The sequence below is a fragment of the Haemaphysalis longicornis genome, unplaced genomic scaffold, assembly GCF_048455015.1.
Source record: "Haemaphysalis longicornis isolate Haplotype H1 unplaced genomic scaffold, Haemaphysalis longicornis Haplotype H1 scaffold_5, whole genome shotgun sequence".
Classification (NCBI taxonomy): domain Eukaryota; kingdom Metazoa; phylum Arthropoda; class Arachnida; order Ixodida; family Ixodidae; genus Haemaphysalis; species Haemaphysalis longicornis.
The window spans coordinates 132524833-132585780 of NW_027526385.1; the positions used below are offsets into that span (position 1 = coordinate 132524833).

The following is a 60948-nucleotide window of genomic DNA, read 5'->3' on the forward strand; positions in this document are numbered from 1 at the left end:
ATTATTGTTGGGATACTACAGTTTTGGGAATTTATTACAATTTCTTTTTGTTAATTTATTATGGCGGATATTAGCATGTCAAACTCCCTGCTCTCAAGGCAAATTTTGAGAGAACATTCGTATATGTTGCTGATACCCAGTATTGCTCGAGTTCCAATGAATACACTTAAAATAGTCAAAAGAATAAAGCATTTTTACTAAAACTCGTGGTCATAGGGAGGCCTGGTCGGAAATTGATCATTGTTAAGTACAGAACGCTCTACCGACAGGCATAAAACTTAGGGAAAACATTCCTAATTTGTGAAGAAGAGTTTAGAAAGCATTATTTTTATGAATATAGCCTTAACAGGGTGAACGAAAATGGCTTTGCATACTGTCGTTGCTTCGAAAACAGCGTAAAAAGATTAGGATTCAACTTTTCCTTATACACAACCAACACCCTTTCTCCCCTTCTCACCTGTCATATTCTCTTCGTCCTTTTAAAACGAAGCTTGCATAGTCTCACTGATGATGTGCGTACGGGGAAACACACACACATGGAAGCCAAATTTGCACTACCGCGGAAAACACCGCCCCAAACAGTTCTTGTATTAGCTTTGCCCGATGTGCGGGTCTTAAATAGGAAGGTATTACAGCAGCAATTATTTTTGTATTTATCGTTGCTGAAGGAAATATTTCCGACCTTGACTGCAAGCTGCTCATCTTCGTTTTGCACTTTGCCGCTGCACGCGAGGAGGGAATGGTGACGAGAACCGATTACAATGGGGAGACGCATGCTTCCAGGGCAGTTGTAAAATTGTGAGAGTTCTTGATTTCGGTTATTTGCTGGGATATGCGTTGATGAACCTTAATTATTTCTTCCTTCACTTTTGGCACGTAAGACAAGGCAACGTGATGGGCAGTTGTGGTCACTGTTTTCTCTCCAGTGGAAGAGCTTCGGAAAAGAGTATCATGGGCCCTACCATAATCTCTTGTTTTCCTTTAGAGGCCCTTAATTAACTTCCACAGCGCCACGTATTGAAACGCTCCAGACGCCGTAAATTTGGCCATAGCCGGGAGACCTAGAAATATGAGCCCAAATTAAGCTGTGTGGGAAGCAAAAGGCAGCAGAAAACCATTGTCCCAATGCAGGCATTTTCAGATAAGCTTATCTGCAAAAGATGTACCCCATTTTTTTCTATAACTAACACCCTTACACAATATTGGAAAACAACGAAAAACAGCATTTGAAAGGGCATAATTAACAATAAAACACCCTTTAGTTAGATACTCTCCTGCTCTTTAAAATCTGTAAACCTGTGAATTACACTCTTTCAAAGGGTTAATTAACGAATTAACTCCCTGTAGAAGGGTTTTTTCCTAATTTTTAAAGCGTGTAAGCGTGTTATAGATGACAGAACACCGTAAAAGGGCGTTCAATTTTGTTAGTTTTGCTATGGTGTTTTGCGATTTTGTTGGTTTTTACGGCCTTATTAGGGTAATATCACTTCACCGTATGCCTGCAGTAAAAGCAGAAAGCGGCGCATCATCACGCTATCCTTGTCGGTTTCTGGTCCATTGGTGAAGGTCGCTGTTAAGGATGGTTTGATAGGCACTGGTCGAGCAGTAAGCAGCATAGGGTTAGGTATGACTGGATTGGCCAGGATCACGTAAACAAAGGTAGCGGCACACAGAACGTCAGCTGAACGGGCTATTAACATGCCCGGACTATCTGTAGTATTATAGATAGTGCCGTCTATGCCCATGCAAGCCCAGTTTTCCACGGTCATATTCCTTGTCGAAAAAGAATTCAGTATCACACTGGCATTGGAACAAAGATTGCAGCTAGGGAAGGGCACTGGAACGCAAGGCAGACAAAAAACTGCGGAAAAAGCGAAAAGCTGTCTGGCTTCATGCTAGCGCTGCTATATTCTTTCTCAATGTGAATAACAGCTCAAGAATGTAGCATCGAATAGTGTTATTGTGGCGGGAGATTTTGCGGGCTGAACGGGATTATTTCTCACGACAGCCCAACCAAACACGTATTTTATTTGGCTAGGGGTTGATTATTATAATAAAAACAGTAAAGCGTGTGTCTCCTCATAAAAGGTCTTCCTTTTGCTGCAGACAAAGATCAGAAAACGCGAATGGTGTTTTGCCCAAACAACTCGAGATAAAAAGTTTCTTCTGCGGTTAAATTTTTTGTACTTGAAAATCATTTTAGCGAAGAATTTACTTATTGCTTCTGGGTTTGACACCACAGAAATATACTGGCCTCGACAAATAGTTCTGACTTCGTGAAATTAGACGTTTTAGGCAATAGTCCTAACCACGCTTTTGTTTCATTTTTAGTACAGTCAGGGTGGCGTAATTTGGGTCTTCAAGCGAAATTTTGACCCTACAAAGGAACATTTGGGACGGAGATGCGAAAGACACGAAAGAACATGGGGAAATCATGAGTACTACAACTACCGCCTGCGTCTACGGATTGATCAAAAAACGTAAGTACCAATACAAACGCATGCGTTGATTACAACGTGTTGCTCTCTTATTTTCAGCGCATTTCAACTGCCAATTACCCTTCACGCTCATTGTCGTTCGCTGTTTTGTTAGCTGCGTGTGCACTAGCTTTCTACAATATAATATTTTAACTCGGCTTCACTTAATCTTTATTGCACCAAAACACCATTCTGTGCCTTGGAAACGTTTCGCCTTTTTTTATGGACGCTAGGTTTACCCTTCTTTTGTTAAACATTTCTGGTAGAAACACCTTGTCAACATGTTGCTTGGAAGAACTCTTGCTGTTCTACCAAAGGAACAACATTGAGCAACAATGTACAGGCATACACCTTAAAGTGGACATGGAGACAAAACACAAGTTTTGTTCATTCGAAATATTACCTGGTTTCAATGCTACTGACACCACTTTTAACGTCTACTTTGTTCAAATAAGCTGTATAATTAAATAAAGGCGATGGTCATGTTGCTCACTAGCTAATATGTCGCAGTAGAACCTATTACGCAACATTCCCAGCTGTGCGATTGGTTGAGGCCGGGAAAAGCGTATGCAAGCTAATTAGGGCTTATAAGGTTGTACAATCAGCTATTTTGGCTTACATATATTGCATATTCATTTATAGCAGTAAGAATGCTGGGGAAAACAACGGAAGTTATGAAGGCACACGTATGCATGGAAGTACCAGCGCGTACTGTTGTTGTTGTTGCCTCGGGCACTATGCTGGTTAGAGCTGAAGAGCAGTCTGGAGGTTTGGGGTTGCCTTACACGACACAGGCCGATTGGTGTGAGCGGCAGTGTCTTAGTGAGCATGTTTGCCGAGCATCGTCCATGATTCAGGAAGGAATTACTACCTACCCTAGCAAAAACAAAACATTGGCAAATGCGATCACAAAAATGCAAAAGATGAAAGCGGTGCTGCGCTGTATGGTGGTGCCATCTAGTGAGAATAAATGTAAGGAAGGCGTTCGACAGTTCGCTGCCGAGTAAACAGCTCACTGAGGTTCGCTCATTAGGAAGCACATTATTTGTCGTGAGAATAGACATTTTGCTTAAATTTATATATTTTTCACTCAGGTGTCTCCATAAAACATTATCTCTTTCGAATAAAACATAATCACCAAGACCAACAGCCTGCTCAGGTCAGCTGCAGGAGAAAGGCTTCTCCAATTGACTTCCAACCCCTCCTGATCAGCGCTACTCGAGGTCACAGTGTACCCCTGAAGTTCCACATTTCATTCCTGCATCATATTATCGGCCAACCCCTTCTTTTAGCCCCATCTCGTGGTACCCATTCTGTTACCCTAAATCTCCACGAGCTGTCGGTTCATCTCCCTACATGGCCAGCCCAAGTCCATTTCTTTTTCTTATTTTCAGGTATAAAATCATCAGCTCTTGTTTGTTCTCTGATCTATGTAACCCGTTACTTGCCCTGACTGTTAATCCTATAATTATTCGTTTAATGGGCAGTGGAACCGACCTCAGTTTGCTGTCTAATTGTTTAGTGAGTCACCAAGTTTAGACTCCGTATATCATCAGCGGCACTAGGCCCTGGAAGTAGATTTTTTTTAGTGAAAGAGGTAGCATACTTTTAAATTTTTGGAAGCGCGAAAAGTGTGCTCCCCTGCCCATACATATTCTGGACCTGATTACTGTCTCCTGGTCAGGGGTCAGCACTAACCATCTCTCTGAGGTAGTTATCTTCCATTACATCGTCCACGATGTTATTCACAGCACGTTTACAAGAAGTATTCAGAAAGTTGGATTGGGAACAGGTGGGAGTAAGGGTTAAGGGAGAAAACCTCAGTAACCTCAAATTGGCTGATCACGTTGCCTTGCTAAGTAACTCGGGGGGACGAACTGCAAAACATGCTTTCCGCGCTTGACGAAAAGAATAGAACTGTGGGCCTGAAAATAATACCAAGGAAACCAATGTAATAATCCATAACCTCGGGACAGCACAGCAATTTGCGATAGGGGGCAAAGTAGTCGAAGTGGTCAGCGAATGTATCTCTTAGGCCAAGTTGTGACTTCGGATCCCAACCATGAGGCAGAGATAATTAGAAGAATCAGAACGGGGTGGAGTGTGTACGGAAGACATTATCAGATAACGAATAGCATCCTACCATTGTGCCTGAAGAAGGAAGTGTATGACAGCGGCATCTTAGCGGTACTCACATACGGGGCAGAAACTTGGAGGCTCACAAAGATGATTCAACTTAAATTGAGAACGACTCAGCGGGCAATGGAGCAGAAAACGATAGGTGCAACATTAAGAGACACGAAGAGAGCGGTGTGGGTCATGGAACCAACACGTGTTAGGACATATTAGTAGAAATTAAGAAGAAGAAATGGACGTGAGCAGGGCATGTTGTGCGAAGGCAAGATAACCGTTGGTCATTAGGGGAACAGAGTGGATCCCTAGAGAAAGCAATCGTTGCAAGGGGGCGGCAGAAATTTAGATGAGCAGATGAGATCAAGAAGTTTGCGTTCATAAATTGGTCACAGTTGGCACAGGACCGGGGTAATTGGAGAATAATAGAAGAGGCCTTTGCCCTGAAGTGGGCGTAGATAGGCTGGTGATGATGATGATGGTGATGATGATGACGTCATCCACAGTTTTTTTCTAAGCAGAAGAAGGCGTTTTCGGCATGCTCATTCCTCATTTCTCTACATTCATTCTTCTTTATTTTTAGTCCTAGCGCATTGCTGTTGAATTGTATGCCCTCAAGCAGTGTTTGCGTGTGTTGTGCAGTCTCAGTCAGCAAGACTATGTCGTCCGCAAACCTAAAATGGTTGAAGTATTCGCCATTTACACTAATTCCTATGTTTTTAAAGTCAAGCTCCCTAATGCATTCTCTAGACATGCTGGGAATAGTTTTAGAGATGTGGTGTCTCCCTTTCATACTACCTGTCAGATCAGAAATTTGTTGCGTTTTTTTTGTAAAGGGTTATTTTACGTGTGCATTCCTCTTATGTTTTTTAAAACTCTTGTGCAGGTGTCCTTCATTCCTTCGTCTTTTAGTACTTCGAGCACTGATGCAAGGAGTGCAGAATCAAACGCTTTCTTATAATGCATAAATAATATGCAGGACGGTTTTTAGTACTCTGCAGACTTTCGTGTCACTTGGTTGACGACATGGATGGCATCTATGTTTGTGTACATTTTCCTAAACCCAGCCCCCTCTCTTGGTTCATGAGAGTGCAGCTGTTACTTCTTCGGCTTACTAAGCCTTTGGTAAACAGATTGTAAACAAATAAGCGTAGGCTGATGGGGATGTAATTTTTCAGATACTGGTTAACTCCCATTGGTCGAGTAAGAATATTGGCTTTTTGCAACGATATAGGCAATTTTTGAGTATTTGAGCTTTCTGCCAGTTGTGCAGCAAGCTTTTCTAGTACAATACATCCTCCCTCCTTCATAATATGTACTGTTTTCCCGTTGTCACCCCCAACGTGTTCAATTTTTATGCCTTCGACAGCCTTTCGAACTTTCTCTTCTGTTGCTCGTGAGCTATCGCAAGTGGAGCTTGCATTCTCACTAGTTCCCGCTGGTCTCATGCTGCTGGCATACAGCCTGACGTAGAATTTTTTCGCTACCTAAATTATCCCCTCGGTGTTGTGCGTAGTCTTCTCTGCTAAGCTCTGAGTGCATACATCCTATGTTTGCTGATGGTTAGCTGTCGCTCAGTTGCTTTCAAGCTTCCCCGTATTTGAAGCATTTCTTCGGTGACTGCCAGGTTGCATGCAAACATGTCATTTTAATTCGCTTAATCATATTTCACGGCTCTGCTAATTCAATCCGTCCCGCCGTACTAGACACTTTTAGGGTCTTACATTTGGCAATTAGTTCCTCCGTTTTCGTTCTTTGTTTTCCAGCTTGTTCTCTACATGTTGCTTCTCCCAGAGCTCCTGCTGATTCACTAAGTGCCGATGTTAGGTTTTCATGTAGCCTGTCTACTCTGAACTAGTTCTGCTCTTTCAGTAGAGAGCATGTCTTTCTAAGAATATTTGAAAATCCTGCGATCTCACTCTGGCTGATTCAATTCAATGTTTCTTATTTTTCATGAGTTTTGTTTTTTCTCTTCTGAGATTGACCCTCAGCTCGCATATAACCATCCTAAGATCACTTCTCCAAGTCTTACTTAGTACGGCTACGTCTTGCACGATACCAGGGGTTGTCACTTAGAACGAAGTCAATTTCGTTTTTTGGTTGTACCTTGGGGACGTTCCCGTGTCGATTTTCTATTCCGTCGTTTGTAGAAAAATAAGTTCATTGACCCCCGGAGAGTTTCTTTCTGTAAATCCAACCAGTGTATCTCCTCGAGGGTTACGACTGTCTAGTACGAAGTTTTCACTGACCTTTCTCTCATTTTCTTCTTACCGATCTTTGAGTTGACTTCTCCCATCACAATCGTTAACTGTGTTCATGCCTTCTTCCTTAGCGATTTGACGTCCTCGTATAAGCTGTCTACGGCTTCATCGTCAGGGATGCTTGTTTGTACATGGACGTTACTGTGTCTAACCTGTATCGCTTGTATAGCTTGATCACAAGCGTGACTTTCTTGTTGCTGCTGAAAATGTCCTCCACGTTTTCTGACGATTACCTCTCGAATAAATATTTACCTCGTGTTTCTTCTTCTCTCGTGGTCTACTTTACCTTCGAATATGCCCACTAGTGATTTCCCTGAACCGTTCTCCGGTCCTTCTAAGATCGCTTAACCCTATATTATCCTACCAAATGTAAGAGCACCTCTCTAGTAGTGCAGCTAAGCTTTCTTCGCTAGACAGAGTGCGTGCGTTAAACGTTGCCAAGATCAAGTTCCAAAGGCAGCCTGTCCGGACCCACGCATAGTTAGCAGCCTCTCCTGTATCACTGTTCTCACCACCACTGTGGATGGGTGCTCGACAGCTGCTCGGCATTAAGAGCCAAGAATTCAGTTTGTTAGTCATGGCAGGTGGTGCCATGAATAAAACTCGAATAAAACAAGCGTATTTTTCTGCATGGCTTCCTTAGAGGGACACTGAAATGAAGTAAAACTTCTACTCTTGTTTTCTTCACGTATACTAGCTCAACGAAGCGCAATTTTTGCAGTTTATTCTGCCAATAAAGCATTAGTTTTAAATAGTACCACAAAAGAAACATGTAAGCACTCTGGATAAACACGTTCAAGGGACCAAAAAACTAGTTGCAATAAACAGGCGTCCCATTTAGTGAAAGAAATCTGCAAAAAGGCCAACTCATGTGCGTACACACTCTTCACACTATTGCATGGAACTTTGAGCACCAGAAAGTGAATGTAGCTGATAGTTTTTTGGAAATCAAGAAAACTACAAAAGGTGTAGGGCAGCATTGATAAAGTTTGTATGGCAACAATTATTATCCCCGCTGTATAAAATTTTTTGTCTGACTTTAAAATTGCAAGTTCAGGATCATTTTTTTATGGCCCTTAAGTTTTCGACAAGCGTTTGAGATTCTCATTTGTTTTAAAAAAAACATTTTTTAAATACTGCACGGCTGACTTTGCTCCTTGAAGTTTGACATAATCTACGGTAGCTATCTCTCCAGTTTCATAGGCTGGCTCATCTTGGAGTAGTGGGCCAACTGAGGAGGGTCGTCCTGTTTATTGCACACCTCTGCAACCATGCTCTCCACAATGGTCTCAGGGCAAGTCGGAACATCACTGTTGATATGCACATACTCATCAAAGTTCACTTGGATTTCCTTCAACGCCCACTTCTGTATCACCCCTTGTCTGTCTTTTGGCTCTTCACAGACACGTTTAAGAGAATTCTTGAAGTCGGGTGTCTGGTCACGCTCGAAAACATGCTGTATGCCTGAAGCTATCCTCTATAGTGTTAAGGTTTGGCTACGTCCAGACATTGGCACTAACGTGATTTGCCGCAATGAATGACCGCCTGGTGCTCCTTACTCTGCAATCAGCAACCTTTGAAGGAGATCCTGGGGCAAGCGGGTGTGGCATCCCTAGGCAATGAAAACAACGAGCCCCAGAAGAACATACATACTAGTTATCGAAGGTAGCAGCAGGAGGGTGAACCGCGGTTAGCATTCACACTCCGTCTTACTGTGCAGAAAGCGGCTCTTCAATGAAGGCTGGTTTAAGGCGATCAACAAAAGTATTGTACTGTCTGCAATCCATACTCATGGTGAAATGTTTATTATCACGATAAATAACGTGGTAGGGTCCGTAGTAAGAGCGCTGCAGTGGTTCCCGCACTGTGTCAAAGCGAACGAAAACATAGTGAGACGTCGGCAGCTCGACGGGCACATATAAATCAGCCCTCTGCGGGCCGCATGGTCGAGGCGACCAAAGTGAGCGCAGTAAATCTCGCAGTTGGGTCATGTAGTCGGTGGAATCAGGGCACGGTGATGATTCCGAAGGAGTGAAAAACTGTCCTGAAAGGCGTAGCGGCGCCCCAAAAACAATCTCCGTAGGCGTGCTGCACTGATCCTTTTCCAAAGTAGCCCGAAGACGCAACAGAACCAACGGAAGGGATGCGGATCAATTTTCAATTTGGAGCATCCGCTGTGGCCTAAGCGCGGTCTTAAGGAAGTTTTGAAAACGCTCAACGAGCCCATTGGCAATGATGTGGTGAGCTGTGGTGCGGCTGCGGGAAGTGCCAAGAAGGGCCAACACGTTACTGGAGAGTGGTGCTGGCTCAAACTGGCGACCACCGTCGGTGGGGATAGGTGACTGTATACCGTAGCGGAAACCCCAGCCCGTAACGAATGCGTTGGCGATGGTTTCACGACGGATGTCAGAAAGAGGAAACGCCTCGGTCCAATGCATGATGTGGTCGACACAAGTCAATACGTATGTCTTACGGTTTGAAGGAGGCGAGGGACCCAAAACGTCTACGTGCACATTGTTGAAACACTCAGTTAGTTGCATAAAGAGCCGAAAGGGGCCATGGTGTGCCGATGAACATTTTAATGCTCGCATACGAGACAACAGCGTATCCACTGCCGTACGTCCGTGTTGATGCCCGGCCCAACGAAGCGCTACGTCACCAGCTGTTGCGTGGCTCGTATTCTATGGTGCCATAGTCTATGGAAGCCATCGAAAGCAATGCGTGGGAAATTCGCTGGGACGAGTGGGCGTGGGGTGCGCATAGAAACATCATAAAGAACCAGGACAAGACAGAATAAAATGGGTACTTATGAAGTTGCAGTGCACCGGGCGTTTCGCAAAGCGCTAGTAATTCATTGTATCAATTTCAAGCGAAAGCTTCACACAGGGGACCAACGCGACAGAGACAAGCGCTACCCTATCCGCTTCTCTATTTCGCGTTCACTCCTGTATGAATTTTTGCTCTTGAAATACGTACAGTGGATTAACAAATAGCTCGAACCCACACGCTATTAGTTCGGCGGCGTCGTGGTGAGCTCCGGCGAGTATTGAAGTCGATGCCAGCCGAGTTGTAGGATCAGGGGAATACAGCGGTGACAAGGGAAAGCGCATCCACGGCAGCGTTGTGCTGTACTTGTACGTGCCGTATGTCCGTTGTGAATTCCGCGACGAAATACAGATCGCGGGTTTAACAAGGTGAAAGTGGCTGAACTAGACCGGATGGCCAGGGTCAGAGGTTTGCGGTCCGTCGGTATATGAAAGCCTCGACCCTCGAAGAAGTGCTGGAAGTGGCGTACGGGGACACATTGCAAGGCGTACTCTCCCGAAAGTGCTGTAGCGCGACTGCGTGGGTTTCAACTCGAGAGAAAAGAAAGCAAGGGGTGCCAGGCATTGTCCACAAACTGTTGCAGGACAGCTCTGATTGAGGCTGTGAGATGCATTCGTTGTTAGGCAAAGCGGAACTCCTGGTATCAGATCGACAAGAAGGGTTGCCTGGGAAAGGTTGGTCTTCACATTTTGAAAATGGATTAGTGCTTTTGTAGACCAAGTCAGAAGATATGCTTTTGGTTTTCCTTTGAACATATCTGTCAGCGGCTGGAGGAGGGCGGCGCAGTTCGAGATGAAACAGCGGTAAAACGTTAGTAGGCCTAGCAACTCACGGAGCCTCCGGATGAAAGATGGCTGCGAAAAGTCTTGTATGACCTCTCCTTTTAAAGGAAAGGGGATAATGCCATTCCGGTTTACACTGTGACCGATAAATTCTAACTCGTGAGCACCAAACCCGTGCTTGGCTCTATCGACGACAGGGCAGTATTCACTAATGGAACTGAAGAGTTGTCGAAGATGCTGAATGTGTTGTTCGGCGTCGCTACTGAACACCAGCAGGTTGTCAATGTAAGCGAAGCAGAAAGGTAATTTTTTGGTCAGGGTGTCAGTGAATTGTTGGAAAGTTCGTGCAGCGTTGCGAAGGTCGAAAAGCATGCAAACGTACTCGAAAAATACGAACGGCGTGATGATTGCAGTCTTCGGAATGTATGCCTGCTTTACAGGACTGTGGTGGTAGGCCTTAACAAGGTCGATCCTAGAAAACCTATCGTGTCATGCAGTAATACTGAGAAGTCTGCGATGTGCGGTAGGGGGTAGGGTCGGGAACAGTGGCGTTTATAAGCAACCGGTAGTCTCCGCATGGACCCGAGTATACAGCTGATGGTTTTGGCACCATATGCAGAGGTCATAAGTAAAGCTCCGACGATGATCGAAAAACTCCAATCTCAAGCATGTGTTCGAACTCGCCACCGACTCCTAGCTCAAGCTTGTGTTCGAACCCGCCCCGGGCCATCGTGTAAGGATCAGGTGGTAAGCGACAAGGTCGAGCGTGATGGGCCAGTATTGACAGCGTGGTGAGTGACGTTACTTATGACGGGTAGTAGAAAATTGGCAGTTAGCAGAAGGGACGGGATTCCTCAAGAACCGTTTCACAGACCGACTACGACGAGCTGCTTGCGGCCGGCAACAGTGGTTCCCTAGATGGTATACCAAACAGACAGGTGAACTGTAGCAGCAATGAGGTGCTTGCGGCGCATGCCAACTGACCAGTTGTAATGACGCAGAAAGTCTGCGTCAAAAATGGGCAGATAATGTCAGCTATAAGAAAAATGCACGGACATTTTCTCCGTAGGCCAATGTTCAGGGACAGCGATAGCTCTCCGTAGGTCGCGATTGGAGCCTTGGCGCCCTGTAACAAGCTTGCGTCTTGCCTGCATCTGCAAAACACCACTGCGGCTGGTATGACGCTGACCTCCGCGACAGTGTGGACGACAAAACACAGTCGCATGGTTTTGTCCGTGACGAAAAACAAGTGGCTTACTTTGTAACTGACACCACTCACCACCGTAATCGTGCACAGGAGTTTCCGTGAAAAGTGCAGGGTGCCGTACACTTTCGCGCTGCTTTTCCAAAGTTGCGGTGGTAACCGCATACGCCTTGGCTTGTAGGATACGGCAGAGTGGCGCGAGAAGGAGCGGCCGCGCAAGGGAGAGAACTGGCGATAGAATTGCAGACCGACGACGTGATCTGATAGATTGGTGGTCTCACCATGGAATTCCTCGTGCGGGCTCTGCAGCGCAAGTGAAGACTGCGTTCTGGGTGCTGCTTTAGTAGGCCAGGAACGCTCCGGGAATGAAAAGTTGAACACGGAACGTTCGAAAGGAGTTGATGCGTCCATGACGGCTTCGGCAGGTAGGGCTAGCTGAGAAATGGATAAACGGCGGGTGTTTGCCAGAACAATGTGGCTGGAGGTGGGCAAGCATTGAAGAAAATGTTCTCGAACCAAAGCTTCATCGAACGCGGCTTCCCTTTCACCCAGCAGCTGTTGAAGGCGACACACCAGCTGTGCTGGCTTCTGATCACCGTGTTCTTCGGATTGTAGAAGCTGTAACCATCGCAGTTCACACGTGGTCGCCCGCTTCATAAGTTAGCCCGTCAGGGTGTCAAATGAGGCGGTCTATGGTGGTGAAACAATCAGGTGGCAAAGCTCAGTTGCGATATCAGGACGCAGCACTACACGAGGTGATTTAATATTTGTCTCTGTGATATGATGCGCGCTGGGGCTAAACGGCTGTTTACCTGGGAACGCCAGCGTTGTGGGTCATGGGGCCAGTACTGGGGAAGCTGTTTCGAAAGTTCAGCCAGGTCACACTGCACCTTGGAGGATGGGCGATGGCTGTCATCTGCAGCGGTGGCTGCAATGTTGGGCATCCAAAGCGTCGTGTTGTCGTGAGCCATATCGGATGTTCATGTGCCCCAATTCTGTGGGAGCACTAAGCAATAAAAACGTCCAGCCCCACAAGCGCACACATATTTATGACAGTAGGTGACAGCTGCCACGCCAGCGGCAGCGATGCCTGGCGGAACGCCTGGAGATTCTAGGAGCCACTGATGGCTCGCGCCGCAAGGCTAAAAGCGCTGCTTAGTCATCTTCGACGATGTGGCTACACGGGCTTTGGTTGCTTGAATAACTCCCTGATCTATGTGCTGCAACAGTGCCTTGGTGTTACCCGGAAGAAACTTCGACTGAATCGACCTTGTCCGATTACAGTCCCCTGTCATTAGCAGTTATCAGCAACAAAACTACTTTGCTTTTCTGGCGCGGAAATTCCGCATACTCGGTGTGCAGCCATTGGTGGAAGAGGGCTTCCGTCATCCAAACGTTTGAGGTTGATTCGTAAGTGACGGGCATATAAGTTATGCCCTTAAAATAGCGAAGATGTTTGTCTTTTCTCATACCTAAAGCTTCAACTTGTCGCGACCCGCCGTGTTCGCTCCTAGAAGAACCGTTGATTTTGCTAAATGTGCCAAAACATGTGAAAGTGAAAGATTTCGATTGCAGGAGATTAAAAAAGTGAAATTTTTTCTAGGTTGCACATATCATCGTCGTTGAACTGACGCATGATCTCCGGAAGACGCCATACCCTCTAATCGCGGTACGCATTCGCATCAGCTGCTGCAGTTTCTCCTACAATAATGCGCGAAAACGAGTGCATTTGTCTCTCTAAACCATGTCAGCGAACCCTCACTGCAAAACAACGCCCGTTATCCTGTTTTGAAGAACAAACGCTTCTGATTTGGCATGGATTAGTGGTTTATTTACGGTAATGCTCTGCCTCCGGTTTCTTCTAAGACATAGCACGAGACATTTCTCCAGTCCTTTGTGGTGGTCGTGTCGCAAAGTATTCCTCTGGTGCCGGAATCGTGAAATTTCGAAGTCATCCCTTAGCTTCTTCGTGTCGTTAAGTATCCTAGTTAAGGTGCATTTCAAGGCGCTGTGATTCGTGAGAGCGCTGTGTTCGTGTAAGAGCCAATTTTGAAGCCAGGTCTGATGTCCTTCTCCTTTTTCAATGTAAAAAAATTGTGTGCACGCTTTTTTCGCATCATTAAAATACAGAGGCTATACGCCTCAGCTTCGCGGGTGCTGATGAGCAACCACATTTAGACGGTGCAAGGCGGTAATGAAGCACGTATAGCACCACGATGGAGCAACAACTCTGCAGGACCTAAGCGTTGTAACCTCGGCAACTGAATTCAATGCAGAACGATGAGAACAAGACCTGAGACGTTGCATTCGTGGAACACGACCGAGTAACAAGACGAGGCCTACGAATTGACCGTGACAGCAAACACAGCGCACAAAAAAGCCTTAAAACACCCTACCGACTATTGTTAGTGGCCCTATGTCCCACCCTACGATAGAAAATTGGATATCTTGCGACGAAAATGTCAATACATGCGTAATTTTTATTTGTTGTTGTTTTAATTATTTCTCTTAATGTCTGTTTTTATTTCTTTTACCGCGAAGCTGTGTATGTTTCGGCTTTACAATATGGCGTTAACAGATGAATTGGCGATGAATGGAAATTTTTCGTCCCCAGAGCTAGATTTTGTGTGGCCATTTTGGAGGATTGCTTCAGCTACCTTTTGACCTGTGTTTTTGCCGTGCTTAATGTAACCCTTCAAAGGCTTTCAGAGTGACGTTTTGGCATCTATTTTTAACGCCAGGCATGCATGCATCTCCGGTCGCCCATCCACTCGTGCACGATCACGTAGGTCAGAGTGAAGTTTTAAATACTTGGAAATCGCCGTCTGCAGTCAAAGCATGTGCTCCTAAAGGAGGAAAATGGACATCCCCGTGCTGTTGCGCTACAATAAAGTTAGAGTCACTGCAAGTTTCGTTCTCCAAATTTACGTGAAAGTACGAGGAACCGCAAGTTACAAACAAATGTGTTTGTTTTGTTTACTCCTTGGCGTATACCCAGCTGGTCATGCTTCATTTAGCGGCAGGATGCTAAATTTTTCATTCGTTGACCTTCGACTTGAGAGGCACGAATTATTTTTCTCCTGTGTTAATGATTGGTCGGGTGCTAATTACGTTATGCCATGTAAACCACCACACAAGTGATAATTCTATATAATTATGGACTGTATGTAATTCTGATAGTAACACTTCCGACCTTCCTGATCATAGAGAACATCTTTCTTGCGGGTAGTGAACGTTTCATTCTTCCTTACTATGTCTTCCCTCTCTGCACACAAACCACTCGCGCTTTGTCATTCTTTAATGAGTCCGCTTTTCTATCGTTCTCTGAGTACGGATTGAGCTGCCGAAGCGCTACACAGCAGCCAAAGTTTGCGTTCACGCCAGATAGATGAAGGAATAATTTTATAGTTTAACAGGTTCATTTGACTTAGAACTGCAAGTCTAGCAAAAAAACTAAAAATTGCCCTACACCTCGCGGAAAAAGATGCTCACTGGCCCCACGGGTCAATGATGACAGCCTAATTGCTGACGCGCCCTACACGTACGGCGGAAACCCTAGAGTTGGCAACACTGGGCTTATGACGCGAACAAGGCACAGAAAAACAAAACAGCCTGAACCAGAACAACGTGATCCTCATGACAATGGCTAAGACAAGAAGTGTCATTTTCGGTTTATATTACACAATAGCGCGGAAATTTTAGTTGTGATTACCGAGAGGATTTTAACCTTGTCTGAAAACAAAACAAAGCCAACCAAATTACCGCATACTGTTTCGTCTAATCGGCAATTGCGTGTAGAGGATTTTTTTTTCAGGAGATTCTATCGTAGTGTGATATTTGCGGCGGCCGTGACAAGTAGCGGTAGTGACGCCGGCTGGTGTTGCTACGTGAATGGACAATGTGTGAGTTCAACCTAGTTTCGATTTCGATTACGTGCAACAATATGCTTGGCATCATACGTTATTGTTGTTTGGGCGTTCAGTATCCCTCAGCTATCAGCATACCGCGCGTCAGCCTTCTTTGCTGAAGAATAGGTCACTTAAGCCTGTCAGCACCGCTAAGAATGGTACCGTTCACTTGCGCAGGCGTGCGCAGTAAGTGAGCTTCCTTCACGTCATCGTAGACGCTCAATTGCGTGGCGCTGCGCCTCCACCCGTTCAGATTTCCTTCTCGTACATGTGTCATAGGAGGCGTCCCGGCACCATGTCCACAGTCAGCTATTCGGTACGGTGCCCGCAGGCTGTTGGTTCTTATGTAAACCCAAGCCTCCGCATAGAAACAAGTATGCAAATATAAAGCCCGGCGAAACTCACGTCTTTTCCAATAAAGAGTCTTCCATCATTTGTAAACATCACGATAACGAGGCCTCGCCCGCGTGTCAGTGCCAGGCAGCACGCAATTGGCCAACTTTTGGCTGAATGAGCAACGAAAAGTTCCAGCGCAAATCCAGTACAAAAAGCATTAGAAAAACAAAAAAAATACATTAAAAAGCGTAATCCAATTCTTAGTTTTGAACTTCTCAGTGCGATGCATTGCATCTAATGTTGAAACCACTTGACCATAACCGCAGCCTTGAGGAGGGGAGGAAATATGAAGTATGTAATGTATGGGCTGTTTACCCTAGTTTAGTTTCAGCGTTTCTAACAGCTTACATTAGTATTTCTTTAATAATGCTTGTGCATTAGGCGTCCCTCTCAACCCACTAATACCTTATTTGTTGCGACTGCATTCCTCAGGCAGGAAAAGCAATCGCAATTTGACGTTGTGCTGCTTACCGCTGTGGAAATTTGCTCTGCTCAAAAAGGGCTTCTCATACGTCGGCTTTAGGCTTTACAATAAAAGTTTTTGTTAAATTTAAATTTTATTCCCTATATGAACTTCTCTGACTCTTGTCATTTATTTAGCCTTTGGTTTCATACAAGTCTACCAGTCACGCAGGCATGTGCAGCTTACCGCTCCAGGGAAACAAAGGCAGTGCAGCGTCGCATGTGTCGATGTGCGGAGATGCCTTGACTTGATCGACCTAATTAGGCTTTATACACTGTACAAACAAACAAGTTAAAGCCATATTGTTCCAGGAACAAATATTGTCGTGTCTTAGTTCCACGTGCGCGAACGAATTACGATGGTTCCCTGGCGGCTGGCGACTGTCGCAGTCGGATGTTCGCTGTCCACGCAGTAGGCTAACCAAGCCAACTCTGCAAGATTAGGCGCCACACGAAGCGCCATTGCAAATGCAAATGCAAACGCAACATGAAATGCAAAATGCAAAACACGACATAAAAAAATTAGAAAACTATGGATTACCCATCACTTGTACAAGAAAATAAAAGAGAAAGATAGACCTATTGCAAACTGGTTAGAAAACGGGAACCTGCTTTATTTTCAGAATTTAAGCAATTCAGAAACAAGCTTAAAACTGAGCTAAAAAAAGTGAAGTGCGAATATTATGAACAGACATTCATGAGCATTCAGGGAGACCAAAAAAAATTTGTAACCTGATAAACGATCTAATGAACAGAAAGCCTTTAGATAACAATGTAAAAGAAGTTTTCAATAACCAACGCCTTGTCACCAGTCAGGAACTTGCAGACGAAATGAACCGCCAGTTTTTAATATTGGTAATAGTTCAGAAGAAACTGACGGTGTAGATTCTTATACCCTGCAGTGTAGCCTGTCGCCATCCATAATGTGTGCACCTACATCACTGGGTGAAATATTTAAAGTAATCCAGGATTTATGTAACGAGGCGGCAGCAGGACACAATGAAGTGAAAGCCCTACCCCTCAACTATACTGCACATATCATGAGTTCAGTATTAACGCACATCATAAACAAGATGTTCGAAACAGGATACTTCCCAGGTGAACTGAAAATCGCTACAGTCACCCCTGTCTACAAGGGAGGTGGTGAAACAGAAATCAATAACTATTGTCCTATCTCAGTTCTGGCTATGTTTCCTAAAATATTTGAATATGTCATCAATGACAGGCTGAGTAACTTCTTCAAAAAGCAACAAATTATAAACAACGCTCAATATAATTTCAAAAAAATACATGGGCACTGAAATGGCACTAGTTCTTATTACAGAAAAAGAAGTTGAAAACATCGAGAAGAAATTACTGACAATTGCATTATTCTTACACCTTAGGAAGGCTTTCGACACTGTCCAGCATAAAATTCTCTTAAAGAAACTTGAGTGCTATGGTGTGCGCGGAATAGCACTAAGCGTAATGAAAAGTTACCTCGCTGACATAACCCTGTTCGTATGTGTTGGTAACATATTTTCTACTAAAATGAAAATAACCACCGGCTTTCCGCAAGGCTCCATTCTGACCGCTTCTGTTTCTTACATATAAAAACGACATAATTACGATACCTGGTTCAACCGACATGTTCATGTACGCTGAGGACACAAATATATATTTTTTCAGAGACAACAAAAAAGTGTTTAGAACAAGCTGCAAATCACTACCTCATAAAGCTTGCTAACTGGCTCCATAACAATCAATTAGGTCCAAATGAAAGTAAAAGAAAGTACATTATCTTCAAACCAATAAATAACTAGAGATCCCTACAACATCAGTATAACCCACAATAATACCACACTGGCCCGAGTGGTTGAACAGATATTCTTAGGGGTCTGGCTTGCGGAAGACCTTACATGAACTGCGCATGTCAATAGCCTTAGATCTGATTTATCACGTGTTACCGGGCAAATTTATAAAATACACGCACTGATACCCAACTGGCTGAAACAGACATTATATTATTCCTATTTCTATTCTAGGCTAAGCTACGGAATTCTGGTGCGGGGCACCACAACCGCGTATAACTACAATAAGTAAATTATTCTGTAAAGTAAAATTCTGCGAATGTGCGAAAATTTCAAAGGGGATAGGCGCGATCTAAGAACACGACCACTCTTCAATAAATACAAGCTGTAAGCCAACCAAGTTTATTATCTTAAGCTCCTACAGTGGAATTGCAGGAGCGGGATATATAAATTACCATCTGAAAGTGCAGGTATATGTAATATCCGGAATCCAAAACGAAGGCCATTGCCTTTAAGGACGAATTACGGCCAGCAGACTAATATTTTCAGTCAACGAAAGTGCTAAATATGCAAGAACTGAGCATGAAGTATCACGACATCACATCCACTTTTAAAAAGAAGTGCAGGACACTTTTAGTTAACACAAATGTTTCTGTGATAACTCGGTAACCTGTATCTCTATGCAATGTACTTGGGGTGTTCTTTGGACTAGAAAAAGGGAATAATAAGAAGTTTTAAATACTTTGATATCTGCCCAAATCCATCGCCCTGAATGAACCTCAGTACAAATTTTATCTTTTTAGTTGTGTGTGTTTATCAATACGGTTTATATTTTTGTATTGGTTTTTGTGCTTGTTACTTGTACCCTAATAGAAATCTATTCGTGTGGGTAAGGCTGGTAATGCATAAACTGATAAATGCTCATGTTCATGTTTTTTTTTCTTCATTGGCAGAAATATTCTGCTAGTTTGTTGAAACTGTTGAGTGCACAGTTTCAATGTTTTCCTTTCTGTATTATGCTCCGAGTGACTCTGATAGAACTTATTAATGTGTTTATTATTCTATTGATGTGAATTGATGTATTAACGGTGAAAGGGGGCCGGGGCCCCGTCAGGCGGTTCTCGCTTTTAGTCCTGGTCTCCCGTTAGCTGTTAGACATGTACACTATTGAAGAAATAAATAAATAAAAAAATAGAAAATTGAAACGTACGATGCATAGGGAAGGACTGTACTTTTCGATTGATTTTGCCACTAAATTAAGTTGCTTAAACGCATCCACGGATGTGAACACATAGTCTAGAAGCTCCAGACCTCACGTTGGCAAGTATTATCAATATTTTTACAAATCAGTAAGTGTCCCTTTAATTTGAACTGGTGCAGGAGGGATTGGGCTCCAGAAGCACCCTCTTAAGCTTATAATCAAGGTGGTGTCAATAAAGTAAAATTTGAGTGTACAAAGAAGTGTAAGTATTGGAAGCATTGTTATACAATTTAAGTTAGAATTAAAAACTTTGGAGTGCTGTGTACAAAATTAAGGCATGTTCACCATCTCTCGATTGTAATACTTCAAGAACGGCTCATGCACTGCCACCCTAAGTATAGTGTTAGAGCTTATCGAAAGGAGTATTCGAAGATCAGTTATTGTGCAAATTGGCCTGAGGAATAAATTTTGACACAGGAAGGTATGCCTCGCGAAGAAGAGCATAACAATTGTTGCTGGCCTTGAGAAAATGGCAATGCTTGGAATAAGCTTTTCTAACCAAATCTCTGCAGTAACGCAAGATCTCGTTATAAAAATGCGGATAATTATTTTTATGTTTTTGCAGTTCGCAGATGCAACTCTGGTCTCGACTGTCAAATTCTACAGAAGGTCCTGTAATGACTGTCAGCACAAGCCAAAAAGGGGGTAAGAACTTCCAAATTTTCTACCAAAATAAACCATCCAAAGTTATATTGGTACATTAAAGCTCTTGCACTGTCAACTTTCTTTTCTCTAACGCAAAGCAAAAATAGTCGACAGTAAAAGTGCGAACCATCAATTACTTGTCCACTCTTTAAAAATTGTACTACATGCGTTTTACTACCTTCATTGTAGAGACAGTACGCGTTTGCCAGTGAATTGCTATTCCTTCGTTAGTAAGCCCCAGTCCTGTATAGAAATGATCGGTGGGAGGGTTCAAGGATCGAAGTATCTGTTTTTACTCTCCTGGCACAGGTGAACAATTTTGTGCTTTTAGTGCGTGAACACTTCATGTTTAAATCTCTTACGGACCCTGCGTATAGAAAAAACCTAATACATAGTGTATAAAATCAATGCAGGTACCCACGCTCCTCAGCTCATGGGCTCTTAGACCATAGTGTGGCTAATAACAAATTTGTCAAGTTTCGTCAAAACTTCAATAAAATACATGCTCGCACAAGTCTTCCATTACATTACTGATTATCTGCGTGCTAATGGTGTTTCGTGACTAAAATAAAGCGGTATTGTTTAAAAAAACTGTGTGGTGGAACACATGAAGCACAAAGGTAGACAGACATCAAGACGGAACATTGCAGAATTGCTGAGCTTCGCTGTTCCTTTTAACAGAAAACACGGCTATTTCTCCTGAAAATACGCGAAGGTGGTAAAGAGAGCACAGCGAACAATGTTAGCCATCTCGCACTATCTACAACTTCTTCACCCAGTCGCAATGGTGAGGGCGCGAAAAACGAATCAAACTAACAAGAAACACTCACATCAGAAACACCAAAACCAGTTTAATAAACAAAGATCACTATGCTTCGCGCGATTTATCGGGAAGGAGGTCGTTCACGATTTCAGGGCACGGTGCGTGAGCACTCTCCCCGAGTGACACAGAGCGGGAGTTAAACAAGGCCCCAGTATTGAAGTACGCGTAAGCCCAGTAAAATTTGAGGTGGCTTTTCCGCAGCTTTTACAATCTTTGACATCGGCAACGCTACGGCCATGGGTTGTCGGAAGTATTTTTCCTGCTCATGAAAGGGAGGCAGACTCATGCCGCAATTGTCGATTAGTGCAAAACAGATGACGAAGCAGGCGACCGCGATTCAAGAACTGCAAAGAGAATCGCCGGGATATTGCGTCCAAAGTTGTCTTTGATTTGTGGAGACTGCTGGTCGAATTCTTGACGTAGACCGTCAGAGTGCCATCTAATAACCACAAGATCATTTTAAAGCCACCGGTTATACTAGTGGTCGCATTAGAAACTGTGGCAGCGGAGTTAAGAGATTGTGATCAGGCGATCACAACTCCTCTGTTTTTCAAGAACCATGCTGCTGTCTCCGGGGTAGCAGGTTACACGAAAGGTTTGTCTCTGCAGGGGTGCAGAGGGAGCTTCACCTCCAACTGAAGTGACGTTTTCTCATTGGTATGGGCTCACAATTTGTACGAAAATACCAAGTATGTTTGGCTTGGAACAGTTGCGTAGGTTTCGGTTGGGTGCTGAGGAGCAACCCGGACTGCCACTTTGGGACAAATATATGTTCCACTTCATCTTAGGAACACTGCACTAGGAAACTAGGATTCCCTGATTTGAGAGTTCTAAATACAACCTGCAGCGCCGCACTTACTATATTCCGGTTTACCTCCTCCATTGACTCTGCCGCAGCCTGGTCTGTAGACTACTGTCACTCACGGGCTCACAGTATGATACAGGCTGCAATTCCGCGCTAGTGCTCGCTCCTAGCTGCCAAACATTAGTAAGAATTTTTTAACTGGCGTGGGTATGTTTCAGAGACCGCTGCCAGATATTTCGCATTTCATTTCCTCCATAAGTACAGGTGTGATGATGTAGAGGGCAGTGCTTGGGTGCGTGTCAGAAGGCGTCGACGACAAGGAGGTTTTTAAAATCATTTCGCAGGACGGGGAAAATCACCCTCTGTGGGTATACTCCGGCTAGGTCTCGCCTCAAAGAAAACCGGCAAAATAGCCGAGGTAATAATGTGACGCTAGGAAAAGGCAGAAGAGGAGATCGTGGGTGGCCTATCTACCGCAGTATTCGGAGGAACACGGTTATGAGGCCTACGCACATGACATGGTAGCCAATGTCTGCCGAGGCCAGCGTGGAGGACGCCTGGTGACCCAGCCAGGTTACAGCGGCAGCCACATCTACCTGCTGTTCGACAGCCGTGCATTCTATCGCCGGCTTAGACTGTGTGACATGGTGTTCTTCCTGCTGATCGACCAACGGGCGCCGAGTACCGGAACTTGCCAACGCCTCAGCCATGAGTGTGCCCTAACACGTGACACGCTTAACCTATCACGCGCAGGTTTCTAGGCTGAGCTGTGTGCTGTTAATATTTCTTGCTTGCCCTTGCAAAACTTTGTATCTCTAGGACTCTAGGAAAGAGTTTAGTATCTCCCTTTTCTCGTGAGGGTAACGTCCTTTTCGTTAAATCGTCCCGTCTCAGTAAATCTTCGTTCCTGTCCGTTACGACCGTCTCAAGCACTTGTCTCATTTCTGTGACGCGAATTCCGGGGTCTAGCCCTCAATACCACCACAAATCCGGCCCTCCTTTTGTCCTTCTTTCCTTCATGTAACTTTTCTTCAGTTGCGCGTGTGTCCGGTGTCCTACTGATCCGCTCTACCAACTCAACAATGATTGCCACAATGTTTTTCAGGCATTGAATTTCACTTTCCAATATATTGGGCTCAATGGCGGTGGTAGTGTTTGATAAATAGTCGCCTCAGACTGTCCTCCGCAGTGTTCTATGTGTTCATCGATGCCTCGAAGTTTTGGAATCCGTGCTACGCCGTACCGTAATATAAAGAGTAACGCTTTACGGGAATTGCTGTACGGGTCACCTGTGGTGGCAAGCAACTTGTTCGAAATGCTAGATCCAGTTAGCCATATCATCGAATGTGTCCTATTCGAGTTGCACTTGTATGATGTATATGATAAGCCGCTACATTACGAGAAAATAGGATGCTTCGGTTCGCAGTGTGGGTCATGGCACGTTGGGTTGCACAGTGCCCTTTGGATCATTTGGTAACAGTCTGAGCACAAGGAATACCGCAACATTCTTGTACCTTCTCTTCACCTTCTCACAGGTACGCGCTGTGAGATGGCTGTGAGAAGGCGCGCCCACACAATTTTGTTATTGAATTCACATGTCTATGCTACCGAGAGCCACAGATATTCTTGTAAACGTATGTTGTGCCGCCTCTTAAAAATCTCAGAGATGACATGATAGATCTCTGTCGTAGAGGGGCATTTATACCCGCTTTATTCTCTGAGATTGCGTTAGGGCTAAGAGCAGCGTCTGCAGGCTTTCTGAGTCCTGGCAAGAGCAGTGGCTTCGTGCGCCAGTTGCTCAGTTAAGACGACGGGGGATTCACTAGTAGTGATGATGGAAGCTGCGTCCCCATGCAGTGTGTCTTGGAGGCGGGCAATGAAGTGAGGGAGGGCAGCTCGTGCAGTATATACAGCTGTTACTTCCGCCCATATACACACTGTTTTGTACTACCTGAAGAGTTATTCTACGTTTGAAATACTCTTATTGTCCCAAGCCGCTACTTTATTACAATAATTTTGCTGTTTTTATGGCATGACTACCAAGATCATGACCTAACCCTGTTTCTTCCTTTTTCTTGAGAATGAGCGACCGAAGCCGGATCTTATGGGCCGGAATAATTTTCAAGCAATGCCTCCCCTGAACTTGTTTAACAGCAGAACTGGTCGGGCAGAGCATTATCCGCCGGTCGCACCAAAAACAAATCGAACCCTTAAGACAAAATGTGCTTAGGAAGGTCACAAGACTTTCACATAACCACTGGGCCATCCGAAAAGTCCGACGGGTGCGGGGGTTAGTAGCGGGGGTGAACATGGACATCTGCATCCAATTTCTAAGAACAGAAATTGGCTCCAATCTATGTTGCGAAGGTGGTTGGAAAGCAAAGCTGTAAACGAAACCCACAACAACAACCCATGCGACGTGACTTTAATTCACACTCGTGGTTCCAGAAAGAGTGAAACCAGAGATTTTGCCAGCCGTTACCTGGTATTCGCGGTTGCGGTATCCCAAACGCAGCAGCGTTGCCTACGGCTGTTCTAGAGCGGTGGACACCACCACTGTAACACGGCCGTGCATCGGGAGCAAAAAAACGGATAGGAACTTTTTCTAAGGGGGAGACAGCGGAACCTAGCCATCCAGGTGTGCTAGCTCGGGGCTACACCAACGCGCAACACAAGCAGAGGCAGGGGGAAAATCCGGCTCGTGAGCTTAGTGATTCCTATTTATCCCGATTTAAAGTAGTTTGCTTAGTAAGTCTGAGCATTGCGAAAAATCTGAGGGAACATTTATACACGCTATTTATCAAACCCAGTTGCCCCTTTCGCCTTTTGTAATACCTCTAGAAACACAACCGATTTGGAATGCAGTAATTTAGAAACTGGAGTCCCATTCGTGGCAAGCAGTGCGCAAAAGGTAGGGTAACTCTAGCGGCCAGATGTCTGTATGTAGTTTGCACATTTTGTTTTCCCACCCTGCAAACTAATACTTAATGTATCTTTGCCACAATACCACTTAATTTCATCGGGCCCGCATTTTCTAGGAGCTGCAGTCGAACAAGTTAATGAAGCCGTGCGAAGGAAGCGCGTAATAAACGCGAATATGCGCCAAAACAGGCCGAAAAAACTGCCGCCAAACCAGACGACAAAGCCGTACCACCGAACCGCCCGCCGACTAGCAGGGACCTCCGCACAGGGAGCGCTGGGTAAACTCGCCGTGCGGTATCTCCAGTGTGCTCCGTGACTGAAACCCCTTCGCCACCTCCGCCGCGTTAGGGGTTAAATCTCCCGAATGCCGCAAAAGAACCGTTCGCTGGTAGAGGTAGGAACTTGTGCTTTAATATGTTTTGTTGGCACGCAGGGTGCAACACCTACAAGAAAAATAGGCCAGACAGGAATTTGCACAAGTATTAGAGCAAAAGGGTTTAGTTTGAAGGAGAAAAAATACGTAAACCTAACAAGAAATGTACGCGCCCACACAGTGAAAACCATTCTTTCTTGCTTTACCAGTCCGCTTCATTAGCAGACGGGAAGGCAAATGCCCACATGTGTTTGTCAGATTAGAAATAAATATTGTGTGGCATGGACATATATCCCTCGATGCCAGTTTAAATGTGGCGGACAGCCTTCAACTCTGCTGTTTCCCCAGTATTCCACCAGCAGTGCAAACTGAGTCAATCTTTTTTTTCCGTTAAGAGACCTTGTGATCTGTCGCTTTTTTATTCTCTTGAGAGGCTAGGCTGTGAGTGCAAATCTCCAATGCACCAGTGTTGTTTGCATGGCCTGCAAAACCATTGCTTGGTTTCTTCTTCGGCGTCCGGAAGTTTCTTAGTATCGGTCTGGTCGTGGCGATGACTGCGTTTACGTCACGCCACAACAGGTTCAAGCCCTGGTCTACGAACCATTCACTGTTTTCGTCCAAGAAATTCGTGCGCAGTGATAGGCAGCGGACTCAATTGCGAGCAAGATGGAATAAGCTGCGTGCACAGGTCTGAAAAATTGAAAGGGATGTGCGCGCTCTGTGAACATTTTCTGGGCGTATTCTATCTTCTGGGCCATGAATATTTCAAATAGGGTGTTCCTTTAAATGCGAAACCCTATTTTATGATAGTGAAAAAGAAAGGTCTGTTCTGTAGCTTTCCGGCACAAAACGTTTTCTTCTCGCTCGGGACGTTACCTTCTAACTTAAATTTCTTGCTGCCAGCGCACTTCCGACTTGACCTGGAGCGTTTTGACAAAGACTGTATATCTTAATCTGCTCATGACAACAAGGCTCATTGCGCCTTTTTGCGTGAATCGTCAAAGCCTCGGAATATTTTTTCAGCGTTGAGTTGGGCGGATCGCTTATACGGGTTGACGCCTCCCCGGTGAGTCAGTGCCACTGTCGTGACATTCCACGAGTAGCATTACGTAGCGATGTCGTCTGAATTTGTATGCCTTGGGAATGTTGGGGCTCGCATGACCTGAGCTACAGCTTCTGGCGGCGCATCAAGTTCTTGATAGGTGGGCTCGGTCATACTAGTGTTATAACAGGGTGTTACGCTGTGGGTGTGTGGCGAAGACGTATGTTGTGTGTCAATGCTTCTTTCTAGGGCTTACATTTTTTACCGTCATAGTTCACCTCCACGTCGGCTTCTTTCTGTATCCTCAGTATGGGATAGCATACCTACCACCTGTGACGTCACTATGTCTACGGCATCTCGGTGACATTTACGGAGGGAACATCAGCTAATCGTGAAAAGACGAGATGGGGAAAGGTCATCAGAAAGAGGCACTCGTGAATCTCGTCAGTAACCTTGCAAACCAAGTTGCGTTTTGCAAAAAAACTTCGCAGAAAAACTTTGGGGACCGAACCTCTTGCTGGGACTCAAAAGGCAGTTATAAGTTGCTTCTCGCTGCTAGTACTGTCAACACAAGCGATCATGGGGTCATAAGCAAAAGTCAGTGTTTTCTGCGGCTGTTGTGTTCCAGCACGGCTGGACGGGGTGGGCTACAGTATGAAGCGATAGGACGGGACATCCTGGAAGCGAGTGACAGAAGGACAGGACGACAAACGACCGGGCCTTACGTTAGTGCTCGAGGCTCGTGGTGTGTTCCAGGGAGCGTATATATTCCTAGAGCTGGTTGCACTGTCTCTGCACTGATTTTTATTTGGGGGTGACGTGTGCTGGCATCACTTTCTTGAACACTTGTTTGGGTCTTTTGTGAACTCTGGCGTGCTACGCTTCACATAACATTCTTGTTGTCACTAAGACGTCATCGATGGCGTAAGCAAGAAACGGATAACTGTGCAGTTGTACAGATTCGAGCTCGAGTTAAAAGTCTTCTCACCCCCCCCCCCCTGCCCATCGCAGGTTCGGGCATTAACTCGGTGTCCGTTTTCTTAAAGACTGGGTAACTTCATAAAAAGCTAGTATTTTACTTACAACATTAGAAAGAACAGCTTATTCCATCATATCATTTTCGGTTCCTGTTGCGAGAACCCTCTTCATGTAAACAACCAACACTACACCAGCGGAGTGGTGTTGCGGTCGGGTTTACAGGAAGTGTTCGGCTCGTTTTTCGGCAACTAAACACATCGAAAGCTCTCTTGAACTGAATCTCTCACATCACCATTGTATTTTTTCTTGAACCTAAACCAAGTTAAGTATTAGTGGCAAAAAAATACCTGCGTAGTGCTTCTACGTGAACCTGTCCGGTAAAGATACGTACTTTGTAGTGCTGCCCCAACTATGCTTCTCAATATTTAGAACATGACCATAGATGGGGTGCTAACTCCCGCTATTCCTGCACGAATACGCTGAAGTAGCTCCTAATGCAAAGAAACTGTAGGCTTCACATTATACAGAGGTGAGAAGCAGCCAGCTTGAAGCGGCAAGTAATCAAATGTTTGCATAGCGTTGTTTGGAGCAACCAGAAAATCGCTCTCTCAAACTCATCACCGTCCGGCCAGGTGGGGGGTATTGCAAGAGAATACGTAGTGCTTAGCGATTTGAAGAAGTATTTGTAGACACAGGTGGAATGACGAGAAGAAGAAATCCTGCCACTCCTATGGCCATCTGTGCGCTCGGTGTGCGTGCTAGCTGTTCCATAAATACGGTTGCAACACGCAGCTTCGGCCACACCGGTGCCGTGTTGTGCACCTCATTCTTCAGATCTCGCACACCTACGACAATATCATGTCTGACGTTTACTAATATTGGCTGCATGCCGTTTATTTTCGTACCCTAGGACGAACGTAAGAGAACCTAACGTACTTCGGTTCGAACTCGCAATCTATGGTCAGCCATTACCATTTGCCTAAATGTTTTTGTAACACGGTAGTGGTTTATCTATTGCGGAAAGTGTAAGTTTTCCTAGCCACTTTTCGTGACCCTTCGTACATGACGAACTGACTTAGACACGGTTATTTTTTCGGAAAAAAAGACGATTTCCTTTTGGAGAATTCTTGAGCATTTTTTGTTTCGTCATTCAACTATGTACTATGCTGTAGGAGTATGGTGAAAGCGTCTATGTAAGTATGAAATTGACTGTCTCTAGTTTTGTTTTTTGTGATGTGCTAGCTCCTTCTTTTTGTCACAGTTATAGGGAAGCAGTATATCTTCGTTCGGTTTTCTACTTCTAGGTCAGTCTGATATTCGTTATACGTTGCGGTACTGGGACGAGCAGCAGCACTGTGCTATTTTCACTTTCCCTTACAATGGTAAGTAAATGACAACTGGACCTCATGAAGAAACAAGTTTTAAAGCATTTAGTGACGCACTTTATTCTAAACAATTGCCAATTATTACTTACAGTACTTCGGCAAGTTGTTAATATTGCTGTTTTGGATACCTAATTGGCTTTGTGTACACAAAAGTAAACAAATTTTCGATACAATTTTATGTGCAGAGCAAAAGTCTCAATAGGATCCGGGCAAAATCAAACAATTGCTTTTATTTGTTTTTAAACTGCACTACTCCGGATAATATTTAAATCCTGGTGGGTCGCCTGCAATTATAGAAAAAAATTTTTGAACCCTTCCTTTAAGAAACTCAGGTGCAAGGAAACAGTTAACCCAGTGAAGACGAAAAGACATATAAAATCAGAAGGCAATGACCGAAATTAAAACACGAAACCGACGCACGACCAAAACAAAACCCTTTTACTTCGCTGGGCTTTACTCGAACGAATATGCATGCTATACGTCAATTGAATATCATTATTTCGCTATTATCAAAAACCTTGGCATTTTGGAGCGGCTTCCCACTTTTTCTAAAGAAGAACTGCTACCAACTCTTCCCCACCCCACTAAAGGATAACGACATGACGAGAGGGTGTGACTGCACATGGAATGTGGCATTATACGAGAGATGATGCTGATTTGCTCCCATTTTGGCGTGATATAGAATCCCACTGGTATGTGGACGCCCACGCAGATGCGCACTGCAGGCTTCAGAAATCTATCTATAAGCCTCAAAAGGCCAACAGTCAACACTTTATTATTTGTCAATATCCCAATGGGTACGTCCATACACTTCAACAGCATCATCAGCATCATCTGTAGACCAGATGGCTAGAGTTAGCAGTGCCGAAAGACGTTTCAGTGAACGCCAGCTCCGACGTCCCAAACGAGCCCACTACGAGCTTCTCTTGAAGTGGTTGTCGGTACTCGTTAGTTACTACTCGCGGTCATCCGTACGTCAGCGTCAATGGTTAAGCATTGGGTGTGACACTTCGCGTACGAGAACCTTAAGTTGTTGGGCACCTAATCAATGCATAGGGAGTCCTTACTGATTCCGCGAAAACATTAGCCATAGCGGTATTCTCGCGACCAAAGGGCATGAAGAGCGGAAGAGATATTTCGGACTTTGTTCGTACTGCTCACGCTTCATCGCAAAGTCGCAATCATAGCAGAACCAGTCATGCGATTCACAAAAAAATATTCCACAGTTAAAAATCAGCCCAGAATGAAGCATACTGCGAGCTACCTGCTGTGATTGCTAGGTGGCTATGGTGTGGTACTACTCAGCGTTAGCACGCAGGCTTGATCCCGGCCGCTATGGCTCCTTTTGTGATTGAAGCAGTTAGCCAAATCTCCCGTGTGTTGAGATTTAGGGGCACGTTTTTCGTCCCCGGAGGGCCAAAAGGAATGTGTAAATCACGAAAAGGCCACGCCTGATGGCCCTGGTGCAGCTTCTGCGTATCACCCTGTAATGAAATTAATTCCGCAAGCTGTTACAACGCATGCAAGCCGGCCTGTGCTCACTCATTTCAACGAAAACTCTGAAACGCGAATGCACACCGACTCCAGTGATGCAGCATCAGGCGTCCGTGCCACATTCGTTCATAAGTAAAGCGGCTGTGAAAAGGTAACCACTTATGTTAGCCGCGGTTCTGAAAAAAAAGCGAAAATATCGCATGGACCAGTTGTAACTTCCGCCGATGCGCGTATACCCGATCTTCCATGAATGTTAAAGAGCAACCAGTGCGCTGTTGCCTGGCCAATTTGAATAATTTTTCAGGCTACGTGCGGCATCGAAGCCAGCGTCTCCAAAAATTTCACGTTACCATAATCTAGAAATTTAGATGGAACGCGATCACGCAAACCTTGGAACTACCGCCAGCAGTGGGGGGGGGGAAGTGCAGTGCAGGCGTGTCTAACGCGACCAAGCCGCTCTGCAGCGTGGCAATTCCAAGTACGATGCCTATGCCGAATACCAAGGAGAACAGGACGTCGCCGTGGACAGAGCGTCTACGGTAAACCGCTGTGCATTCAGGCTTAAGTACTCTCTATTAAGAAACCATCGACATTGGAAGAAGAACGAATTATGTTCTCTTGCTTTACGCCGACCTCTGAACAAAGGTTTGGAAGCGTGCGACTAAGCGGCGTATTGTGGACACCTCGGCACAGAATGCGTGATTCGAAAAATCACAGCGGCGTACCATAGATCCATCTTGACTACCGACGTCGCTAATAAAAGACGCAGCAGCCGTGATTGCCGCCGACAAACAATATAGTCAGCGAAAATCGCCGGACATTTACTCCCCATTGCTCAACCATCGAAACCATCGAAACACCCCACTAAATCCTCTATGCCCATTTTCTAGGTGCCATGGTGAGAACAAGGGTATTGTCGTCGCCCCAGACAACATAACCCGCCACGCTGACACTGCTGCTCGTAGCAAGGGGTCTGACCAATATGTCATCACGCCTTTCCTAAACTAAGTTGTCCTCTGAAATTGATCCTCAGAAGTCGAAATCACCGATCGCGGAATGGCCTTCACAGCAAAGCATAGGCAAGGAGTCTCACGCTAATGCGATGAGAATAATAACAACCTCTAATTACAACGATTGCGGATATGCTGTCTACGTATTTCGATGTTGAACATAAGACATAGGACTACAGTTTTTTTTTATTTCGCGTTTTTGGACAATACGGTTATCCTGGAAACTACGCGGATAACTCCGTTCGAGCTTGTCCACGATAAAGAACCGACTACGATCATCGACGCCATGCAGTCACGTGCCCAACTGGACGACCTCATTACCGACGTCCAAGGATTCCTAAACTTGTGGAGGGGGCCCCTAACCTTGGTAGGGGGCATACTGTGGACTAGCAGCTGGTGTATGCCGGACGGTGCAGCCTTCGACGTTCAGACATCGAGTATCACCAAAGTATTGCGTGAATTTCAACCGAAACCCGTCTACGTGCAGTCAGCAAGAAGCTTCTGTGACACGTTTGCACCATGGGGCATTGAATGGCGTGTTTGCGAACTGGTTTGCGGTGTTCTGCCCCATTTTCACGACGGCACATCACGACAACGCATCAGAGCCGGATTTATACTAACCAACCTGCCCGTGCTCAGTTATGACTCGGTCCAATTATGGAATTCCTCGTTTGGGGTATTTTATTTCTTTTCCACGCCTATGTGCCAGCCTGCCCAGCATAACATACCCATTTTTCCGCTGTATTCGCTTCAGCTCGGCCTCCAGTCGTTCTTGTCTCATCCTTGTCTCAGCCCTTATAGCTTCACTCTGAGAAAGTGCACAAGCTCTGTAGGCTCGATGGTGTGCATAAATAGGCATTTTCAAAGCTGAATTGTTACGTGGCTAATATGGCGACAATACTCACTCGCCCAGTGTCTACAGTATGCGAATCCGCACTGATATCGTCCACAATAGGCTTCCACAGCTCCGTAGCCTTTCCGAACGCGCTCTCGATTTTTCGGCATATTTTATATTGCCCGGCTATCACAGAGAAAAGAACACGACGAAAAATTCCGAGCGCTTGTACCATAGTATGAATCAGAAAAATAAACATAGGCAAGCACTTTGGCAATGTGATTGATGTCGCGAATCAGAAAAAAAAATCTACGAAACACTCGGCACACGGTGTATTCCAATTGGCCTACCAGGGTTATCACAAAGTATAAACGACGTCCTTTGTGTTTGCTTACGAACACAAAAAACAACCCTGCACTCTTCTTGGTTGGCCTCCAGGTTGCTGTGGCTGCATTGTCACAGAATATTGAGTAGAGGCCGGGTTTTGTGAAAATAAAAAACATGCATTTTAGGCGCCGCAAACAGGCAGGCAAAACAACATTTTAGAGGTTAAACGACGCAAATTTTGGCGCGGCGTATTTTTACATGAGAGCAACTAATAGCAAACGACGACGTGCGCAGCCTGTATCTGGGAGTGGAAAACCTAAAACATTAGATTGATGGCGCAAACGCATCAACTGGTGAACATGTCCGTTCAAATGCCCTCCAAAACGGCTAAACAAATCAATAGAAATTGTGTTAATTCAACCAGTGCACTAGTCACATTTGTGTTTATAGGCCATGGCTGCTTGCTCTAGCATCGCGTATAGTGAAACAGGCATGGACATAAATATCTAATAGATGGGGGCATTGAATAATAAAACTGGTACTTTGTGTCCACCTCCCCCGAATAAATCAGGCATGGAAAACACAACCACTAATATAAACATAAGGGAGACAACGAATAATTAGAAGATCTCACATGAAGATTGTTAGCGGCAACTCTGGCATTTTTTTCACAGATATACTGTCTACCGTTTGCAAGCAATGCGTGTCAAGACTGCCAAATACACTTTCACACATTTGAAGAGCAGTTTTCAAAACCTCTTTAGCAGCCGAACAGACTTCCGGCGAAAAAGCGCTGTTTAAAGTCCGCCGGCAGTATGAATTTTGGGGTGTAGATAAATTTATCGGCACAGTTATGTTTTGCCGTTGGCTCTTCATTGGTTTTAACAAATGCGTGTTTTATGCTAATCCGCCGCTTTGAATATTAGGTTGGATTGGAGTATGGCTCTATAAACGTGGATGCGACTGCACATGTATGAAGAAATCTGTTTTGGGAGCACACCAAGCCTATTCTGAGAATAACTGTGAAAATTGTGGAAGCAACTACGACCTACACTATCTGGAAGATTTGCGTTCTAAACTGTGTCATTTGTCACTGAGAATGAGCGTACCGTTCTATTTGTCCTAGCGCTTCTATTCTGCGCAATGGTTGAACTAGACGGCTAGGCTGCTCTCTACAGAGTTCTGAACAATCAATCGGGCCAAACAACATGAATAACGCTTTCGAAATGCACCCGAAAGAGAAACAAGACGTGAGGCTACTTATTGTTTATATATCTGCTAACATTGAAAATCGGCATTGAAAATGGGCATTTCTCAGTATTTCTAGGCTTTTTGGCACAAACAACAAAATGTACTTTCATGTGCACCATAAACACACCTCAGATGCTCTTCTCTGCCTATAATTCACGCTGGCATATGAATTGGCGCATGGGAGCGGAAGGAACAGAATTGGAGGTTGCTTAAACTCCAGTTTTTATTATAAGTGATTCCCGCAGAAGTACGTCCAGATAGTTTAGTATTAGTGATGTCGGCTATAAACCCCATCGGTAGAAGGCTTGGCGATAAACCTTGCCAAAACAAACCCTTTTGCAAACAAATATCTGGCAACATCCTGTGCAAGGTTCTTGCATCGTACATTTAGTGAACGTATCTTCCGCGATGGTATTGGTTGTGCGCATTTGAGCACGAGCGGCGGCTGAATTGTACCAGTGATTTATTTTCGCCAGGCAATACCGCTTTGGTAGCCGGGCAGTGGCGCAGAAAGATGTCCTGAAAATAACTGTACTGCTCACCGCTGTCATTGTCTGCGGACCGCAGTCAGGTCAACGTGGTCATTCTTGGTCTTGTAAGCCACGCCGAGGTGACCACCTGCAAGACTGGCTCTAGTTATTGTTACAACGCCGAATATGATTAATAGCTTGCCATCGAATGGAGCTGTTCTCGCTGGAAAAACGCTGTTTGCCCGAAATTGCCTCGGCGCCTACACGCGCAGAACAGTACCGTTGGAGTTCCATTGTAGAAATTTAGGCCTGCGACTTTACTCTGACTCCATGCCCGTGTATCGATGAGCTTCACATACAAATAGTGTTTATTAATGCAAACCAAAGCCAGTGAAGTTTCCGATCGTTCAAATCAACGGGAATGCTCAAAAATAAAAATTCTGGTCTAGGAGGCAGATATAGTGGCAATGTGGTTTGTATGTAGTTTGCTCAGCTAATAAGGGGTGCAGCTTGAACCGTAAATTCGCGGTGATGGTTCCGTTTTGTAGTCCCGATTGGTACAGTTGCATTGATTTGTACGACATCTTTACATTTTAGGCCAGCAGTGGCAGGGTGCACTTTGAACGGAAAGATGCTGCCGAGGTTAGAGATTAAATGAAGCACCGCATAGCGGAACGCTCCCTCCCTACATAGCAATTTTTTGGCAGGTGGCTCCAATTGCGGTCGGCTGTTATGGGCAGGGGTGGGGCCGCATGTTAAGCAGGCGGGTGTGTGACCCCAGGAGGAGGATGAACAAAAGTGACGCCACGGCTCGTGAACAATGGAAAAACACATTCGGAGGCGGATAAACAAACACTCTAAAAATAGACTACGGATTCAAATGGCAACAACCTGCAGCACACGCGCAATGCGAAGGGACAAACACAAGTCGTGTTACGACTTCAAAGCGGGGAAAAGCAACGACACGCTAACGTCACGGGGTGCGTCGATGTGACGGGGTGGCGTCAATGGACTGTCGAAGCGACGCCTCGAATGCATGAGTCGACCGTGTTAACCCCGTAGCCATGGCGACGGTGCACACCGGCTGACGGGAGAGCTGCGGTGGCCGCAACATAGAACACACGACCCACGCACTCGTGCCTTGCCAGTCTATGCCTCGTTCGAGCACCGTTACCTCGCACTATAACTGAACACGCAACCCGAGTGCTAGCAGCGGGGCTTCCGGAACAGCTCCTGCTACGGTTCCCGGTGCTTGGCCCAAGCACGGCCCTGGCTCAATCCGGAACGGCCTCCCGAGGCCAATTTTTGCACCCGATCTTCCAGCGCTGTCTGGCGGCTCGCTCCGCCGGCACACTCTCCTTTCATGTTTCTGGCCCCGCGTTCTGCTGGTCTTTCTCTTTCGCCTCCTCCACCGCCGGCTTGTCGCCGTCGTCTACCAGAACGTTTTTGGGGTCGAGGAAATGTAAGTCATCGCACTCATCCCCCCGCCCGGGAGGTTTGTTTGTGGCAAACAAAACTCGGCACAGAATGTCAGCATGACCGCGACGACACATATGGCACTAAAGAAAGTTCTGTCGTTATACACGTTCTAGCACAACTACAAGTGTAGTGTCCGAAACCGTCCAAAACAGCATCTAAAAGAAGGAAAGTGAAACCAACAAAAGAAAGAGAATGGACCATTTTTAAAATGCTCTATAGAATAAGCTGCCTACTGAAACTGTCGAACAAAAGAGCCGTCTTCTGTGCCTACTCTTTTAGAGGCTGGGATAAGTAGTGGTTGATCGGCACGAACAGTTGGTAATAGTCCCGGAGTAAGAGGAAAGGTCACACCCGCTACTACGTCGTTGGATGCGGTGGCATCTTGACCACGTGAATGGTCTTTTGTTCTCGGCGCAGAGGGAGAGGTGGACGAGCTGATTGAAGGCAACCCGCCGAAATGCATCGATCTCCGCCATGGTTTCTTGAGGCTAATCCGTGTTTAGGCGCAGCCCGCTCAAAATATCACAAAACTTTACGAATTGCGCAATGTCAGACTGCATCCCAGACGAGTAGAACTCCTTGTATACTCGATCCATGGTTTGCTTGACACTCTTGTGACCGCCGAGGGTCCCTTGATTGGCTTTTTCAAGACGATGCCTCGTGGTTCCTCTGGGAGAACGAGCTGTTTCCTTTTTTGTCTTGAAGGTAACCGATATTATCGATACAGAACGCCGTTAGTCTTCATGAACTCGATCACAGCTTTTTCAACTGCCACCTTTCTACCACTCGAACAGAAAAACTATCAGAGCGAGACTGACTTGCTGTTGTAGCGCGCAGACGTGAGCACAGGTGATAGCAGAGGGACCTCCAGCAACGGCAGGTACCTAGGGCATTTTTATTGGACCCTCGCTTTTTGCTGCGTTAGCGCGCATGTGGGTCTTCTCCACTGCTAGAGCTGGCGAAGAAGACAGCAGGTTCCGACCAGGTCCCACCAGACTGCCTGCTCCAAGTTACGTGCTTGCTATTATCGGGTTTCTTTCCTGAGACACCTTGTGTCTGTTCCAGCAGTTAAACTCTGGCGGAGCCTGGTGTCATTGAAACTGCTTGGACGCATGCATCGGAAATGTGTTGGGACCAGACAATGAGCGGGCCGCTTGTCCCTCGTCCTCTGGCTGGTTTGAGCAAGCTTCAGCCTGGTGTCCGAGCTTGGGGCCTCTTACGCGGAAGGCGTTCTGCTTCCTGGCCTGACGGGAACCCGGAGATTTTGACGTTTCCCAACAGTGCGTTTACCTATGGCCCTGCGTATTGCGCTAATAGCACTGGCCTGGCCTTCGGGTACTGCTGATCTGGAGGCCGGTGAAGTTCAGGCTTCTTGCCCCGCTCCTCATCTCGGCTTATTGCCAAGCTGGTGAGACCTTGAGCTTGAAGGTAGTGGTCGGCTGTTTCGGCCAGCCGGTCAAGGTTCTTGCAGCCCCTTTCCTTGAGACATATTGCCAGTTTTTTGTTACAGCTGTTGAGGAACTGCTCGGCCATCATTTTATCCCGGATGAGGAGTAAGAATGCTCTATTTTAGCATATCCTACCAATTTTCGAAGCAGCCAAGAAGACGACCCGCAAACTGACGGCCCATCTCCGAGATCTGCGGGTTTCCCTCCCAAAACGTGCTCCGGTAGCTCTGCTCGGTATACCTGTATCGCTGTAGAAGGGTTGTCCACCGCATCTTCGGATGACATGTGGCCGACAGCACTGAGGGCTTCTCCTGACAGGCACAAATGTAGGTACAGCGACCAGTTTTCTGGGGCTAACCTTGACTTGTTGCTATCTATCGAACTTCTCAAGGTAGGCGTCAAGCTCATCTCGTTCTTCGTCGAAAGCGTGGATGAGCTTGTGAAGGCTGTGGACACAATTGGCCGTACTAACAGCAGAGTCGCCGCCTACAACGTCGAAACTTGGGTTAGAACCCTGCCAACCCTCCTGAAGGCGCATCTTAAGGCTGATCCACACGACGGACCGAGTCCGCGGTCCAATCGCTCACGTGATGAGACGTCACGGTCCGCCACCGTCCGATCCGAAGCAGAGCGCATCCACACGGCGGGCCAGCTGAGCGGACCGCGAATGGCCGACCGCCTGAACTCGCAGGCTAGAAGGTTGAACACAGGCGCCGTTTGGCCGCGAAAACATGTTGTAACGCACAAGCTTGCACAAAATGTTTCATCCCCACAATCACAGCCACCCGCATGCAAGCCGGGCGGGCGCGCTCATGCAGCCGCTGGTGTCGTTCGCACGAAGGCGACACGACGAGCGGCGACGGCGGGGCGGCCCGGGTTGCTTACGGCTCGTCACCGCTCGCTGGAACCGAACTCTTCCGGTAAATTGGGGTGCCCATGCGTGAAACAATGTGATAATGATGGCAAGCATCGCACTAGTAAGAGCCATAGGATTCGTTAGTTTAAGTAAGGGCGGTTTAAGTATGCGACCACAATTGTAACCTAGCCCGCTGCCTATCCAACCGGGGGTGATTGACAGGCTCCTTCGAGCGCTTCGAAACAGCTTCGCTGCCCGCGCCGTTCTCTATTGGCGCAACTGGACCAGGCTCCGCCCACGCAACGCGGGCCCTGCGCGACCACGCTGATGTAGCGTTCCCCCGTCGAGAGTGCGGACCGAAAAGTCTCGGCGAATAATAAAGACCATAGTGTTTCTTTGGCGAATTAAACCCAGAAATTTTGGTCGGTCTGTATGTCTGTCGGTCTGTCCGTCTGTCTGTCTATGACTCGATTCAACCACCCGGCTTAAAGGAGCCATGAAGAGAAAACAAAAGTTTGTTTTATTCGAAAGATTAGGTGTTTCATAGTACCCCAAGCGCTTTCCCGGAAGCAAATGATGCTTTATTCACTGAGAAATAAGGCAATTTAAGCCAAAATTTTAAATCTCCCGCTAAAATTGCACATTTGGTGACGTGAGCAATGGTGTCACACGGGCCGGTCCATGAAACAGATACTTAGTATGTCGACTCCATATAGCACCCACACGCGGGAGTCGACCGAGACGGCGGCCATTTTAAAAATGCTAGTAAAACCTAGTGCACCCGCAGCCCTAGTCATGGAATCGCCTGATCCGGAGAACAAAACTCTCGCCGAGGAGCTCGGGCTTGCATTTAACAACCTCACACCACTTGAACGCTCAACGCTTCTAAGTGCACGAGCGGCAAGAGTTGTGGGATACGCGGTGGACGGAAAAGCGACCATTCCGCGATAGCCACAACAGACGAACGCCCTGCCGTCGGCACCGCTGCCTCGTCAGCGCCGTCGCCACGGACGAATACAGACTGGTACGTATGTGCCGTATTTTTATTACGGTTAATAATAGTTCAACTTCAGTAGCAGTATCGCTTATGCCAGTTGGCCGGTGTCGTGTATGGAAAGCCGTTCGCGCGAGCTCTCTGCTTCGACCAGAAAGATACGAGCGTCAATGCGCGGTGTTTACGGCATTTTTCCTCCAAGGTCAGAGCGCCTCGAACCCGAAAATTCGTCTGCGCGACGGCGAGATGTCGAGCTCGGCCAGGCGGTTGTTTCGTACGCATTGGCGCACACGCTTGCGTGTTCGTTCGGAACTTCAACCGTTTACTCCACCGTTCTTTGTCATAAAAAGAATGTACAGTATGTTTCACGGGCATTTAGCTCGCTATGCAAACTGTAAGCCCTGCCTAACATGCGTTTGCTTTTGCCGGCCTCCGCCAATCGCAGAGCTTAGCCCATGTGACGGCATAGGTTCTGTTGCGGGAAATGAGCTGGTGGGTCGCATGACCATTCCCGTTTTTCCTAATTATGTAGCTTATTTGAGCGAAGTTTGCGTTATAAGTGGTGTCGTTATGGTTCTAACGAGGCAATCTTTCGAATGAACCAAACTTGTGTTTTCTCTTCATGGCTCCTTTAAGTAAAATGAATATTGCGCAATAGTCCTATATACTCACAGCCACATGTAAAGTATCAAGCCTGGTTTATATGTTCATACTTGTCAACTTTGTTGAACAAGAACAAGACTTTACGCAAATATAAGAAAGGAAATTATTACACAAGGGATATTTACCGTGTTCATTTATTAAAAAATTCATGGATGCTTGGTTTTTTGATAGCAAGTGATATTCTACATATACTGCAGAAAACCGCCGCCTACTGGCGGCATATGAAAAATCACGCGGCAACAGCAACGAAAGGTTCCACTAGATAGGTTCCACGTTCTGCTTGGAACGCACGTGGAGCACGGCCACGCGTCTCTATAAACATTCTAGTCGGCCGCCTCCATTCACGCGCGTCTCCGCCACACTGCACCGCTGACATCGAGTAACCCGGCATGTAGCAGTGGAACGCGGTAAATTCAAATTGCCTTGCCCAAACCTTTAGTGTGTTTGCCTTAGAATGAGCGCGACGGTACAGGAACAGCGTGAGAGGTCAGCGGCAAAGCAAAGGGGGCATTTCCTTTGCAAATGTCTACAAAGACTATCGTCTTTTGACGACATTTGCAACAAAAGGAGCAGATACGCGGCCAATTTTTTGGACCGCGAGCGCCGCGGTCGTGCGTGGTCTGAATGCAGTCCTCAGGAATTGGTGACGTCCTATCACGTGATGCGCGGACCGCGGTCCAAATAATCGTTTTGGTCCGCCGTTTTGATCGGCCTTTAACTGCTATGCGGGCCCGTTCAGCCTCGATGCAAGCTCTGGTCTCGGGCTCGGTTTGCTGGGCTAGCGATACGGCTTCTTTAGCCGCCTCACGTTCAGACGCGCGCAGGTCTCCTTCTTTCCTGCGTTCTGGGTGAATCCATTCTTTCAGGGCTCGACCTGACAATTCGAACTCCTTGCGGATGGACCCCAGTTTTTCTAGATCTATCCTCGTTTGGCGCGCCCACTTGTCTGTTAATCTTAACATTGAAAAACCGCACGCAGTCCTGCCGCGGACGCCACAAATTGTGAGGCCGTGTGTTAAGAAAGTGGAAGTGTGACCCGGGGAGGGGATCAACCAAAAGTGACGCCATGGCTCGTGAACAATTGAAAAACATGTTTTCCGAGGCGAATACACAGACACTCTAAAACTAGAATAGGTATTTATACGGCAACAAACTGCTAAACACGCGCAATGCGAAGGGAAACACAAGTCGGACCACGGGTTCAAAGCGGGGAAAAGAAACGACACGTTCACGTCAGGGTCCGCTCTACGCCGCAACGGGGTGACGTCGATGGACCGTCGAAGCGACGCCTCGAATTCGTGAGTCGATCATGCTGAGCCTGTAGCTATGTCGAAGCAGGTGAAGACGTTTCCCCGTGGTGACGGTGCACACTGGGACACGGGAGAGCTGCTGTGGTCGGAGACTAGAACACACGAACCGCGCGCTCGTACCTGGACAGTTTAGGCCTCGTCTCCGCGCCTTGGCTACGAGCGCTAACGGGAACAGGCCCCCCGAGTGGCAGCAGCGGGGCCTCCGGACCAGTTAGGGCTACGGTTCTGGGTGCTCCGCGCAAGCACGGCCTTGGCTCGACCCGCAACCGCCTCCCGAGTACAGTCTTTGCGCCCGTTCTTCCAGCGCTGTTAGGCCTCTAGCTCCGGCAGTACACTCCCCCTTCGGGCTTCTCGCCCCGCGTTCTGGTGGTCTTCCTCTTTCTCCTCCTCCACCGCCGGTTCATCGCCACCGTCTGCTAGCACGTTTGCCTGGGGAAAGGGGATATAATTCATCACAGCAGGTCTATAAAGCCGGTCGTGCGATGCATGTAGCTCGGTGTCATTTACGCAGTTCGGCAGAAACCTTAGTAAGCAAATTGATGGATCAATATTGTTTGGACTGGAGCTTTAATTATGTGTCGGCTCCATGTTATCTTAGAGGGTAGTAATTCAGCATACCCTATCTCGTTACCTTTCACTGTTTCGTTGCGCCTTGTGGCCTCGTCTGGCTACGTTGTGTTTTAATCTTAAAGCGGGCGTTGTCGCCTTCGTTTAATCCCCACCGCCCATCTTGCTATAATGGGACAAGGTAATGTGTTGTGTCGCTTTGCCAGAATCTTGTTTGTTCTGAAATGTCGTCGATCGAATCCCTGCTTCCTGTAAGGGCCGTGCATTATATAAATGCACGTACGTATACAATGTGCACACTCGAGGAATTCGTTTCGCCAACGCTCATCTGTGCGCGTCATTTCGCTGACTGCTTCTTGACGCTTGTGTATCGTTCGCGTTTATTGCTGAGTAGAAAGCTCGCCATAGATTTAAATCCCTCAACGACACTGCGTTGTCCTTGACTACGTGACATAATTTCGGCCGCAGGACCTGATTTACTAATAAATATTTTCTCACGCTGAACATTGTTGGTCCGCGCTCGGTTTGTCCTCCGGGACGATCGGCTAGATCAGAGCTATAGACAGCTTCGCTATTGCAAGGGTGGCTTTGAATTTTTTATTTATTTATTTTAATTAGTACATACTGCAGGCCCAGTTTGGGCCCAAGTAGGAGGGGCAATACAGCAGATACAATACACGCAAATTTACAGAACAAAAATGTAGCCGCACATTATGGCAAACAAAATATTAAACATAGAAACAACAACAAAAAAAAACAATTCACTACACAAATCAAGCAACCGCTAGTTAAAGAAAAAGAACTATACATGGAAACAAGAATACGTAAAATTGAAGTTTGTATGGAACGATGAGCAATGAAAATGATGTCGAAACTCTTTTGTGCACTTGTTGATGAATGAACTTTCATTTTTATAGGGTTTGGTTTGCGGTATCGGTAGTAAATAATAACATTGTTGAGTACATTACCATGAATTTATATTGCGCTTATAAAACTTCGTAGAAACCGAGTAATGCGAAAACACATGACATGCAATAAAAGGTTCGACTGCTGTCTCGGGTTTGTCAATGTGAAAGCAACGAAAAAAATTCAAGCAAAAGTTCAATTTTTTTTTAAATTATGGACAGTCAGTAGGAGCTCATTACAATGAGCCGAAAATTTTGTACACGGCCACCGAATTTGTTAGTTTTTATTTGATAACAGATGATTGCCCGACATCGTAAATCGGTGCACGCTGCTGTCTTGGAAAAGTGTCAATGTGTTTTTAATTAAAGGTGGTTTATGCATGTATGTGTGCTACAAATAAAAAAAATAAGGCCCCGTTGAAATTACTGAAGTTATTGCATTATGTTCATATTTTCAGACAGGAAACACTGCGAAATACACGTTTGGAGTACAAACATTCACGAGAAGAAGCTGAACTGCACAGAAGAATCAATTTTTAAACCTTATTGTGGAAATTATGTTTTTACAGTCTACTATAAAGATCTTTGTCGAACACTCTAAAAATGAAAATAAACGTATTTCCTGAAAACCATAAGGTTCACAGCTGACAAATCGTACTTGTAAATACCTGGTAGCCTGAAAATGTCACTGTATCTTTTTGTACTATTTTAGCTAAAGGAAGTATAACAGGAACCTTCAAATTTCATTCGCGAGGCAGACCGTTGCACTTTTTCACTACTTACTGAAGCCGTACCAGTAATTGCTCCACTCTGCGAAAAAGCGCCGTTCTCTCGGTCATTCTTTCAGAAAAACGGCCACCGAGTACAAGTTTAGTAGATGAAAAGTCGGCTGAACTTTAGAGAATGGTCTAATAACGATTAGCATCTGTAATCCACTTGTATACACTGTGCGTTCGTCGCAGCCAGATTTGGTACGAGTACAAAAAAAGTTCGACTAACTGATCGTTTTTGAGTTTTGTTTGTTATTACTAATCCAGTAAATTTAGACTTCTAAAATTCCGCATTTACTTCCATTTGCAAGCCATAGTATAGGAATGGCTTGGTACCCTATTTTTGTTTGTATTTCCAACTTTTGTTAATAAATGTTTTTACTTAGGCGTTTTATAGGGGTCCATGTACTAAATGCAGAATATTGATCTTACCAGTTGATTTTTGAACCTTTTTATTTTTTTCTACTTTTCTACTTTTTCTCCATCGTAATTCCGTTGGAGCAAGTATCTGCATTTACGCTATTATAGAAACTGTGTGGGTTACTTCCTCCAATTGTGCTTATTTGTAGAAATACACGGCGTTGCATGGTTTACTGAGTAAACCACTCGCGCCATTTTAGTGCACAGCTGATAAGTATTCGTTAGTGTTTGGTGGCGTCTTTGACTTTGTATCGAGCAAACGAAGAGAACAGCTACGCAAGAAAAAGAAAAAAAACACAGAAAAGTGCGGCGAAAGTGTCAGAGGGAGCGCGGTGTCCTGAGGTAGCGCGATATGCTCCCAGGGAGCGATGCTCTACACGTCAACCGACACAATTAAGACACCAACGAATATAAGCCCGACAAAAAGCCGTGGATAAAAGTAGGGCGAATGTTTGAGGGGGACGGCAGTGTGCCGAGGCCGCACACATAAGCCCACACGCGCTTCGGGATGCAGGTAAATCGGTCGTTACGCGTCCTCCTCGTTGCGTGGCTCACACGAACGACATTACATTTGCTGGGAGGCCCAAACACGATTTACAACATGCTCGGCGGCCGCTCTGCGTGGTGTGATAACGGCAGAATAGCGTGCTCTGCAGCGGCTTCGCTGATCACGCGATAACTTCCTGAGACGCAGCAGGTATGCGTGGGGACTGAGAAAGGTGCAGCCGCGCTCTGTAAAATTTCGCATTAGAAGTACAGTAATCGTCGACCATTTTCCCGTAGGTTCGTTCCCAACCAGTTAGCGCAACGTAGTGCTACAGTATGATACTTTTTGTATTCCGTAAGGCTTAGGTTGGCACGTATGAAAATACGAGGCACTCTCCACATGTAAGAGCCTAAATCGTGCGTTGAAGGGTATCCCAGATTGCGAGGAGATTTCCATAATTTTTATTCATTACGATTTTACGTACACAGTGGGCATCTACATATCGTACTGCCATTTATTATTTTTATTTCTGAAGTTTTTGCGCGAGCTTTTTTGTCATCGTTTTTTGGAGGGTGGAGGTGTGGAAAGCAGAGAAAAAGACTACGCGGAAAGAGGGACACTTTATTGGAGTCTCATCACCAACAACCTTTTAAACGGAATAATGTTGACACCAACTTCCTACACATTCCTTCGCGCCGGTGCGACGGATCCATGCGTGTTTCTTTCCCAGTCACCCGGGCATTTCTCAAAACGCTGCAGGCCAAGGAGGCTTAGAGGAAAAGGTTTGTCCTGATGGTATTAAGAAAAGAGTTCATCTGGGTAGCAGTTATTGAAGGTCGAAAGTTGTCCCAGATGACGGCGATTTTACGTAAACTGTTTCGTCCTGACTTAGGAGAACCTTTATAGCAAAAGCACTCGCTGGCAACCTCGTTGAAAACATCTTCCAGTTCATCTTTATTGTTTGCGCTCTAAAAATTCCCACAAGGCGTCAACCTACTAAAAAATGCCACGCAGGTTTTGGAGAACGATCTTCATCTAGGCGCTGTGCTTCCTCAGGTCAACGCGGCATGCCTCAGACAAGGACGCGTCACTATTTGCAGAATTGCTGCTATCCTTCGCTATGAAAGTTTGTCTGTTCAAACCTAACATTATATCTCTCAATTTGCTATATAGAGCATCGCCTTCCTTAATCATTGTTAACGCACTCACAACTTGATCCGCGTCCCCGGGATTGAAAATAGATTTATTTTATCAGGCACTTCGCAGTACCCGTTTAGGATACCAAGTTACTGGTAAAAGCCGTCTTTTTGCGTCTAGAGCTTCAAGATGGGTTTGCTCAATCCCATCGCACATTTTTATTACGCGGTTCTTGACCTCAATGACCGCAATAAAACTCTTCCAGTCAGCCATTGTTGTGGTCAGCTTTGTTTTATCTTTTAACATTTAATTTGAAGGGACGCAGCCCCTACGTGCGCCCACGTAGGCTGATTACGGTGCAGTGAGCGCGCCTGAAATGCCGATAGTGACGGGAGGGTGCCATGTGATTGTGCGCGTGTGTGCGACGAATAGTGAGTAGCAACAAACATGTGCATTGCGCGTACAACCAGGAACATGCGCACAACCAACCCAGTGTCTTAAAAGCGCCGCTCACAAGAGCAGTGGGGGGAGTTGGACGACGGAGCCTGGTCGCGGCGGATCGCCGGGATTGGAGCGGAATGAGGCCGTGGACTGCAACCACGACCATTCTATTCTATGCGGATGTTTTCTAAACATGTCTTTCTGTTGCCCAGAATAAATCGGTTATTTCTGTTCCTTCTGTGTCGGCGTCGCTTAGTCGGGTGGGGTAAAGCTCGCGAACCCTTCAGACTTGAAGGAGTGTCCTTTACACTCAATGATTCCACGTTCCTAACCGCATCTCTAGACGTTTGATCAATGGTGTTCTTCTGCCTTTCCAGCACTACTGTACAGCCTTCACACACCCGTATTACTCTTTTGATGACGTCAAACTTCTGAGAACCATCTTGCGTCTTCCTTTTACGTCGCCGCGAAGTCCCACAATTACGTTCACTCGGCACTATGGTCTCCCATAGAGTTCTTTATTTCCCGCCGATACTCTTTAACGTGGGCGCAACTCACGAACTTTGTCTCCTTGAGTGTCGTTCCCTTCACCGTCTCCTTGCCCACGTATTTCTACTTCTTTGTGAGGTTCTGCGGCGTCAGAGCACTTTCACTAAACCGATTTTCCTGATGTATATTGAATGAACGGGAATCTTCGACATTTTTTATCAAGATTCATAATAGGGCCACCGACATAAGTGGTGCAATTATCTCCGTTGGCACCTTAGCTAACGTATTCAACGCAGCCTAATGGCCCGGCAATATGAAGGTAAACGAACTGGTGAATGATATAACAGGAGCAGCTCTGATGGTGTCACCTTGACAATATTTCAGCAGACTTATGGTCCCATATATTTTTGTCGGAAATAGGTAAGATAATTGGTCTCAGTAAATGTTTTGCTGTCCTCACATCAGAATTCCCGACGCTCCTAAGCTCTTGGGAGGTTTAAAGTGTAAGGCGTTCATCGCACACAGTTTTTCTTTGCCGCAGCAAACGACAATGCTTTGCGGAACTCTTAGAAGACGGATCGAAGCAATTCGAAACCGTAAGATCAAAGTATATCGCGAAACTAAGTATCGAAGGGAAAGCGGGCGAAGCCCTTCGTGAACACTGAGCGTAAAAGGAGCGTCACTAAAATTTCTTCGGGTATATTGAGTTCGCTACAAAAACACTGTAGGAAAGATTTATTGTCTTCGGGCATTTTTTTGGGCTATGCCTTCTCTAGACTACGCGACTTTAACGATTTCGAGGTTAATTTGCAAGGACACAAAACAATGGCTTACATGTTTCGTATTCAGGGTGCTTGAAGCGGCGCCTCCCTCATGTTACGTACATTGCTTTGACATACACGAAGAAGGCTGTGTAAGTATTCCGATTAGATAAAAAAATTATAGTTATGTTTTTTCCAGAGGCCGCAAATGCTTTGAAAAAAGCTGATGCCATAAACAGGTAAACGCTGGAGAGTGTTAGTGAATTTGAGGATGTATGTGTGTTTCGTACACCGACAGTGTGCTGTAATAAACATTTAAATTCTGGAACATCAAAAGCAGCCACATGCTAGCTTTCTTGTGTAGTTACGCGGGAAAGTTCTGCCAGTGTCCAGGAGAGCGAATAAATGAAACCTATATCAGATGAGTAACGGACAAAACATGCACTGTGTCATATAAGCCAACAAGTGAATAAAGGAAATTAGGAAAATTACAGAACTTTGCAACTCGTTTTGTTTCTCCAAATAAAGCAAAGCTTCAAGCCATGACAAGTTTAAAACAGTCCTTAGGGTGGGAGTTGCTAGAGATTAAAAAAAGTCTGGCGGTACATGTTTACTACAGCAACTCACAATACCTCGCGACATGAACGTATCTAACCCATATTACATATTCCAGCCAGTCGAGCACAATCATAACTACTGGAATTTCATACCAAACCTGATTTGTTTAGGTTATCTTTTTTTTCTAAACAGAATCGTAGAATGGAGCGTCTTACCTTCTTCTACAGACAGCATTGTTGGCAACGACGCTTGTGTTTGGCTACGTGAAAATGAAATGTGTTTCCGCGTGCAATATTGTAGCTTATACATTGTTTTTTTTCTCCTATTTGATACTCGCACTGTATTTTTTATGTATTCACTCTAAACAGTACTGCTCGAATTTTTTATATAGATAGTAAAACAAAAAAAATAAACAGATTCTAAACCTTTAGATAAAGAAACCATTGTGACAGTCGTTGATAAGGCAAAATGGCTTTGTAGCTCTGCTTGGTACCGAATTTCGCTCGACAGAATGGCCTTAAACACGGTAGATCGGCCGAAACGGGGTCAGGTTGCGAAAGGAGATGGGCAGTCGAAAGCTATAACATTGCCGCCGACCACGTCCTGCGTACCTCAGCAAAAGCTGAGGCTTCTGACGAAGGGCAAACGTAGGCTGACCTCATAGGAATTCCGTCGCTGCGTTTAGCTTGTGGGCCTGCTTTCTACGGCTGTCCAGAAATGAGGCACACTGCGGTTGAGAACAAGAAAACTTTTTACGCACATCACCTCGCTGTCACCCGTCTGGCTACACCCACAGACACCACCAAAAAAACTCCCGGCCTGCCGAGTTTGAGTCCCGCCAGCCGCGCACTTCTCCACTCCACCGCCCGCCCCTCCACGTCCACTGGCACCATTTCACGGGTGCCCAGGTCCCAGGTCCCGCAGCCAGTGGGCGTTGGTGGGGAGAGAGAGTACGAGGAGAGAGCTCGAGGTGAGGTGCGCCGATGCGCTCCCCACATCTCTCCCCCCTCACACCTCCCCACCGTCCCTAGACGCAGTTGGTCAGCGGCCTCCTCCGAGAGGTCCATGTCGCCGGTGTCCTCCGGCGTCAGGCTGGACGACTCGAGCGCGTGCCCCGGACTGGCCTCAGTGGCCGCCCCGGGAGGGGCCGCGGACGACTGCCCGGCCGCCCCGCTGTGTCACCGCAGGCTCCTGGGGGCCGGGTCCGGTGCCCCGTTTGGTGGGGCGACGAACGCGGGCCGGCCACCCGCAGCCCCTGGTTCGCCGCAGATTCCAAGGGCTCACCGGACACCAGGCCGCGTCCGACGGACGTCAGCAGGTCCGGGCGGGTTGCTATCAACACCCGCACGGCCACCTCCACGAGCCCGGCGGTAAGCTCGGACGGCGCCAACCGGAGAAGGCCAGCCGCGCCGGCAGCTGCGGCCCGAGCCACCCTCTCGTTCCTTACTGTCTGCTCCAGGTGCAGGGCACCGATCCTGTGGGCGTTCCAGCTGGCGACGAGGGTGCCGCCGGTGGAGCACAGCGCCTTCAGGCCCCCCGGCCATTGGGTCTTATGTTGCCGGGCGGACCCTGCGGCCGCTTCTCCCATTGGTAGGCGTGGTGGCCGGTGCCGGTGGGGGTCCCCGCCAGCGCTTGCGGGGGTTCGAGCCCGGCGGGGGGTTGGGACCCGGTCAACCGTTGTTCTTTTTGCCTCCGCGGTTCCTGCAACGAACGAAGGGATTACGCGCAGGCGCGAGCTCTTACCTCAGCTGGAAATCGTAGCGATGGATGCGAGTCTTATCGCCGATAGTTCTGACAGTCGGAGGGGGACTCCCGCGTTCCGTTTCGGGTATCCTCAGTTCGGGGAGAGGGAGGGGGGCCTGCGGCCTTGTCAAGCTGGCATCACGCCAGCGTTTTCTGCAGGTCTCCTGCATCATGTATCCTTGATGCCAAATAAAGTCATTATTACTATTATTATTACTATTATCATTGCCAGTGCGAACATGATAGGCCTTTAGGTCGCTAAAGTGCACAGGACCCACCACCTCGTCGCTTTCGAGCGACTGCATCTCATACGTGAGCAGAGTTGTTTGCGCCATTATCCTGTATGGTCCTTCCCCTTTGTGTGCGAGCGCTGTGGTGAAACCCCGTGCAGCGTTGCTGAGTGGGTGTGTTCTCTTTAGCACTAGGTTACCGAGGTTTTACACAAGGTGACGACGGCCTTTGTTATACTGCTCGGCTTGCTTCATCCGCGCCACGTCGAGGTTCTCCCTAGCTGTGCGTTGGGCTGCCCATAGCCGTTCCCGGAGCCCAGCCGCGTACTGCGACAGAGAAGGGGCGTTTCCCGCGCTGCGTATAGCAGAGCATTTTCCATTGGGAAAGCGATCTCTTTACCGAAGTCTAGGAAACCTGGTGTCAAACCCGTTGACCTATTTATGGTAGTCCTAATGGCGAAAGCCAGCTCAGGCAAACGCGCGTCTCAGTCCTTATGCTCCTTGGTTGTCGCAACCAGCACGCACTTCAGGTTCCGGTTCACCCTCTCGGTGATGTCGCTCTGAGCATGATAAGGACTCGTTTTCCTGTGCCGAATGTGCAGCGTTCGACAAAAGTCTGAAAAGACTTTGCTTGTGAAATACGAAGCATTGCCAGTGATCAGGTCGAAGGGTAAGCCGAAACAAGTGCATATCTCCAACAGCTTGTCTACAATCCGCTGCGACGCTAGCTTTCTAAGGGGAAGCAACTCCACACACTTAGAAAAGTGGTCTGTTATAACCAGAATAAACTTGTTTCCTCGGGCGGATCTTGGGAAGGTCCTCTTACGTCACAAGCTACAATCTGCCACGGGTAGCTGCTTTCCACCGGCTTCATAAAACCCACGGGCTTCCCAGCGCGCGGCTTCGCCAACTGACAAAGACCGAAGGCGCGGGAAAAACTCAGCACGTCTCTCCACATGCCTGGCCAGGTCGCGACATGGCGTAACTTGTCTTAAGTCTTATGCCGCGGTCATGTCCTGCCAGAGCTGAGTCATGAAAGTACCGCATAAACTGTTTCCGCAACTTCCTTGGGACCACGACTCGAAAGGGGGATGAAACCACCTCTTCGTCATCCAGTTGGGGAATGTAGCGAAGTATAAGCTATCGTCGCCCAGCAGATACGCGTCAAACACCTAAGGATTACCGATGCAAGCTACGCCGCTCGCTAGCCTTTTCAGCACCCGCTGGCACAGACCGTCTGCTTTCTGAACCTACCCTAGTTCAATCAAGACCTTTCAGTTCAAATAAACGTTTCATCTCTCTCTCTCTCTTGGCCTCAATGAGCTCTTCCTCACTCACTACCTCCCCGCACGACATATTCCTTTCTGCCTCCGTTCTCGGGGGGCGAGAAATCGCCGCTGCGAGGTGCCGCTTCTCTTTCTCTTTATGGCCGGCCTCGACTCCTCCGTTCGGCCCTTTATTCCCCCTCTCGGGGTGGCGCGCGCCGCCGTTGAAACCGCTCAACTCGGCGCGCACGCTTTCGCCGCCTCCATCGGGGCTGCTCGCCGTGCGTGTACACGCCTTCAGCGGCGCGTGCGACAATGCATCGGCTACATTGTAATTGCAGCCTCGGCGGTTCTCGATTGTGTACGCGTAACGTTACAACGTCAGCGCCAACCTCGCGAGCCTGCCTGCGGGGTTTTCAAGCCCCTTCAGCCACGTCAGTGCCTGGTTATCCGTCTGCACAGTGAGAACCACGCCATCTAGATACATGTCCAACTTCGACAACGCGAACATGATAGCCAAGAACTCCTTTTCGGTTACGGAGTAATTCCGCTCCACAGCTGTGAGCGTGCGGCTCGCGAATGCGACTGGCCGCAGCTCGCTCTCGTGTTCCTGCAACAAAACAGCTCCCAAACCGTAGTCACTAGCGTCTGTCTGCAAAACAAACGGTTTTTTCAGGTCGGGAGGGCGCAAACTAGCAGTTTCCGCAATTGCACAAGCCAAAAAAACGTTGGAACCCTCTTTTTCCATTTCTAAGACCAACTTTACGTTCTTACGCAACAGCTTGTAAAGAGGCCGTGCGAGTTCCGTACTGTGCGGCATGAGTTGCCTGTAGAAAGCAACCATGCTCAAAACCTTTGCAGGGTTTTCACGCCTAGGGGTCGAAGGTAGCTAAGGATAGCCTCCAGCTTCTCATCGTTCGGTCTCAGAGTACCATTGTACACGACAAAACACAACAGATCTACCTTAGGTGAAGCCAGCTGCACTTTCCTTGGGTTGATCGGCAGACCGGCCTTCCTCATGCCTTCAAGAACGGAACTGAAGTGAACGAGGTGCTCCTCAAAAGACTCAGAATAGATCACCTCATCTACCAGGTAGGCCATCGCATAGTTGTACCTTGCGTCCCCCAAGACGATATCCATCAAACGCATGAACGAACTTGGAGCGTTCGACAAGCCAAATGGGAGTCGAGTGAAGTCGAAGAGCCCGCGGTGGCAGGTGAATGCGGTCTTTTCAATGTCAGCGTTGGACATCTGAATCTGCATGTACCCTCTGCTAGCGTCAAGCACAGTGAAGTAGCGAGCGTTGCCCAGCTGATCTATCACCGACTCAATACTCGGAAAAGGGGACGCACCTCTCTCGGTCAGTGCGTTCAGCTTTCTGTAGTCTACGCACAGCCATAGCGAACCGCGTTTTTTCAGTGCCAAGACTACAGGAGATGGCCAGCGGCTTCGTGAGGATCTCACTGCGCCTGTCTCGATCATTTCATCTAGTGGGCAGTCAAGAAGCTTCCTCGTATAGGAACTTAGCGGCCTCGGATTGAACTGGAATGGCCGAGTATCACCCGTGTCTATCTCGTGCGCTGGCACATCTGTCAAGCCAGGTCTCTCGGTAAAGCAATCCGAAAAGGGGAGCATTGTTTCTGCCAACATTCGATGCTGATCGTCGCATCCTGCACAAGATGCGACAATCGCCTCCACCTCGGCACTCATTTTTCCTGACGCATCCCGCTCGCCTTCCGCGGCACAGTTGAGATTGGTTGCCAGCTGCGGTCTAAACCGGGCGTCGGCGTGTTCGCGAAAGGAAAAAAACAGGGTTAGCGGCCCGTACTGGCAGCCGTTCTTCCCCATGTCGAGCACAATGCCCTACTTTGAAAGGAAGCCTCTCCCCAGTATGACCGAGGTGGACAAGCCAGACAAGTAAACAAAACGCTGAATGCGCTTTTTGCCGTCCAATGTGAGCGAAAGTCTAACACATCCCTCTGCTTTCGCTGACCCTGTTGCTAAGCCCAAGGGTGTCCTAGCGGACCTGACCCGAATTCTTCTCCGGCAGGCTTCGAAGGTGTCGTCCCCGATGAGAGAAACCGTCGCGCGTGTATCGACCAGAGCAAAAAACTCCCCCCTCCTCCCCGAAGGGGATCGTGCGGAAATGCGAATGCATTGGGTGCACCGATGAGTGCGCTGCGGCAAGCAGTCACGGAGAGAGGCGCGCGCTCCACTGCATTTATATATATTTTTCCGAGCGCAGCGAGCGGAGAGAGGATACGCGGAGAGGACAGAGAGACCCGCGCAACACGCCCGCCCCGCGCGCGAGCTCTCTCCGCCGAGCTCCGCGATGCGAGCGCCCTCAAACGCCCGAGCGCGCTCCTCCTCTCCCCTTGCCCTCCGCTACTCCCGCCCGAGCTACCATGTGCTCCGGTTGCTAGGCCCACGCCGGCCAACGCACGACAACACCCGACTAAGAAATGCATTCGCATTTAAAAGTTCTCGACAAGCTAGTTGCGCTCCCATGAGTGGCGCAAACGAAGAGGGGTCTCCATGCACCCTGCATGCGGAGGGGGCCAGTTGCCCGTCGGCACCAGCGTCGGGTGCACTGGGGGCTCCCTCGCATACCTTCTTTCTGGCCCCCTCTTCTGGCTTACCGCCGGCGACGACGAGCCACCGCCCTTCACCGCCGCTGGTGATCCGAGTTTCCCTGCGTGCTATGCATTTTCTCGGGGCGTTGACAGGAGAATTGGCCATGCTTGTGGCAAAACCAACACAAACGAGCCGTTTCGTCCGCCTGCCTCCTTCCAACGCCTTCGTTGTTTCCTTCCGAGGAGTTTTAGTGGCCGCCATTCGCTGCCCCTTGTCCTCGAAAGCCGGCGTTTTGCCGAGGGGCCGATCGGCGGCCGTCCATCCCCGAACGGCACCGTTGCTTGTAAGAGTATGGGTCTAGCGCCCTGAGAGTGGCGGAGTTTCACACGGCCGTCGGTCAAGGACGTTAGTACGCATCGGCCGCTGAGCTGGGGGTCGGGAGGGGGCCCGGCCGTCGCCACCAAATAGGGTACTTCCTGTCTCCGACGGTTGGGGCCCAGTAATCAGACCCTATGGGTGAACGGTAACCGGTGGCAGGCACCGCATATTTGGCAATTGGCACTGTCTGATGCCCTCACTGATCAATCAGTCTTCGAAGAGAGCCAGACAAAAGGATTGGAGCAAAATTGCTCCCCCCATTGCCACCCTTCTTCCCGTAACCCATCCCGATGTCCAAGTTCCCGTTCCCAGCAACCCACCCTAATCGGCTTTTTCCTAGGGGGGACAAGGGGGTCCCCCCGGGCTCGTCCCCCTGGCCGTGGGTCGCAAGAAAGTTTCCTGTTAATTTCTCTCCACCTTCGGGTGGACAAAATTCTCTTTGCCGGTTGGCCCTTTTTTTTGTACTCTTGCAATTGGGTATAACCGGTTATACTACGGTGATGCCGGGGAGCTATTGAAGGCTCCATTTACTCGATGTAGTCTCTAGCCTCACGGCCACTGTTTCGGCCTGATGGGCGCTAGGCACCGGCTCTTCTGACCAAGGGCAACCCCGTTCGAGCGATTCTCCGGGCCTCGGTGGCAGCCTGTAGCGCAGCTCGACGAGCGAATCTGCCTGAACTATTGGCGCTTCCTGTGCGAGAGCCTCGAGGTTAACAAAACATCGGCCCCACAAGTGCGGTCTAAAACGCGGGTGGCATTGCCTGCATACCTGTGCTACTTTGTCCGCGTCGGCGACCGTATGGGTCGGCCCATTCGTAGAGCTCCTGCATCTTCCGCACGTACTCCAGGAGGCTCTCTTAGGGGTGCTGGGTGCGAAGACCAAGGTCGTCCCTCATACGATGCTCGTAATCGGGTGTAAGGAACTCCGCGCGGAATCTGTCTTTAAAATCTGCCATTGACGTGAACGCCGACTGGCTGCGCCTTCACCGTGAAGCGGTTCCCACCAGTGCGATGGGCAGAACTTGCCTCAGCCCATCCTCCTCCGATGCGCCCAGCGCCGCTTGCTAGCAATCGACTTGTTGAAGGAACTCGTGCACTTATTTCGCGTCACCGTAGCCGGCGTATGGGGGTATCCCAACGTTAGAGCGCGGCGCGAACCTGACGCTACTGGCGGCCGGCGGGGGCCACTGGCGCCAAACCGAGCGTTCGGATAATCTCCGCGAACATCGCAGTCATCTGCCTCATCATTGATGCGAGATCTGCGGGCTGCAACTTCCCCCGACCCTGCATGCTCTCCTTCCGTCCCGTCTCACTCCTTGTGCTCGGGGCCATCGCTAGCGAAGACGAATCAGCTGTATCGACAACGCCAAACCGTATACAGGCCAGTACAAAACACTCCGCGCTAGCTACATACGTAACGCGACAAACAAACCACATTAAGAAATCTACAACGGGAACAGAGGCATCCAGACAATATACGACAAAAAACTCAAGTAAACACATCAAAATACCAAAAAGCTGGAGTAGGCGCACATCAGAATACACGAACGCACGTCAGAATACACGAACGACTTCATCTCACAAGCAACATTCCTTCCTACAAGACGCTACATATATATACCCACAATGTAATGTAGTCACTTAAGCCGTTACACAAACACAGAACGAAGAACGCAAAAAACGGCAGGCTTCCGCAGCTATCGTAAAATCTAAATTAAGAAACCGAAACGACACCATCAAACTAATTTACTATACATGCGTCTATACGGCGGAAAGGTCCGTGTAGCCTAGGACCCAAAATGGCGCTTCCTTGCCGGAACAAAGGAATGCCGGTTCGAACCGCAGTGGGCACCTTCCCGGCCGCCGCAGAGAGCAAAGGTTCACTGGTGGGTTTGAAATCAGCCCAATGTTGGGCGCCAGACGTGGGCCTGCTCTCTACGGCTGTCCAGAAATGAGGCACACTGCGGTTGAGTACAGGAAATCTCTTACATCACCTCGGTATCGCCGGTCCGGGTACACACACAGACACAACAAAAAACTCCGGGCCTCCCAAGTAGTTGTTCCGCCAGCCGCGCTGTTCTCCCACTCCACCGCCCGCTTCTCCACGTCCTTTAGCGCCATCTCTCGGGTGCCGACGTCACTAGGTCCCGCGGCCGGTGGGCATTCGGCGGCGGAGAGGGTACGAGGAGAGAGCTCGCGTCGAGGGGTTGCGAAGCGTTGCCCACAAGCTGAGCCGATGCCGAGCGGCCGGGGCATATGAAACATAGCAATAATACTCTTTGGCGTTTGCTTAGACAGACTTGTTAAATGGCAAGGAAGACCAGGACGTGAAACATTCTGTCGTACTTACGGCAATAGTTCAAATGCCTGCGTGCAAGGGGGCAGCGCCGTAGGCTGGTGTTGCGCAGGGCCTACACAGAACTGTCGGCCCATGAGAATGCATGCGAGCGCCTACTCAAGCGGTGCAAATTTCGGCCATTTTTTGGCGCGCTCCAGATGCGTCTCAGAGAATGCCCGATGTCCTGTCAGCGGTTCGCGGTATCTTTTTCAGTACGGCTGTACCTAAGGTGCGATTTCAAAATCGGAAAGCTCAGAACTATGCCTGGAGCTTGAATCGCAGCTATCAACGCCAGATTTGGCCCTTAGGCACCTGTCTTTCTCGATTACTTTCTTTCCCAGTGCCAGTTTCGCCATTACAAGTGCATTTCCTTTTGTGTACACATCTCCATTGACGCGAAATGTCACCCTTACAGATTCGTTTGCTTGGATAAAGTACTGTTTGGCGAAAGTTAAACTAGTGTAGTTCGTTAATTGTGCACCTATATCGCAACCAGAAGCCTGCCTAATGTTCCCTGTAGAATTGTCTTCACGGTTTTCGGCTATTTAGTTGTTTTTTGGTGTTGTCGTATTCCTTGCCCGAAAAATCCACAGGCGTACTATTCGGTCACCGACCTATCTTAGGTAGCTACAGCCAGATACAAAGATATTACTAAGAAACCACTCTTCGTCAACTGCCTGACCTGGTGAAAATCCAGCACATCGCCTTCAACCGAGTCGCCCAGGAGACTGTCCCGGTGTCGTTCGGCCCAAGCATGGCGTCGACAGTCTGCCCACCACTTCTCTTCAAATGAAACCCTCCTGGAACGGTTGCTAGCCCGTATCCATCGGGATCTCAATCCCCTTAGAAGAGAAGCGGTTACGATTCAACGCGTGACTATCCTGTGCGCGCGTGCTAAAAATATAGTGGGTCACAAAAACAGAACAAAATACAGTCTTCTACCTGTTTGCACACTTGGTGAGACGTCGAAGATGCACTTGGGTAGTAAAGCAGATTATACGTCGGTGGTTACCGCACAGATAGAACGAATCTTAACCAAGACGTTCAATACGCAGTGGTTGCGTAGTGCGGGGAAGTTTTTGTTGGGTTGGTCATAAAGCTGTCCCTCCTCAAAGAAGCCATAACATGCAGGGGTGTTTCTGAGGCGTGCGCGCTTGGTGCTGTGACTATATCCCCGTGCACTTGCTCAATGCGGGACAGGCGGCCCTTGCGTGGAGCCTAAACATGCGAGGAGACTCCGCTGGCTGAGTTCTCCTGTTACCCCTCTCTGACACTTCAGGGTCAACGTGCTGTGACTCTCACGAACTAGAAAAATGTTCTTGTGTCTGTACAGTGTTTGGGATTGGTGTAAAGGAGTGTGAAAGCTCATTGGCTGTTGGTGCTTTGGGGTAAAATACCCGTTACTTTAGAGAAGGTTCAATTAGGTCGACAGCATCGCATCCTGATGTTGCTCTGTTCCAGCCATGCTGTAAGCTTGCCCCGAAGGGTGCTGTTTCTGTGCCCATCTCTCGCCATGGAGTAATCCGATTAGGTTTCTCTCTCAATTTTGTGTTGTCGAGACACGAACGCAGCTGCTTGTCAAATATGCGCTATCCTGCAGCTGGTATTCAGAGTATCATAAAAGTGCTACTAGCGCTGTTTTTGGATGCAGCCACTCAAGCGCTGGCTTACGCACAAACCAATTCATTTTATCATTGCACAAGCGCCCTTTGAGAAATCATTGATTCGTGGAGGTATTTATATTAGATGAATAAAAAGATTGCTTGAACTTCTGGAGAGAGTATACGTTTGCGTACTTGTCTGTAGTATAAAGCGTTTTTTTATAGCGTCAAACGGTAGACCGTCTCGGCAGGCGTAAATCAAAAAGCTGATTGTTAACACCTGCAGTTTTTTTCGATTGCATACACTGTAACTCACCCGTTTTCTACATACACCTGCGGCATAAACCTTCAAAAAGGGTCCATACACCCACACTCCTAATAGTTTTGTTTTAGGAATGTTTCAACCATATCTCCTTCAGTGTATAACTTTGATGCGGGTCTTTTAATATCCTATCATATCTTCTTAAATAATCTTTAAGAAATTGTTTATATTTCTTTTTGATATGCCGTTGGCTTCGGTGTCCATCTTATCCTTGTGTGTTGAATTTTCGCCCTTTAAAGATTTATACCTAGTGTGCCCAAAGTTTATTAGCGCGTAAATAGCGCGCACTTGTTTTTATTTTTTGTGTCCCTGTTAAAATGAATACAAGGAAAGAGGTTCTCCGAGTGGAAGAACGCCGGACGAGAACCAAGTGGGAAGGTGGGGCGCAGCAGCTACAGTACCTGGGTAACTGCTCGATATTGCCCCTCACCGGTATGCTCTTGTGGTGCTAAAGCACATGTTTCATGGTGTGCGGTGTTCTCGTAAATTTCTGTCAGCGGTAGCCCGACACCACTAAGAAACAACTCGGCATCGGCTACCTTCAGCACTTCCGCATACGTCCGTTACATATGCTTAGCACAGATACCTTTGACAGCTTGAATTTACTTAACTCGCCATCTCTTACCAATCACGGGAACCCCCCATCTTGCCTCGACTTCCCTCCGTTGTCTGTTCTCTCATTAACGCCCTCATTGCACTACCGTTTACTTCGTTGCAAAGGCCCATTGCTCCCATCATCTCCTATTCCCGTCGTATACCTGCCACTCCGACCCCCTTCAACATGCTTAGGATAAATAAAAATCGATAAACTCGGCGTCACGCCAGTTCACTGGCAGTAAACGAAAGCGTTGACCGAGGCCGTCAAATCATCAGCTATTGTGAAGTATGCCCACTATAATAGACTGTTTGTTCGTAATTTATATTTAACCTCGGCTGCATTTTCTTGCTTATGCTGCTGGCCTCTCTATTCCGTGTTGTGCCCTAATTACCCGGTTTAGAGAGTATCAAGCTTAGCTTTGTTGATTGTTACTTCCTCCTGGAAAGCTGCACACGCAGATTCCGGAGGTTGCGCCATATTCGGCCTTCGTTATGGCCGTGAGGGTACTGGGCTTTTCGACACCGCACTTGCTGACCTGATGAACTTTCCCGTTTCGCCCCTGAATACGCTGGTGACAACATGACCACGCTGACTATGTATGGAGAATATCTCCCACACGACTTTATACTTCTCCTACTTCTTAGAAGTAAGCCTATGATCAGCACCACCATTACACGTACTTTCATTTCGTTATTGTGTGCACAAATCAACCCAACATCTTCTCGTCGAACTCCACCAAAGTATCCGCGTTATTTAGGCTATATTGGTGTCTTACGCCAGGTAACCCATGCCAGATACGAGATTCCTTCTGTTGCCAAAGCCTGAGTTTGTTGTGCTTTGCGGAATGATATTGTGCATGTCGAGCAGCTTAGTCTATACTACGTGGGGCACCAGCATGCATCTCAGCGCCAAGGCAGCAATTGAAGAGATGACTTTTTAAAGGGCGCGGCCAACAATATACAATATTATGCTTTGGGAGCCTTAGACCGCCAAGACGAAGACGATGATGCACGGTACGGCAGACCTGTGCAGCTCACCACATGTTTCAACCACCAATATTCTAAACACAGATCTCCTACCCCGTACCCCCATAACTTCAAACACTGTAAATCCCTATTAACAACAATCCACTTGGCACAAGAGGGCCCATTTAACCTCCACTCCACCCCTGCGACCAATGAGTAATGTGAGTACGTGCTTCGCAGTGGCCAGTTCAAGTACAAGGTAGGACACGCAAGGCCAGACGTATTTTCAGGTGGCAAACAGTATAAGCCCGCCGCTCTTGCCCAGTTTCTTCTGCCCGTCCTTATCTTCAAGTTTTTACAAATATATATTGCCTCTCCGTGATCGTCCGAGTAGTATCTGGGTTGCGTGGCCGCACACGTAATAAATATCCATGCGGATGCTTGCTACCACTTATGCATCAATGGCGTAATTAGGGTGCCATGCGAAATGTATGAAAAACGACGGTAATGTTTCGTGAGGGGAAACATTACCATCGCTGGCCGCTGATGAGGACGATGGAATTGGTTCATCCACGACGGATACTGCGCTATGCATTCCGCTTGGGCAGTATTTTGTGTTATTGCAGAGAATGCCCTGTAGGACTGCTGGCTTCTTCGGTCATGCCGGCGGTAGTGCGACCACAGGTAAAAGCCGTGAGCAGGAAGGTTACGCACAGTGGCGCCCCAATTGTCTTTGTTGTTGCCGCCGTTATATCATTTTGAGTACCGCAGATTTTGTATAGACGCTTCATTAGGCCGCGTCCAGTTACGGCAAAAAAGAGCTGTGGTTCCAAGGTTCCATACGTTGGGGCTGTTCGGGAACGCTCGCGTGCGTAAGCCCCGGAGGGGAATTTCGTAAGCACGCCGGTGCATACAGCCCTCTCGAACCATGAGAAACCTGCCCCTCCGGCGAGTGTGTCCGTGTCTCCCTGCGGCAACCACGTCTCTGACAGGAAAGGAACGTAAAAAATATGGTGGGGCAACGTTTGCCCCAATCACTGGGAGATTAGAGAGGCCTGACTGACAAAGCAAGTCTACTACTTGGTATGAAATGTGTGCCAGTTATTATACTCCTGCCTGAGATGACTTCAGGGAGACTTAGCTGTACCTTAAAACTACCTAGCCTTCGCGCTTAGTGCCCATAAATGTGGAACTTCTTTGGCCTATTTAAGAGTCAATGGTTATGATTGGAGGCCTAAGGCGTACGTAGAGTTGTCCATCGCCAATAGCAGCAAGGTTTTCTCACATGGACGCGGGTTCGACTCCTGGCCACGGCGGCTGATTTTCTGATAGAGGCAAAAAGCAAAAACGTCCCCCTGTGCAAGAGATTAAGACGCACGTTAAAGATACCCAGGTGGTAAAAATTATTCGGACCCCCCACTACTGTCCACATCATCGTCTGCGTTGCGTCGGCGCGTTAAACCCTATAATGTATCAATCCAACAAGGTTTTCTGATCTTTTTTAAACATGGTTGTGAGCCTAAGGGTACTCAATGTTATAACCATCTCGACCTCATCGTCTCCCCGACGCATAATTCTTCACCAGCATTGTGGAGTTCCAGTCGCGAAGGGCTTTTTCGCCACCAACAACGAACCCAAAACCTACTAAAACTTTTTTTTACTGGCACAGCCAGAAGGTTTCCCAACATTGGTGGAGCAGCTTTAAACAACATCCCGATCGGAAGAAGCACTACCGGACGACAAATCCGATTTTTTTTGAAGTCATCGACTGACAGAATTGGAATAAAAAAGC

The 60948-nt window shown here is 47.3% G+C and overlaps 1 long non-coding RNA gene across 1 annotated transcript; it reads left to right on the top strand.

Moving 5' to 3' along the window:
• Positions 1 to 20062: 20062 nt before the first annotated feature.
• LOC144139402 (uncharacterized) lies at positions 20063 to 42703 on the top strand. Its single transcript, XR_013316188.1, has 3 exons — positions 20063 to 20142; positions 28390 to 28467; positions 42538 to 42703. It is a non-coding gene; the product is annotated as an uncharacterized LOC144139402 (long non-coding RNA).
• Positions 42704 to 60948: the final 18245 nt, after the last annotated feature.